This window comes from Spinacia oleracea, chromosome 5 (genome assembly GCF_020520425.1).
Source record: "Spinacia oleracea cultivar Varoflay chromosome 5, BTI_SOV_V1, whole genome shotgun sequence".
Taxonomy (NCBI): domain Eukaryota; kingdom Viridiplantae; phylum Streptophyta; class Magnoliopsida; order Caryophyllales; family Amaranthaceae; genus Spinacia; species Spinacia oleracea.
In genome coordinates, this window is record NC_079491.1 from 84203710 (window position 1) to 84275798 (window position 72089).

Genomic DNA, 72089 nt, shown 5'->3' on the forward strand with positions numbered 1-72089 from the left:
CGTTTATAGTTTTTCCCATCAAGAGGTTCCAATTTCGACATATCAGGAATAAGAAATTTCGACATATTCATAGCCATAACAGAAGAATTGTCTTTTCGATTGTTAGCTAAATAAGTAATTGGAACGACTTAACTGGATGTTGCGTAATACGAACTGAAACGATTGTCGTGCCGTGGCCGGACCACTGCTCTAAAAGACAATTCCGCGCTACCTCCGATGCAGTAGAACGCTTGCGGTTGCCCTCCAGGGTTTACACGACACCGAGAATTATGTGCACTCACAATCCCCGATTGGAGACCAGAATATTTGCCCAGAAAAGAGAGGAATTTGAGAGAGAGATTGATTGTAAGTTTCTGTATCTTTTGTGGAAATAAACGATGAATTTATAATGAGGCTTTGGGAAACTGCAACAGGAAAAAACGGCTAGTGGAGAAGTTACGGGAGTAATGGGGAACTGCAACAGTCATAAAACGGCTAGTGGGGAGTAATGACGTGATTAATGGAGCAGTTTCCAAAGTTAGTGGGTTGATTAAGTCTTCTGACTTGATCAAACCGCCCTTCACCAAAAAGAATAACCCGGCCCACAAAACCCACCCCACGCCCGCGAACCGCATTCGCCAAGTACCCACGGCCCTCGCCCGAGCCCGGCTCGGCGCGCGCGCGCGCGTGTGTGTGTGTTGTGACCACCCATGCCACTCACATGCTTTCTTAAACAAATGTATCCCTCAAACCCCCAAATATAAACATTGAATATGGTTTGTGTTTTTCCCATGTGGGACTTTTCATATTCCCACATTTTCCCACTCATTTTCTTTTGTTTTCTCACTAGGATTTCCAACAAAAATTTAGTTGTTTTAGACTTCATGTTAACATGTATTATAAATTAACGTGCATGGATAAACAACAATTAGTGGTTGGTTAAGATGGTAATGAAACTTAACTTCTACACATGAGGTCTTGTGTTCAAATCTCATTGCATTAGTTTTGGTTGTCTATGACATGGCATAACACTTGGTGATTGGATGATGTGGCGTAAAGGAGAGAGTACTATGTGGCACATATACATTTTTCACAAAGCCTTTTAATATATTATATAGATAATGAAGGAAATAATGCCCTTGGTCAAAGTATGCATTCTATGTTAAGTCTAATAAATGCGGTTCAGTATTAATTAACAAGTTAATAATTCAGTGAGATCAAGTGAGCTGAATGCCTAGCTAGAGGCCGCTTCAGTTCAAGTGGAATTAATGATATTAATCCACAGCTTACTCTTGACTGAACCCGTAGGGTCACACAAATAGTACGTAAACGGATCAAGTATTTAATGGCATTAGATACTCCATCTATGGATATTCGGAATCGACGGATCTTGGTTTCAGTGGGAGCTGAGATCGTCACAGGCAAGAAATGAATACTCCGGAAACGATGATATTGCCGGAAACGGAAATATGGATCGTATCGGAAATATAAATATTATCCAAGTCGTAGATGTTGCCGGAAACGGAAACATGGTACGTATCGGAAAATGTTATCGGAAATGGAAATATTACCAGAATCGGAAATATTGCCGGAAACGGAAATATTGTCAGAATCGGAAATATTATCGGAATCGGAAAATAATTCCGGAAACGGAAATATTAAATATTTGTTCGAAACGGAAATTGATTCCGGAATCGGAGATATTAAATATTGTTCGTATCCGAAATGAATTCCGGAACCGGGAATTTAATCGGAAGCGTATCGTACGAATTAGCATCGGACGAGGCCTGCCGGACGAAGGCCCAGCACGAAGCCGGGCCATCGCCCTGCAAGCCAAACGCGCGCCACAAGCCCAACCAAGGCAGCGCCCAGGCCTACCGCAAGGCAGGCCCAGCGCGCGCCAAGGCCACGGCTGCGTGGGCCTCGCTGCGTGGGCTGCTGCTCGCACGCACGCGCATGGGCGGCCCTTGTGGCTGCCGTGTGTGTGTGAGTTTGTGTTCATGCATGATTCCTAAAACTATTAGAGTTAGTATATGATTAAATTCCTATTCCTAAATGGATAAATTAATTAATTAGAGTTCTTGTAGGATTCTAAGTTTAATTAATTCGTGTCCTACTAGGATTACAATTCCCTTTCCATAACTCTATAAATACGTGCCTAGGGTCACATATTTTAAGAGATTAATTCAAGTATTCAAAGTGAGTTTTGAGAGAAAAATTCAGCCACATTCCTTGCTCAATAGTGCCGAAAATTCTAGTACCTTAAGGGCGATTCTAGTTGGTCAATCTTAAGGCGGATCCGGACGTGCTGTGGACTATCTACGGAGGGACGACACTTGGAGTCCTAAAGACTTGTTCTTGTTCGGTTCGGGCGCAGCTAGGGAAGGCACGCAACAAAAGTATGCATCTAAATTATGCTATATGATTATGTGTAAATAATATGTATTCCTGGCTTAATGGTTGTTTCCGCATGATTTATGTATTATCATATGTATCATAACCTAACAGTGGTATCACGAGCCCCTTATTATTTTCATAATCTAAATTGCATAAACATGGTTAAATATTACAAATTTGCAAGAATTAAAAGGGGTGATTAATTTTCGTAATTGTTAATTAATTGCAAATTGCGTTTATTTAATTATACGTACGCAGTTTTTCGGCAGTTTCTTCGTTACTCATCCAAATCGAGTGATTTTTCTGTCAATTCCGCATGTAAAAGGCATTCTAAAATTTGAAGCCTAACTATGACTTTTCGAAGGTTTTAGTTTTTCGAATGCAAAATTTCGTAAATTTAAGATGTTAAATTAAATATTTGCGATTCTTGTTGATAAATCTTGAATTTTTTATTGACCTACTGTATATGTTTAACAAGTTTGAATGCCTAGCCTTGTTAATTATGCAATCTAATTTGTAATTATGATTAATTTGTTGAAAATTAGAATAATTTAGAATTAATTTGATTTTCATAATTAATTATAATTTAATTAGAAACCTATGATGAAAAACCACCATAAAAATTGTAAATTTATGATAAATTTTAAATTTTTATGACCTAGACTTGAATCCAAGACAATCGGAAATCAATTGAATAATAAATTTTCGATTTTTTCGCCCTAAAATTATGAAATTAATATTATTTATTAATTTGTCATTAATTTTAAATATAAATTTTAAATTTTTATGCGATTCGTTCATATAACTTGCACGCACAAAGCAATGGACGCTTCGTGTTACCCTTAAGGGGTGTTGTATAGTGCGGGCATGCGACGACGAGCAAGGGAGCTCATCGCCCGTGCGGCACGAATGCAATGAGCAAGGCATGGTGCACGAGCACAAGGCAGCAGCCCTGCCTTGTGTCGTGGGCCACGAGCTATGGACGAATGGGCATGGGCGAAAGGCAAGCCAAGGCAGTCACGTGTGGGCAGCAAGCGAGCTGCGCCACGACGCGCACTGCCTCGCGCAAGAGCGCGCAGCCTCGCGGGCAGCGAGCGCAAGCTCGCGTGCCACGAGCGCTGCGCCCAGCGTTGAACGCGCGCAATTGCTCGCGCGCACAGCGAGCGATGGCTCGCGCGCACAGCGAGCGATGGCTCGCGCGCAGCGAGCGCTGGCGAGCGCGCACAGCGAGCGATGGCTCGCGTGCGTCGAGCGCTGGCGCGCGCGCAGCGAGCACCATAGCGTGCGATGGCTTGCGATGGTAGATGCAGCAGCTATGCGACGAGCGCATGGGCTGCGCGCACATGGCCAGCAATGGTTGTGTGCGTGCGGCCCATGGGCGTGCGATGCGTAGGGTGTTTGCGTTGCGATTAGATCGTTTTGAATGTTTAATTTGAAATTTTTCAGTTTACGTAATTTTAATTAATTTTAAAATTAATAATTTAAATTATTTTCTTGGATTTTAATATTGTAATTATAATAAATTTTATTTATTCTAATTATTTTACTAAAATTAAAATTATGAATTAATTTAAATACGACTTAAATTAAATTAAACTTTTGGATTCAATTATAAATTTATATGAGCTTTAAATTTTAATTAAATTTGTATGTTTCCGGTTAGACTAGAAATACATTTTTATGTTTAAAATTAGTAAAGCATATGAATTTATTGGTTTAAGTGGGAGCGCTTTTAGTCATAAACTCTTGATTAGGTCTACAAATCCTTAAGGTTAAAACAACTTGATTAGAATTAATAAGGACTGAATAATTGGTAGATTATTGGTGCCCTTGATTAATTGCTGCAAATGTTTACGTGATGCATAATGTGTTTTACTAACCAACTATGTGGGCCATTCATGATAATGAATGGGTGAATGGTATATATTGTATATGTACTGTTTTGCAGGTTATGAAGTGACTAGTATGGCCCAAATAGGATAGAAAATATGGTCTGCGTACCATTAATTTGAATGTAATTGGTCTAAAGTACCAAAGTCGTTTCTCAATTCAAATATGGTCTGCGTACCATCAAATAGTTGTAATTAGTTTTAATTATAGCTTATCCTATTTGAAGAAAATGGTGCCTCCCACGGAGATTTTCAAGACGGACTTTGAAGTCAAAGCTTCAAGATGAAGTCGGGCCATACTAGATCACATTTATCTTATGCATGCTTTAAGTTATTTATTGCTTTAAATATGTCTTAATTATGCATAAGATTGTGGCTTGATTATGTTGCATGATTAAGGATTTTAGTTCACTTAAAATCTAACCAACATAGTAAGAGCCTTAAGTTCCAAACTTAAAAATTGAGTTAAAAGGTGCCATGCCAAAATATATACTTGCTTGGATATCCTTTACATCAATCTAGTAATAGTTTTCGCTCAGCGAGGTGTTACTTATTGGTCCTAAAGGGGCAAGGTACACAAATAATTGTGAGTACATGTTAGTTTTGGTGAAACTCAACGATATAAGTAAGGAGTCCTTTTATGTCGTGGCAAAATCGATAGGTTTACCTAATAAGTTCTTAGACGTACCTATCAACCAAGAATAGTTTCTAGACTATTAGCAAAAGGCTTTTGCTTACCTAAGATGTTTTAGGATTAAGTCGACAAACTGTGCTTAGTTCTTCAATGATTTTAGGATCTTGGAATCATTTTATTCACACCTGCCGGAACAATAAAATCGAATAAAATGCTAATAACTTGTTTGAATTGCATGGTTGCTTTAATTTCAAGTTATTATTCATGATAAATGTTTAGACTTTGCATGCTTCAATGTATGTTTTAATTATTGTTTATAATTAAATATCTTGCACTGCAATAAATCCTTTTAGAAAGGTAACAGTAAATTTCCTCGATTGGTAGTGAATCCAAGAACGATTCACAGAAAAGAGAGAAAGTGAGCAATTTAAAATGTACGTTTCTTATATCGACTTTTATGGTTGTTTTCGAATATCAAAATCGAATGGCAAACCAATTGGTGCTTGTGAATTCAAAATACAATGTAGTTTTGAGATCATAAAGCATTGAGTTTAAACGCTCAGCCTTACCAATGGTTAAACAACCTAATATCTTTGTCCATTTAATTCTCGAATGAGTCTAGTCACTAGACATTCGAATAGATCGATACTTAGAGAACTTTAGAAGCTTCTGGTAAGATCATCTAGTTGAAACAAAATATTCAACATAAATTAAAATGGTAAAGAACCTTGTTGGTGACATTGGACATGTCTAACAAAGTATAAAAGTCAACACTAAAGAATTCAATTCTTAAGACTATAAGAAAGGGTACAAGAAATAGGAAAACAAAGGAACATATGAAAGGAATTTACGATTCCGTTTCTACCTATAAGTTTATGTTTAAAGAGAAGTGACCTAGCAATCAAACTTCCTTGGTATCATATACCGCTTGAGGTTCTGACTTCGGTAATAACTCAAACAATGGAAGCTAGGATACACTAATGACCTACAAGTGGGAAATGAAGCATGGCAATGCTACATTAGTTGTAGGGTCATCTAGTTTGTTTTAAGTCCTTTCAAAGGCTGGAACTTAATGGCTATTTTGTTCCATAATCAACATACCTAAATTTCTGTTTTCAAACACAGAAAGACTCACATTCAAGAAAAACAAAAACAATGTTTGTTTGTTTGTTTGAATGAAATGGTCAATTACAGGTTGAGTCAATATACTTGATTAAAACAAACAACTCTTTAAAGAACTTTACTAGGTTCAAATCAACCATTGATTTGAGTTCCACTAATCTTTGGCATTGTTGCTTAGACCATATCAACAAATTAACATTCAAAAGCTCTATTTTGATGGACTTTTGAAGGTTCATTGATTTCAGGATCAATTTAAGGCGACTAGTCTTACTTGTTGAAAGTAACAAAAGATATGAACTATTGTTAGAACGCCTAGACAATAGAGTTCAAAGCTAAAGAAAGATTTTATGACTTTATTATTTCACATAGATTTGAGTGAATTTAGGTTTATTTACTCAAATGTGATATAAGTTGAATCTGTTTGGCTAGTTCAAAGATTCAGAAGTATAAAATCCACTTGGCAAGAAATCATAAAGATCTAGGTTAGATCATGTTGATGATTACTTGAGACCAAATATGATCATCAATGATTGTGTGTTGTAATTTCACAATCTAGGTCCATAAGATATGGCATATCTACGTTGGAATGATCGAAGTCAATTAGTACTTGATTCGATCAATGATGAATCATAAAGACTTTTCCTATAATTTCTAAAAACAAAATGCTCAACTACCACCAAACTAAACCAAATTCGTCAAAGCTATTGAAAAGTAATTTCAGAATAACTTTTCATAAAATATATCTAGAGAGTTGCAAAACTCAGTGGGAGCTTAGTGTTTGTCATTCGACAAACTAAGGCTCAAGTATAGATATATGTTTCATTATGATTTATTCAAATGAAACACAAGGGTATTGTTTCTACCACGAATTTTTGAGAACATAATGTTTGTTTGCTCGAAATAATGTCCTTTTGGAGATTCGTTTCCAAAATGACAAGTGGGAGAAAATAGACCTCGAAAGTTTTCGAGGCGAACAACAAACATAAACGGACATTCCGGAGGCTTTTCGAAGTGCTTCAGAAAATCCGAACTTATCCTTTAAAGACTTTAGAAGTGGCTTTAAAGAATAGACATCTCTTAGAAGACTTTACAAGTGCTTCAAGGAGAACAGAATATTCAAAGGACTTTCAAGTGGCTATTGATATTCTATTGTTTGATGTTCTATACCCAAGTAGGCATAGAGTTCAAGTCACTGAAACTATGAGATTCTTCTATTAAATAGTGAAGAATCATGGAGTTCAGGTCACTGAAGCTATGCGATTCTTCTATTAGATAGTGAAGAAACCTACAACTTGCAGTCAAACTATTATCATGTAGATTAATGAGTTTGTGACTTGTAAGAAAGCTATGACGAAACCCAGATTCCCTAAAATGGTTAGAGGCCATATATAGACTCAAATGTTTTAAATGGTTAGAGGCCATAAAACGTACTCAATGTTTTGATGACAAAATTGAAATTTTGTTGATTTGCAAGAATAGTTTCACACCTATTGGTTGCAAGTTTGTTTTAAGGATAAAAACCATCAAACATGGAATTGTGTTCACACACAAAGCTAGATTAGTTGCTAAAGGTTACAAGAAAATTCATGGCATGGATTGTGTTGAAACCTCATGCATAATCGTGATGCTCAAGTCTATAACTCAAGCAATGATTGCATATTGGTACATATGACAATTGGATGACAAAACGTATTCCTCAATCAAATGTTGGAAGAAAACTATGTACATGGCATGTCATAGGATTTGTGGATCCAAATAAATGCTTGAAAAGGAATGCTAACTTATGAAATCTAAGTACAGATTTAAGCAAGCAATTGGGAATTAGAAATGTATTTTACTGAAGCTAATAAGTATTTTAGTTTCATAAAATGTACATGTTTCTTATAGATATATAAGAAGTTTTAGTGGGAGTACATAAAACTTAATTGGTCCTATGTGTACATGATTCTTATAGATATATAAGAAGTTTAGTGGGAGTACATAAAACTTAAAATGTACATGATTCTTATAGATATATAAGAAGTAAAGAATGTTTGAACTATGTATAAGCATTTACTAAGTTAAACATCCAAGGATCTAAGTAAGATTCTTAACCTATATTATATGTCAAAGAATTTAGCTGGATTTAGTATCTACTGAAACTAGATGAGCTAAAGTTACATGAATAGAATTCAATTGGGAATTATTCTGCAAAAGAATTTATCATGTATGATATAATATGAGGATCGCCAAAAACGTATCGTATGACTTTAGGCATGACGAACATATACCAATCTCTATTGATCTAAGTGAAGATCAACTAGATTGAGATCAAGAATACTTATGATACTTGACAAGGTACATAGGAATAGTTCTTGATTCAAGGAAACAAAGATATGCTAAATATTGATGCTACACGCATAAACACTGGCAAAGGATCAAGCAAGACCCTTTGGAGTTAACCATTGATAAGGACGAGCTATAGAGCATCGTGTTTTGAAAATGGCAACATGGATTGGAGACCATGAGTTGTTGCGTGGGAAATTAAATATTAATTTCTATGTTCTAAGATACAGATGGAAAGTCTTCCACATATATGTGAACTGCTTGGATAAGTAAATCCAAACAAAGCATCACTAGCAACCTATACAGTTGAAGTAAAAGTAATTATTGCCTAAGAAACAATAAAACAGGGTTGTTTAAAGTTCTTCACTGAACATGGGTAGATCACCTATCTGCTGGCTTGATGGTTCTTCATTAAAAAATGCGTAGAACCACTCTTGAAGCAAGAAAAACGTCTGCTAACTTGATGGTTCTTCATTGCAAAATGAGTAAAACCACCATCGAAGTAAGAAAGACTAGATCACATAATAAACAAACTCGAAAAGATCTTATCATCATATCTCGAAGAACATTCGATGAAAAGGATATTAAGATTGGCAAAGCATGATAACTAAACCTATGCAACAAGTGAGAAGCAACACTCACGTTGTAGCACTGGAAATCAAGCATAGCTTTGAATTCCATGAATTGTTTTAGAAGATGGGTTTGAGGCCCATGGTTATAAAACATTGGGGTTGAACATTTATCATATATGAAATGTATTTTCATATTCCATTTAATCTTGGTTTAGTATTAAATGATGAGTCCCTTCAAATTTGACGATATATTCAAGATAGACTGTCAGGACCAGTCCTGTGACTAAGAAATGTCTATCAAGTGAACTTGAATGTCAAAGGTTGAAAATGGTCCCTAGTCGGAGTTTTCTATAAAATTGGACGCATAGAAAACGTTAGACGATTAGAATGCAAGATGACTAGTAGTTCTGTTTCTTGAACTATGTGGACATGGCAATGTCATAATCATTTGCATAGATACTTACTTTGGGAAGACTAGTATCGGACAAGACCTATGAAACTTTACTGTAAGAGATGAAAGTCTGTCATAAGTAAATTTCATTAAATTATTAGACACTAAATCCTCAATACCTGAGTGATTTGAGATTACTTGTTTGAGAACTGGTTGCTTTGACGTTGACCAACCGTCGCACCGTAAAAGGAGGCTATAAAGGCAACGCTCAGGTAATCACCTATCAAACGAAGTCTAATCTCAAGATCGCAAGATTGGGATTGTCCTCCCAGAAATCGGGATGAGATGCTTAAAAGTTGTACAAGGCCACTCGGAGAGCTAGAAACTGTGAAATGCATGGCCGTGCTCGGATGAATCATAGGCTATGATTATCTGTTTATTTGATCAGTTGAACTCTGAAACCGAGAAACACCTCTGGACATAATAAGGATGACAACTCTTACCTTATGTTCAAGAGCAAGCATCGAGCGACAAAGGAATTAGGAAATGCACACTTGTCCCTAAGGACAAGTGGGAGACTGAAGGAAATAATGCCCTTGGTCCAAGTATGCATTCTATGTTAAGTCTAATAAATGCGGTTCAGTATTAATTAACAAGTTAATAATTCAGTGAGATCAAGTGAGCTGAATGCCTAGCTAGAGGCCGCTTCAGTTCAAGTGGAATTAATGATATTAATCCACAGCTTACTCTTGACTGAACCCGTAGGGTCACACAAATAGTACGTAAACGAATCAAGTATTTAATGGCATTAGATACTCCATCTATGGATATTCGGAATCGACGGATCTTGGTTTCAGTGGGAGCTGAGATCGTCACAGGCAAGAAATGAATACTCCGGAAACGATGATATTGCCGGAAACGGAAATATGGATCGTATCGGAAATATAAATATTATCCAAGTCGTAGATGTTGCCGGAAACGGAAACATGGTACGTATCGGAAAATGTTATCGGAAATGGAAATATTACCAGAATCGGAAATATTGCCGGAAACGGAAATATTGTCAGAATCGGAAATATTATCGGAATCGGAAAATAATTCCGGAAACGGAAATATTAAATATTTGTTCGAAACGGAAATTGATTCCGGAATCGGAGATATTAAATATTGTTCGTATCGGAAATGAATTCCGGAACCGGGAATTTAATCGGAAGCGTATCGTACGAATTAGCATCGGACGAGGCCTGCCGGACGAAGGCCCAGCACGAAGCCGGGCCATCGCCCTGCAAGCCAAACGCGCGCCACAAGCCCAGCCAAGGCAGCGCCCAGGCCTACCGCAAGGCAGGCCCAGCGCGCGCCAAGGCCACGGCTGCGTGGGCCTCGCTGCGTGGGCTGCTGCTCGCACGCACGCGCATGGGCGGCCCTTGTGGCTGCCGTGTGTGTGTGAGTTTGTGTTCATGCATGATTCCTAAAACTATTAGAGTTAGTATATGATTAAATTCCTATTCCTAAATGGATAAATTAATTAATTAGAGTTCTTGTAGGATTCTAAGTTTAATTAATTCGTGTCCTACTAGGATTACAATTCCCTTTCCATAACTCTATAAATACGTGCCTAGGGTCACATATTTTAAGAGATTAATTCAAGTATTCAAAGTGAGTTTTGAGAGAAAAATTCAGCCACATTCCTTGCTCAATAGTGCCGAAAATTCTAGTACCTTAAGGGCGATTCTAGTTGGTCAATCTTAAGGCGGATCCGGACGTGCTGTGGACTATCTACGGAGGGACGACACTTGGAGTCCTAAAGACTTGTTCTTGTTCGGTTCGGGCGCAGCTAGGGAAGGCACGCAACAAAAGTATGCATCTAAATTATGCTATATGATTATGTGTAAATAATATGTATTCCTGGCTTAATGGTTGTTTCCGCATGATTTATGTATTATCATATGTATCATAACCTAACAGATAAGTCACCTCAACATTTCATCTTTCCCTTTTCAAATTTAGTTTAACCATTTAGAACAATTTAATTAGAGACAATGATTAATACATTGGCGGTTATGGTGAATCAAGAATGAGAAACGTTTCAGATGGTTATAATTCTCAGGTTAATGAATTTGACTATTTATTAAACCTACATGCTTACAATTTTTTATAGACCGACATTCCTCCCTAACTTATTTTGCTAAATTTCTTAATTCTGAAGAATTTTACTATTTTCCTATAGGTGGATGGAAGTTAAAATTATGTTATGGACTTCTAATTCATGCCCACCCCGTTGGTTTCTTGAAAAATATTTCTTCTAATGAGGTTGGTATTAGTTAATGTTATCATTATATTCATTTTTTAGCGCATTTAAATCAACGGTGCATCTTTTTTGCATCCCGGCCCGTTGCCTGGCTTGCCTCAATCGTCATCATATTTCAAGTTCTTTTACAAACGACTTAAAAAACCGGCAAACATTGATGCATTTTTGTTTAGAAATCTGTATAACATCTACTACTACCACACCCCTAACTCTTTATGGTTTAGTCTTTGATATTTTCCAGAATTTTGACATATCATGTTTGGTTAGCTTGATCAACAACTCTTAATTCTTAGGTCATTTTCCTTTTTGGTAGTTTTCTTGATTGTGATGCAAAGGGTAGGGTGCGGAACTTCATGTATACTTGGCAACTGAAACATAGTTTTAAATCCAACAAACAATGGTGAATTTCTTAGCATATTGAAGATTTGTGAATTAATTTCTTTGGTTTAATCCAAAGAATACATATGCTTAACTTAGTTACTCGCACTAGCATATTTCTCTTATTCTCATTTTTTAAAAAAACCTCTTGGATAAGAAGATATACTGCTAAACTAAGAACGTAAGAATGTATTTGTGGTCTTGTGGGAACTCATAATATAGTACATAAAAGTAATGCGTCCACCCAATATATCTTGGAAATTTTAATTTGTCTATGTACTATCAAAATTATTAGTGAAAGTTTTTAGTGAAGTACTACATATTATACATTTATACCTTTATCATTTTGGTGTGTCAATTTACTATTTTTTTAATTGAGTTTCTCAAAATATAGGCCGTGTATAAAACGGGCCAAAAACTAATTTAATCAATGTGGGACGCTCACCCGTGTTGGTTTACATGGTTCGTAAAAATTTGTTATAACAAGTAATTTGTAAATAGTAAGTTAAAATTTTACCATGGACAACTCTAGCTAAATGAGCCTAATAAAATATTACCAATAATAATATGTCATTACTCATTATCAACTGTTAATGTTATGGATCAGAAAATAAGTGAATTTCTAAATTGGCTATAAATTGCTAATTCTATATACGGAAAACAACGAGGGACTACGCCTTATGGAGTTACGGCCTTACGTGGCGCAATCGTACAAGCCAACAAAATAGCACACGCGGCTCTTTAATTTTCATTTAATTATTTTTCCAGTTTTTTATTTTTAAATTAGTGTGTGGCCTGGCCGATGCCCCGATCGCTACATTGAATAGTTAAACTTTTATATTTTTCTTGAGCTCAATATTTGACGAAATGCATGTATACCTTAAAGTGAAAAACATCAATCAAGTTTAACAACTACACAGACACACTACGTCATTTATCATGCCAAGTAACTTTTTAATTAGATCATCTTACAATTGTATAATTTGTTTTCTAATGGAACTAATTGCTTCAAATTAATAACACCAAATTAGATATAAGCAGCCATGCAAGGTATTTCTATAGTTGATGCTTATGAGATTCATGACATCATGTTTCTTCATAGTTGTCCTAATTATTTTTTTTTATTTTTTTTTTTCAAATTATTTCATAGAAAATAAAAAATCAAATAAAAACTTAGTTGGTTTAGACTTCATGTTAACATTTATTTATAAATTAATGTGAAGAAATAAACCACAATTGGTGGTTGGTTAAAATGGTAATGAGAATTATCATCCAGACATGAGGTTTAGAGTTCGAACCTCATTGTATTGATTTTTGGTTATCCATGACATGACATACCACTTGGTGAATGAATGATGTGGCGCAAAGGGAAGAGTGCTACGTGACACATAGACGTTTTCCAAAACGCCTTTTAATATATTAATATAGATTTCATATCAGAATTGACTAAAACTCTTAGGGCCAAAAAATCCAGGGGTGAGCAAAAAAATCCGAATAAGTGGATATCCATATTTCCGATCCATTATCCGGTTTAAATATCCGAATTTATGGATAACTGATCCGATAAAACCGGATCGGATATCCGATCCGAATTTTTTAGCAAAAAATCGGATCGGATTCGGATCACGATTTTTAAGATTCCGATATCCGGATCCGATCCGAATTTTGCAATTTCGTATTAAAAAAAACTTAAAATTTAATAACAAAATAGAAAAGAAACCCTATAAAAGATAAACTCTTGTAAACTAAGATGTATTATTAGATTTACAAAATAAATGTTGTAACGTGACTTGCAACCCTAGAAGAGTACAAAGACTACTTATTACTAACATTTTGGAGCATATTTTATTTTTGTCAAACAATTGTTTCTTTCGTTATTGTAGTATTGTCGTATTGGATTTTGGATACTAATAGTTAATTAACTAAGAATATATGATTATTAGAAGAAAAATAAAAGATCTTATTCACAAGGTATTAAGAATTATTTTTGAATAAATCGGATTCGGTTATCCGAATTTCCGACCCGGATAAACCGGATATCTGAAAAATCGGATATCCGGTTAAACCGGGTCGGATTCGGATCATGATTTTTGTGATCCGGAAAACCGGGTTTCCGATCCGGTTTATAAAACCGGACTGGATATCCGATTTTGTACACCCCTTAAAAACCCCCTCTTCCCCCACACCACCTTTGTGTGGTGCGAATGAGCCTAAGGTAAATAGGGGCGGAGAGATTTGAAATCGACACCTATTAACTATTGTACAGAGACATAAAAATCTAAGACTATAATACAAAGTTAAATATAACCTTTTCAAAGCTTAAATGATTTGTAATATTTTTAGGAAAGACATAAATGACAGTGTTTTATGAGTAGAGAGGGTAATTGTTGTCGGTATCACGTTTCTATTGGGTTAAATTGGGAAGAAGAGTAGTTTCTAGTTTGAGTTCAGTTCATTCTGATTCTTATGGGGCCATATTTGATATTATTGTCAATATACTTCCGTAATTACTCCATCCGTTCTTAATTATTGCTCTACTTGTCTCCAATACGTGATTTAAAATATAAATTAGTATGTGGCTCGGGCGATGTCCCAATTGTTATATTGAATAACTAATTTATTTTTATTTTTTTCGAGATCAATATTTGACCAAAATACTTGTATTATATAGAATGAAAATATCGTTAAGTTCGTCAACTACACAGACACCCTAAGTCATTTATCATGGCAAGTAAGTTTTCAATCATATCATCTTACAATTTGTATAATTTATTTTCTCGTAGAACTAAGTGCGTCAAATTAATAAACACCAAATTAGATATATATGCAGCTATGTAAGACAATCCTATAGTTGATTCTTATGAGACGTATGACATCAGGTTTCTTCATGGTTGTGATAATGCTTTTACATTTTTTCTTTTCAAAATAGTTCATAGAAATTAAAAAGTCACATAAAAATTTAGTTGTTTTATACTTCATGTGAACATTTATTTATAAATTAATGTGAAGAGATAAACCATAATTGGTGGTTGGTTAAGATGGTAATGAGAACTGTTCGGGCCCCCTTGTGGGACCCATCTTTTTACGCAAATTATCAAAATACCCTTCTAGGGGAAATTACTACAAATACTCTCGAACACAAACCTCTTAATGGGCTCAGATCAGAACTTAGGGGCCCATATCTCAGCCTCCTACAGGCCCAAGATTTCACACCCCTACACTTGCCCATATTTACTAATAATGCCATCCTGCATTACTATAAATATGCCCCACCTAATCATTATTCAGGTATGTAATAATTCCCAAACTTACTCTCTGACTACTTTCTCTCTCTAACAAGGACTGACTTGAGCGTCGGAGAGAGTTTTCTCGGGAACCCCCCCGAGCCAGTTTACGTTTGCTCCCTTTTTTAGGAAAACGACAGCCGATTGGAGGAAAATAACAGCCAGGTTGACGAGGCTTCCCCTATTTACATACTTAGCAATTTCTTCGCAGAAACAGTTGGCGTCGTCTGTGGGGAAGTCAACTACAAGCCATGGTTAACACTCGACGAACCAGACAACACTCCTCCTCTCATCGATCAGAGTCCCATCCCAATTACGTGTTGATGCCTACTCCGCGGAACGGGGATGATCACGATGGTGATCAGGACCATGAGAACAACCAGCCCCATGTCAAAGGTCACCCTGAGAACTTGGTCACCAGAAAGGATCTAGAGCATTTGGCTGCTCAAGTCAATGAGGTTATCCACAACCTCCAAGGAATGGGAGAGAGACCTTCAAGGAAACAGCCAAACCACCCTACCAGCTCAAGGGTGAGAACAACATCTCATACCATCCACAGGGCACGGCCTCAAAGTGTGATGAAGCTAGGTGACAAGGGTGGGGCACAACCTCTCCCTCACCAACCAAAGGCCAGTCAAGATACACGCCGGGTAATTGAAGAGCGACAGCTGCACAGAGGAGACCTAGATGCTCGAGACCTCTTGCACAGGAGGCGCCTCGAACAAGCCAGAGAAGCCATCAGGAATGATAGGATCACCCGAGGTCTACCCCCCCTCTAGTGCTAAGACTACTGCCTCCGCACGAGACCACCCCACTCCTTCAAGGCAAGTTGAACCGGTCGAAATCAGCTCTCGAAGGACATCTCCCATGAGGCACTCACCTTCTCCTATAAGGAGATGTCACTCATTCCCTAGCCGGGTTAGAGGACATTCCCCCAGGACAAGGGCTTCACCCCCCGATCAACAGCCAGGGGCTCATTCACCTTCTCATCGCCTAAGGCATCGCTCACCCTCAAGAATAGGAAGGAGCCATCCACGCCGTGAGCGAACATACTCGCCTCTCCCAGAGAGTAGAGGTAGGGCATGCCTCCCCAAGAGAAAGATGGGGATCCCCTCCACCAAGAAATGATAGGCACAGGCACACTTCATCATTACAGGAGGCTCTCACTCCCTTCTCCCAAGAGATAATGAACACCCCTCGCCGAGACAAAGTGAAGGTCCCTACCATCGAGCCTTTCGATGGAACTACGGATCTAGAAGAGCACATGGCCGCTTATGCGGCTCAAATAAACGTTCAGACTGGATGTGGAGCTACTTGGTGTAGGTAATTTCCCACCACCTTGAAGGGTCTTGCACTTATCTGGTTCAACAAGCACGTGCCGAAGGGGAGTATCAAGAGCTACAATGAGCTTGAAAAGGTGTTCATCAGCCAATTCGATGCGGGTCGAAGACATCAAAAGACAAGTTTTAACTTGATGGCGGTCAGACAGGGAGAGACGGAGACTCTTCGCAACTATATCAAGAGGTTCAATGAAGAAGTCCTAAAGATACACAATCTCAAGGACGAAACCAAGTTCGCAGCCCTGTTGGCGGGGCTTCAGCCATATGACTTCAAATTCGAGTTGATCAAGTTCGGGGTGTCCAACCTCGATGAAGCAATGGAGAAGGCCCAAATGCACATTCAAGCCATAGATATTTGTAAGATCAATTGGGGTGGTGAGAGTGGAGCAAGGCAAAAACAAAAGCCAAGACCAAACGGCAGCCACGACCAAACTCAGCCCTCCCTCAAAAAGTTAGCTATGGTTGATGACCATGGTGAGGATCCGAGGTACAACCGCAATAGGCGGCAGATTTACCTTGATATCAAAGGAAAAGACGTCCTCCCTAAGCCACCTGCAATTCGTACGCCCGAAGCAAAGCGAGACAAGTCACTTTGGTGTGAGTTTCACCACGAGTGCGGGCACACCACAAAGAACTATAGGGAGCTGAAAAAGGCACTGGATCACTTGGCTGAAAAGGGAAAGCTGAATACTTACTTAAGGAAGAATCCTCCCCCAAAAACAAAAGCCAAAGAAAAGGAATCCCCTAGTGATGATACGAGAGACTACATTGGAGTGATAGCCGGAGGCTTGGCAACAGGCGGGTCTGTGAGCAAGGCAAAGGATAGCTTATGGGCACTTGAACATCAAGTCCTAAAAGTGGCATCGGCTTCTCAAATAGCCCCGGTGATGACATTTGGTGGGAACACTAGCCACCCAATTCAAGAGTCACATGACGATCCCCTGGTCATCGAGATGAAAGTCGCTAACTCAACGGTAGGGCGAGTGTTAGTGGATAGTGAAGGAAATAATGCCCTTGGTCCAAGTATGAATTTAATGATAAGTCTAATAAATGCGGTTCAGTATTAATTAATAAGTTAATAATTCAGTGAGATCAAGTGAGCTGAATGCCTAGCTAGAGACCGCTTCAGTTCAAGTGGAATTAATGATATTAATCCACAGCTTACTCTTGACTGAACCCGTAGGGTCACACAAATAGTACGTAAACGAATCATGTATTTAATGGCATTAAATACTCCATCTACGGATATTCGGAATCGACGGATCTTGGTTTCAGTGGGAGCTAAGATCGTCAAAGGCAAACAATGAATACTCTGGAAACGATGATATTACCGGAAACGGAAATATGGATCGTATCGGAAATATAAATATTATCCAAGTCGTAGATGTTGCAGGAAACGGAAACATGGTACGTATCGGAAAATATTACCGGAAATGGAAATAATGCCGGAAACAGATATATTGTCGGAATCGGAAATATTACTAGAATCGGAAAATAATTCCGGAAACGGAAATATTAAATATTTGTTCGAAACGGAAATTAATTCCGGATTCGGAAATATTAAATATTGTTCGTATCAGAAATAAATTCCGGAATCGGGAAATTAATCGGAAGCGCGTCGTACGAATTAGCATCGGACGAGACTTGCTAGACGAAGGCCCAGCACGAAGCCAGGCCCGCGTCCAGCAAGCCAGCGCGCCATACAACACAGCCAAGGCTACGCCAGGCCTAGCGCAAGGCCAGGCCTAGTAGGCCAAGGCGTGCGCGCGACGGGCTGCGAGCTGCGCTGCTCGCGTGGGCTGAGCGCCATGCTCGTATGCTTGTGTTTGTGTCCGATACAAATCCTAAATCTAATGGGATTCGTTCAATTATTAAATTCCTAATCCCAATGGATAAATTAGTTAATAAGAGTTTTAATATAATTCTAATTAAGCTAATTAGTATACTAGTAGGATTCCAATTCTCTTTCCATACCCCTATAAATATGTGGCCTAGGTTCACAATTTAAGGATGAGTTTCAAATATTCAAAGTGACTTTTTTAGAGCAAAGTTCAGTCATATTATTGCCCCATATTAGCCGAAAATCACTAGTACCTTAAGGGAGATTCTAGTTGGTCAATCTTAAGGCGGATCCGGACGTGCTGTGGACTTTCTACGGAGGGACGACACTTGGAGTCCTAAAGACTTGTTCTTGTTCGGTTCGGGCGCAGCTAGGGAGGGCACGCTACAAAGTGTATGCATCCTAGACTAATTATTTGATTATGTGCAATTAATTTGAATCCTAGCATATAGGTTTTTCCGCATGATTTATGTTGTTCATATGTATAATAACCCAACAGTGGTATCACGAGCCTCTTATTAATTGCATAATCAATTATTGCTTAACATGGTTAAATTTTACAAATTTGCAAAGAATTAAAAGGGGTGATTAATTTTCGTAATTGTTAATTTATTGCAAATTGCGTTTATTTAATTATATGTACGCATTTTTTCGGCAGTTTCTTCGTTACTCAACGAAATCGAGTGATTTTTGTGTCAATTCCACATGTAAAAGGCATTCTAAAATTTTGACAAAATAACTCTTTTTCGGCCGAACCCAAAATTCCTAAATTCGAAGCCTAACTATGAATTTTCGGAGGTTTTAGTTTCTCGAACGCAAAAGTTTGTAATTTTAAGATGTTAAATTGAATATTTGCGATCCTTGTTGTTAAATCTTGAATTTTTGATTGACCTATTGTATATGTTTAAAAAATTTGAATTCCTAAGCTTGTTAATTATACAACCTAATTTGTAATTGTAATTAATTTGTTGAAATTCGAATAATTTAGAATTTGATTTGAATTTCATAATTAATTGACGATTTAATTAGGTATCCATGATTAAAAACCACCATAAAAATTGTTAATTTATGATAAATTTTAAATTTTTATGACCTAGATTTGAATCCATGATAATCGGAAATTAAGTAATTAATAAATTTTCGATTTTTCGCCCTAAAATTATGTAATTAATATGATTTATTAATTTGTCGTTAATTTTAAATTAAAAATTTTAAATTTTTATGAAAAACGCTCATATATGTTGCACGCACAAAGCAATGGACGCTACGTGTTACCCTTAAGGGGTGTTGTATAGTGCGGGCACGCGACGACGAGCAAGGGAGCTCGTCGCCCGTGCGGTACGAATGCAGCGAGCGACAAGCAAGGCGCTCGCGCAAGGCCCAACGCCTGGGCGTGTGTGCTGTGCGATGGGAGAGGGAGATGGGGCAAGGCACAAGCGAGCGAGCAAGACGCGTGTGGGCAGCGATGGTGCTGCGCCACAGCGCGCCTGGCTCGCCCAAGCAAGCAAGACAGAACGCGCGAGCAGGGAGCGATCCCTCGCCCAGTGCGCGCTGCCTTGTGCAGCAAGCAGACGCAACGAAGCAATGGGGCTGCGCGCAGCGTAGCTTGCGTTGGCTGCGTGTGCGTGTGGCGTTGCTGCTCGTGCCTTGTGCAGCGATCGGTCGAACGGGGCGCAGCAGCCTCGTGGCTCGATGGGGCTTGGGCGCAAGCCCAAGTGCCTCGTCTTGCTACGATTGATACGTTTTGATTTGAATTTTAGATTTTCAGTTCGGAAATAATTTTAATTAACTTTAAAATTGATAATTTAAATTTTTTTCTCGGAATTTAATTTTGATTATTATAATTATTATAAATTTTAATTTATACTAATTATTTTACTAAAATTAAAACCTTGAATTAATGTAAATTCATTTAATTCAACTGAAAATAAATTAAATGGATTCGATTATAATTTTATATGAGCTTTAAATTTTAATTAAACTTTTATGTTTCCGGTTACACTAGAAATACATTTTTATGTTTAAAATTAGTAAAGCATATAAAGTTATTGGTTTAAGTGGGAGCCTTTAGTCATAAACTCTTGATTAGGTCTACAATCCTTTAAGGTTAAAAAAACTTGATTAGAATTAATAAGGATTGAATAATTGGTAGATTATTGGTGCCCTTGATTAATTGCTGCAAATATTTATGTGATGCATAACATGTGTTTTTACTAACCAGCTATTTGGACCATTCATGATAATGAATGGGTGAATGGTATATAGTATATATTGTATATGTACTGTTTTGCAGGTTATTGAAAGTGACTAGTATGGCCCAAATAGGATAGAAAATATGGTCTGCGTACCCTTAATTTGAATGTAATATTGGTCTAAAGTACCAAATTTTATTGCTTTTAAATATGGTCTGCGTACCATCAAATAGTTGTAATTAGTTTAAATTATAGCTTATCCTATTTGAAGAAAATGGCGCCTCCCATGGTGAAATTCAAGACGGAGTTTCCAATCCATTTTCAAGACGGAGTTTGAAGTTGAAGCTTCAAGATGAAGTCGGGCCATACTAGATCACATTAATATCTTATGCATTGCTTTAAATATGTCTTAATTATGCATGAGATTGTGGCTTGATTATGTATCATGATTGAGGATTTTAGTTCACTTAAAATCTAACCAACATAGTGTAGACACCTACTTTGTCCCCATTCCCGAAAGGGAAGGTTCGATGATGAGAACATAAATCTCCACTTGGCAACGCATCTCCTATAAAATAACGAAGCTCGATCACACTTTTCATTTCACCCGAACCTGCTATTTATAGAAACCTGCTAAAAATAGTAACTGCCGTAACGGGTAGTTGGTAAAAGTGGCAAGACATAAAAGATAGAAACCTGTCAGAATTAGGTGTTGCACTCCAACATAAATCCTAAAAGAGATAGAATTTTCAAGAGGAATCCTATTCCTAGTATAATTCGAAAATAAGAGTTACGTATTAATTAAAATCCTAACGAACCTAGAGTTCGTAACGGGCCCAGACGCATTCCGTCATAAAGTTAATACACACTAAAAGACTCGGATGAGTCTCAAAGACTCCGTATTCCACGAGTCCAAATCTGACAAGTAAATACGGCCCATACCCTATTTTCAACGCCTGGCTCTGGGCGCTGAAATTACCTGGGTACGTGTTCTTTCCTAATTCTTCTTGGATTAGTGCTCTAAAATTCTATCTTTCCACGAACTCTTTTCTATAAATACAGCCCCAAATTCGACGTGAAACACACACAATTCATAATCTGAGTATTGACTCCAACCCATAAGCCTAAGCCTCACGCTGCGAAATTGATCCCGCATTCTGTCGCAATCGACCCTAAAGTCGAACAGAAAGTATCCTGTCCCTTGTAGCTGAAGAATTAAGCCCGGATACTGGAACCTTGCCCGGAAATTCGAGATTCGTTAAATAAAAGGAGAAATAGCAAAGCTTAAGTGGTTAGTTTTCTGAGAACCACAACGCACCTCTCAAGGGTGCGTCGTAATGTGTCCCTTCGCATGATTTAATCGCTTTCCTCGCCCTTTTATAAAACTGTTAAACTATTAAATCTGATTGTTCTATCACGCCTAATAAAGATAATATCTTGGACAATTGAACTATCATGCTAGGTCCCTTAAATCAATCTAAACCAGATAATCACGATCGATCTAGTATTATGTGTTGCATATTGCTAAAATCAATTCAGATTAGTTTAATAGTTAACGCATGTCCCTTCAATTATTTATGCTGAGCTAGTAAGGATATCCTGCCTATGGAGTTATCGAAGAGCGAGTACTCCTCTCGGTAGTTACAGTCCCCCGAACCCTCAATCTCTGCCCTGCGGGTGTACGTTGAGCGATCCCCACACCAGGGATCACAAGGGAACCTATGGCCGTCGTGGTCAAACATAATTGCACTCTCTTTATGTCACGATAACCGGGTTTTGTCAGTTTTTCTCATTGTCGTTAAAAACTGAATGGCGACTCCTATATTACTAGTCAATTGGGTGTAAACTCACAGGAAATCCAATTACACTTGATTTGACAAAAAGAAACGTCACGCCCACGAGGGACGAGGTCACGCATTAGCCTCGTGCTTTTTCGACCCCCTCACAGTGGCGACTCCGCTGGGGATAGTGAAGGAAATACTCGTGCTCGTAGGTAATCAAAATAGCCGAAGGGTGAAACGATCCTACCCCACGTTTATTTCCCCATCAAGTTGGGACAACCTGAAAATCAGCATATTAATGTGAACGGACAGAACCGCATAACGAATCTTGGCTCCCTTGGGATGTTTCATCTCGGGAGTTGGGACTAAGGATACCTATCGCCAACCGGGGGGTGCATACGCTTCGAATGTTGTCCACTCGGCACTTTTCGCTAGTAGTACACCCGTCCCAAACCCAATCGCTCGCCCACTAGGTCCCTCTCATTGGTGCATGCCCCCTTGGCTTACATCGTGATTGGCCTCTTGGGCGAAATTCGTCTGTTGAAGGCACTACCTCGACCGGGGCATGTGTTGGATCTGCGATAGAAGCGGTACCAAGCCGGCGCAAATACTACCCATAGAGGCCTATCATAAACTACATGACATATTATTATTTTGCCTCATGATGTAATGTTAGTTATGTGTAGCGAATTATGTGATTGTGTGTGACAAATAATGCTAGAAAACCAACGACCTTAAAAATTGCCCAAACATTCATAAACACCAATTGGCCGAAGAGTTATACCAAAATACGTGTTCCGCAACCCCGGGCGATCACCACAGAAATAAGCGACGCTTAGGACGGCCCGTAACGGATCCCACAACACTGCACAACGCGTAAAGGACGTTATTAGGCAAGCACGCAAAATTAAGTCGCATGTACAAAAAAGGATACGCGAACAGAATACTAGTACCAGTCAGGGACGCATTTTCAGCGCCCCTGGCTGGGCGCCAAACATTTTCACGCCCCTTTATGGGCGCTGAAGTTGCTGCCTGGCCTTTTGGTCAGGCAGAGCAGCCTCGGCGCCCGCGCATAAAATATACGTAGCAATACGAAAAAAAAAATTGTGAAAATTGCTGCGAGGACGTATGAAAAAAGGCACTCGATTCTAAAAACGACTTATAAAAAATAAATAACTCTTTGTGTCGTTGTTAGGCCTCCTATGACGACAATGCTCGGCACCAAAACCAAGCATGCTAATTAAAATAACTTTGAATGTCACATGGGCAAAGAATTCAAAAAATGATGTTCAAATAAAGTTTTCAAGGAAAAATAATGTTCGAATAAAAAAATAAATAAATCCGGGTCTAGACTAGGCTATGCCAAAGTACAATCTAAATCCTAAGTCTTAGTTGTCTTATACATAGAATCGGTCCTAATGCTTGGTGCCGTTCTGCAAGTTAAAAGGTTAAACCATATTGAGTCTCCCTTCCTAACATTTAAATCAATAAGCACCCATATGTAATTGTCATCCCTTGCTAAGAATCTACGGCCTTAATACTCTCTCTCACCAATAAAAAGAATATATTATGTAATTCAAGTATTTGCAAAATGGAAACAGTCACATTCTGAAAATCATTCCTCCATAGTCGCACAACCCCCAAAGTGAGCCTAAGGTGTCAATACCGTTGGCAAAGAAAAAATTAATGGCCTCAAGGCTTATGATCACATTGGGTCACGACTATCATAGTCCTCTCCAGCCACTCGCTCCTTGACGTACTCCTAAGTACGGACTAAAAGATTTTCCATGAATGCAACATGACCAACCATGAAAATACCCAAATCGGCATGCCATAAGGCTACCATTGGGGTAAAGCAATACACACTAAGAGGGAAGCCGCACTAATGATTCTAGTCTTGCAAAAATGAAAATTCGATCTCCCCAACTAACTACCTTGCCAACATTAAGCAAAATGGTGCATGACAAATGAACACCCAAGGGTTAAAATCTAAAGTGTCAACCAATGAAAGTTATGGTCCAATTAGCCTAAGTCTGAAAGTTGCTTGGTCAAGTATTATAGGCTTACGCCACGTCGTTATTTTGAGTCTAGGCCACCTCCTTGTATTCATACACGGGTTATAATCAGAAAAATTAATGAAAGTCGAGTCTAAATCACAACTTCCAATTAAATCCTGGAATCTGAAAAGAAGCAAAGAAAAATTATTTTCGATGTAATTCTTTTATTAAATTTCAATAAGGTAAAAACAACATTTTGAATCTACGCTATTTGCACATTTTAAGAAACGACTAAATACGCTTGCAAAGTAAGACAATTTAAAGGTCCACCCTAGGCCTACTAAAATTAAAAGGTCCACTATAGGCCTACCAAACGAGGCTCACTCTATCTCGCCTCGCGACTCAAAGACCAGAACCATCTACCTTTTAGCCCAAATAAAAAGGGGGAGAAATCCCAAGAAAAAAAGAGAAAAAAGAGAAAAAGAAAAGGGAGAGCGAAAAGAGCGAGCCATGGAATACTTATCCCGTACCTCCCAAAGTGCAACATTTACCCAAGTAAACGGAGGAAAAGAATTGAGTCAACCAATCCAAATCATAAGATTTTACGATGTCTACCCTTTCCAATCCTTATGCTCTTAGACGCCTTCGCTCTGGGGCCCCTGTTCAGCTCATTTAACCCATCCATGTTCTCATCGTCATAACCCAAGAAACCATTAACTCGACTCTTGTTCTTGAACTTGTTATCAACTGCAAACCATGTACGGCCATTGACACGTGCGTCATACCCATTATTTCCAAAGCCCAAACCTGTTCTTACACCACCATTAGCATAATGACCATATAACTTGTGTGGATACATCCTTTTGATATACCCTTGAGCCGTCCCCATGCTACTCATTGGCCTTGGTTGATGTAAACTCGTGACACTAGCTTGAGGCTGCAAATTGTGAGCCCTGGCAGATGTGATCCTCATGCTTGACTAATACCTATACAAATTATCCTATCTCATTCGACCCGTCTTTCAAGCCGTCTTGAGTCACGAATAAAAAAAAACAAATGAAAAGTACGTTCTACACTTAACGTAAAAAATTAAATTATAATAAAAAAAACTTTGCAAAGCGCACAAAAGAGGAAAAGAAGCATTTAGCGCACAAAAAAGATTCGCAAATGTTTGGCACAAAACGAAAAGGAGCAACGCAAAAAAGGCAGCCAAGACCTGGGCGCCGAAAATAATAGCGCCCAGCCCTGGGCGCCGTTCTTGCTTTCAACTCCCAATTCCTAAAAGTGTTCGTATATTTTCCTATATACATGCGGAAGAATAACGAACACTTGGAGGGGTAGAAGATCGTATAAAATACGCAAAATACGCGCGCTCCAAAATTTTCGTACACTTATTTCACCCTATTTCAACATTACGGTTCCACTCGAACGTACTTGTTTAAAATCGACATTCTAAGAAACCATTTTCTGGCTAAGAACTACGCAAGACCTAATTCCAAATTAAATCTATTTAAGGCGGATACGTAGGCAATCCATGATTCGGTCCAACTAATTTGCAAAAATGTTAAAGCCTATAGAATAACAAGAATAAAAAATAGAGTCCCCTATTGAAATTTAAATACTTGCAATCCAAGTCGAAAGAAAAATTTAAATCAAAGGAAGAGTCCAAGTCATCAAGATGCCAAAATAAGCACACATTGAAAAATAATAGGGGCACGTACCCTTGCTAGAAGGAGCACTACACTCCTAGGCACTTAGCCAATACTCAAAAGATCGCTTTGCCTCAATTGAATGGGGGCTAGCGCGAGCGTCCATGACCTCTAAAGGTACTCGACTTGACCCTCCCTAAAAGCAAAATAACTCACTTAAAGACCTTCTTTCACCACTAGACACATTCATAATCGCCAACAAGTAGTAAAGGCAGTAAGCTTGCAATAAATAGGATTGTTCTACGGCATCGCCCCATCGTTCCTTCGAACTCAGGGCACCCGTTCATGATAATTCAAATGCTTGCGAATCCCCTTTGAAAAAAAATCAGACATTGTTAGTAGGACTTGGCACTTAACCAAGGCTCACCCTACTCAGACATATGACACGGGCATCTAAAATCGAAATCTGAAAGCATCATTAATGAGAAGACATAATAGCAACTGGGGGCTAAAAATTGAAATGAAAAATCTAGGGAAAGAACTAAGTATACCTTGACCTTTTGTATAGACATACACCAAGTAAATCTAAGACAATTTGAAAACGGTTTATATTCCCGCAATTCTGGAAAAGATGGCCCTAAAAGCCTAAAGCATGTGCCACACGGGCACAAGTAATATCTTGACGCCTACACCCTGGCTTCCAGCAAATCCTTAGACAGCATTCCAAAAACCGTAACAGTATTTTGATTCACTCATGTAATCCTGTACGAACCCTTCTATAAGTCAACTTACTTAGGACACCTCGGATTGTACAAAGTAGGACTCGGATTTCAAATAATTTTCAAAGAATTCTTCGAACATAATAAAGTGTCGTTGGTTTAAGCGAACTATGCGTTTATCTCGATGTTGCAAGTGAGTCAAAAGATTTCTAAATATGATTATGGGTAAAGAAGGGCACCTAGCTTTTGGTCAAGGCACACTTCAACATGTGACTACCTTGACCATGGCAATGTCGCACAATACGACATTTACAAGCTAAGTAGCAAATCACTACTCGAACGTACCTCGCACTAAACGAGTCTAGTTCAAACTATTCATGAATCATGTCACCATGAATGCATAAAAACGTATGCCAAGCATTATAGCACCAAGCCAATCCCGTAGCTATAATTGGGGGCTTGAGAAAAACACTCTAAAAATGCTCGAAATGATGATTTTATCGCAAATTCTCGACTCTAATGCTATACACACGTCATAGGGGCACAATCCTAAGGTTTAATCGTGAAAAACGAACCTTAGAATGACTACAACCCCTCCCAAATTCTAAGCACTACTTAGAATATATGAAGTCACCCCACTAACAAGGGTAACTGAAAATCGCGAGTCACCAAAACTCCGATCAAACTACTGCACATAACGCTCGCCCTACAAGCGCCCGTTACACAGTCTACGTCGTTCCAAAGCAAAAGCAAAAGAAAAATCAAGGATAAAAAAAACTGTCAAATTCTGCCCAGAAATCATTTTCAACGCCCAGAGCTGGGCGCCGATATCTTTAACGCCCCAGCCTGGGCGCTGAATCTCTCTGCTTGCCAAATTTTGCCCAGATATAAAAACAAGAAAGAAACATCTATCGCATCGAACGAAGTAATAAGCCGTGCACACCCACGCAGAAGGTGCTACACTTGTTCGAGCACCTGAACGAGGCGTAACGAAGTATTCCAAAGCAAAAATAATAATGATATTCCAACACCTGGAGGAATGTTCTAAGACACGCCGTTAGGCTACACAATCCTACGTCGCACCATAAGTTCAACCATCCCACGGTACAAGTCTAAAATAAAAATAAAAAGAGTAAGGCATATTGCACTACTGCGGGGCACGACCAAGAGCATGTGTAAAAGAGGCAAAGACTACTTATCGCCCAAATTCAAAATGCAAGCCAGACGACTTCTACAATAAGGATTAAAGGTAGCAAAATATTACCTACCACGGAAGGGATAGCTCGCACCTACACGAGCGGAACCCCAAGGCACCTTTCTCGAAAGAACCTACAAAAATCGTACGCCAAAAGGAAGCATCCCAACATGCATACTTGGGGGCTCCAAGCTACGAAACGACCATAGCAAAATAAAAAATCTCAAAGCAAATGATTGAACGATCGAAAGGGCACGATGCTTGAGCCCACCTCATGAATGGGCCTGAACCCTATCAAGCCTCTAAGCAAACTATTCAAAATCAGTCATTGCTCAAAAAAAAAATAAAAAATATGATTCAAGCAAACTAATTAATGGACCGCACGCAACGACCATTATATGAACGCTCATTCGCACATTCATATCATTATTTTAAGAATCGAGCATTCACGAACACGTTCAAAAGAAAAAGTATATACAAGAGCGATCAAAGTCTTACGCCTCAAGGTATGTTCCTCGGGCCATATAGACTCGCCCAACTATTTCATTAACTGTACGCCTTAAGAGCGACAGTTCCTTTAAAGAATCGCCCCAAAGCGACAAACACCGTAGTCCACCAATCGGCTACGGCTTCTCGAGAAATCATCACGATCACTCGACTCATTGTGATCTCTAATAAAATTCTACGTTCCAAAAATAAAGAAAAACAAAAGAGAAGAGAATACGTAGAATTTCCAAGTGAAATAAACGAACGAACAAGAGGCCAAATATTTTCAACGCCCCACCTGGGCGTGAATCATTTCTGAAGCCCAGGCCTGGGCGCCAAAAATGAGCCCAGGCCCAAAAACAGCTCTGACTTCTATAGGGCCCTGTCGTATCCATTCGACTCGAAAATGGCCGATTTCTTTACTGAAAGTCGCACCTCACGACTTTGTCAAGTGTAGCACACCACTACAAAGATCGCTCGCACTTACGAGCACGATCCCACACACGATCAAGGACATTACAAAATGCGTATCCCCAAGGAACCTCTTTGACAAGAAATGACCGTCGAGCACGAGTGCTTGGGGGCTCGAAAGAAAGTATATATTTCAAAAGAGAGTATGCAAAGTTAAAACAATATTCCCAGACTACGTTGTACGAAGTCCCGCGTTTGGATAATCTCAAAAGATAAAATCGGATTACGACCTCAAGACAAAGGTAGCCGTTGATACTTATACATAGTCCCCTAATCAAGGACCCAGGTAGTGGCAAAATTGAGCCATGAAGACTAGCTCAAAACCATGAAAGATGATGACCACAAGACAATGGTCCGTCTAAGCACGTTGTCAACCAACATTCAGGTTGCAACTAAATCCGAGCATCCCTCGAAAGAATTCGCTCCTACAGGAATGAATAAAAAGAAATTCTCAAAAGAAATCACAAAGAACAAAAGAAATAGGGACTTTACCACCTCAATCGGGCAAGATCGCGGCACTTACCCCGCGAGTCCCAAATCGAAAAGACGAATTCAGGTTCGCTCACCTCCAGCGGGCGGGGCGTCCACCCTTAGCGGACAAGGCTCGCCCACCTTCAGCGGGCGAGTCTGCGTCACTAACCACGCAGGTCCTCAGTTTTCGAAAATGAAAAGAAAGTATCTCCTTTCATAAATAGGCTCGCCATCTTCAGCCGGCGGGGTCTGCGTCGATAACCGCGCAGGTCCTTCGTTTTCAAAAAATGAGATCTTCAAAACACAAACAGGCTCGCCATCTCCAGCCGGCGGGGTCTACGTCACAAATCGCGTAGGTCCTTATTTTCAAAACATCAAAACAGATTCATCCACTTCTATCGGACGGGGTGTCCACCCTTAGCGGACAGGCTCGCCATCTTTAGCCGGCGGGGTCTACGTCACAAACCGCGTAGGTCCTTTTACCTCGTGATTGGGCTTGGCCAGGCCCAGTTACACTTTATAGCTTTGATTTCGAAAACATCTGTAGCTACCTCCAATGACAAAGTGAGGGAGTTTCTATGCATCTTTAGATACTTCCAATGACAAAGTGAGGGAGTTTCTATACTATCAGTTGACAAATTCCAATGACACGTGAGGGATATGTTAACATTTCAAGTGATGACCCTTAAGTCAAATGTTATCACTCGGGGGCTCGTGAGACCCTCGCAAAAACAGGTCACATACACCATGACTTGTGTGACGCACTCCGTCTAGTTCTTTGACCATCGTCTCATCCCGAGACTCAGTCAGAGTGGGGGCTAACTGTAGACACCTACTTTTGTCCCCATTCCCGAAAGGGAAGGTTCGATGATGAGAACATAAATCTCCACTTGGCAACGCATCTCCTATAAAATAACGAATCTCGATCACACTTTTCATTTCACCCGAACCTGCTATTTATAGAAATTGCTAAAAATAGTAACTGTCGTAACGGGTAGTTGCTAAAAGTGGCAAGACATAAAAGATAGAAACCTGTCAGAATTAGGTGTTGCACTCCAACATAAATCCTAAAAGAGATAGAATTTGTAAGAGGAATCCTATTCCTAGTATAATTCGAAAATAAGAGTTACGTATTAATTAAAATCCTAACGAACCTAGAGTTCGTAACGTGCCCAGACGCATTCCGTCATAAAGTTAATACGCACTAAAAGGCTCGGATAAGTCTCAAAGACTCCGTATTCCACGAGTCCAAATCTGACAAGTAAATACGGCCCAGACCCTATTTTCAACGCCTGGCTCTGGGCGCCGAAATCTTCGGCGCCCAGCCCTGGGCGCTGAAATTACCTAGGTACGTGTTCTCTCATAATTCTTCTTGGATTAGTGCTCTAAAATTCTATCTTTCCGCGAACTCTTTTCTATAAATACAGCCCCAAATTCGACGTGAAACACACACAATTCATAATCTGAGTATTGACTCCAACCCCTAAGCCTAAGCCTCACGCTGCGAAATTGATCCCGCGTTCTGTCGCAATCGACCCTAAAGTCGAAAAGAACGTATCCTGTCCCTTGTAGCTGAAGAATTAAGCCCGGATACTGGAACCTTGCCCGGAAATTCGAGATTCGTTAAATAAAAGGAGAAATAGCAAAGCTAAAGTGGTTAGTTTTCTGAGAACCACAACGCACCTCTCAAGGGTGCGTCGTAATGTGTCCCTTCGCATGATTTAATCGCTTTCCTCGCCCTTTTATAAAACTGTTAAACTATTAAATCTGATTGTTCTATCACGCCTAATAAAAATAATATCTTGGACAATTTAACTATCATGCTAGGTCCCTTAAATCAATCTAAACCAGATAATCACGATCGATCTAGTATTATGTGTTGCATATTGCTAAAATCAATTCAGATTAGTTTAATAGTTAACGCATGTCCCTTCAATTATTTATGCTGAGCTAGTAAGGATATCCTGCCTCTGGAGTTATCGAAGAGCGAGTACTCCTCTCGGTAGTTACAGTCCCCCGAACCCTCAATCTCTGCCGTGCGGGTGTACGTTGAGCGATCCCCACACCAGGGATCACAAGGGAACCTATGGCCATCTTGGTCAAACATAATTGCACTCCCTTTATGTCACGATAACCGGGTTTTGTCAGTTTTTCTCATTGTCATTAAAAACCGAATGGCGACTCCTATATTACTAGTCAATTGGGTGTAAACTCACAGGAAATCCAATTACACTTGATTTGATAAAAAGAAACGTCACGCCCACGAGGGACGAGGTCACGCATTAGCCTCGTGCTTTTTTGACCCCCTCGTACATAGTAAGAGCCTTAAGTTCCAAACTTAAAAATTGAGTTAAAAGGTGCCATGCCAAAATAACACTTACTTGCATAACCTTTACATCAATCTTAGTAATAGTTTTCCGCCATAGTGAGGTGTTACTTATTGATTCTAAAGGGGTAAGGTACACAAATAATTGTGAGTACATGTTAGTTTTGGTGAAACTCAACGATATAAGTAAGGAGTCCTTTTATGTCGTGCCAAATTCGATAGGTTTACCTAGTAAGTTCTTAGACGTACCTATCAGCCAAGAGTAGTTTCTAGACTATTAGCAAAAGGCTTCTGCTTACCTAAAAGATTTTAGAATTGAGTCTAAATACATAATGTGCTTAATTCTTCAATGGTTTTAGGATCTTGGAATCATTTTATTCACACCTACCGGAACACATAACTTGAATAAAATGCTTAATAAACATTAAATTATGCATGAATGCTAGAATTTGAGTTTATTAAGAGAAATTGTGAATGATTATTTATTTGTTTATTCTTTTTCTATTGTAGTTTTACTATGGCAAACAACAATCAAAACATCATCATGGGTTCTGAGCTTATGGTCAAGCTGAACCTAACGAATTTTCTTGAATGGGAAGCTAAGCTTATTGAGATAGTCAGACTCAATGGACTTGAGTATGTACTATTATATCCATGCGAAGCTACTATGCCAAAGACATGACCCCTGAAAGATTTTCTGCCTAGGATGCGGATCTCAAAAAGGTTATGAGTCTCATGCTGAACAATATCCCTGATGAATGGGCTAGAAGATTTGTAGCTTACAAACCTTTTACGCTCATCAAGAATCTGAGGGATATATGTCGTGGAAACATAGAGGACAGGGACCTAAATGTCCATGAGTTGATTGAATCAATGTCTGGTCTAAAGGTTGGTTCTCCTAACAGGTGTTATAGGATGGAGGTCCAAGAAACACATGTTCAGCTCCTTCGCACTAAACAAAGGGTAAGCGTCCCACTAAGGTTCCATGTGGAGCTTATGCTTTCATATTTTGATCGCCTAAGTCTGCTAGGAACACCAATAAGCGAAAGGATGGCAGTCTCTATCTTGCTCAATTCACTGCACAGTGGGTTTGGTCGCTTCAAGCAACTATACCTAAGTGAACCAAGAGAAGAAACAGTTGCAGAATTTGTTCACCTTGTCAAAAAGGCTGAGATAATACTCGACTGTGAAGCCAAAGATTTACTCAAGGCTAAAGGGAGATCCTTCAAGAAAGGTGGAAAGTCTAACGGAAATGCTAAAACAAAGCAGGACAAGTCCACATCAAGCTGTCTTTATTGTGATGGAATAGGCCATTACAAGAGAGAATGTCCAAAGCTTAAGGAAGATCAGAAGAACGGAACAGTCCTTCCATCTTCAGGTATTTTCGTTATAGACTGTATACTTGCTAATTCAACTTCTTGGGTATTAGATACTGGTTGTGGCTCACACTTATGTTCCAATTCACAGGGACTAAGAAGAAGTAGAAGGTTAAGCAAGGGTGAAGTCGACCTACGAGTGGGAAATGGAGCACGGATTGCTGCATTAGCTGTAGGAACTTATTATTTGTCGCTGCCCTCTTGGCTAGTTTTGGAACTGGAAGACTGTTTCCATGTTCCAAGTCTTACTAAAAACATCATTTCTGTTTCTTGCTTAGATGCTAAGGGATTTTCCTTTTTAATAAAAGACAATAGTTGTTCGTTTTATTTTAAAGAGATGTTTTATGGATCTGCTAGATTAGTCAATGGACATTATTTATTAGATCACGACAAACAAGTTTATAACATAAATACCAAAAAAGCCAAAAAGGATGATTCAGATCTCACCTATCCGTGGCATTGTCGATTAGGCCATATTAACTTGAAACGCATAAAAAGACTTCAAAAGGAAGGAATTCTAGAACCATTTGACTTAGAGGATTATGGTAATTAGTGCGAATCATGTTTACTTGGCAAAATGACAAAGCAACCTTTCTCTAAAGTTGGAGAAAGAGCAACTGAACTATTGGGTTTAATCCATACAGATGTATGTGGACCAATGAGTACAAATGTTAGAGGTGGTTTCAGCTACTTTATCACTTCCACTGATGACTTCAGTAGATATGGTTATGTCTACCTAATGAAGCATAAGTCTGAATCCTTTGACAAATTCAAGGAATTTCAGAGTGAAGTAGAGAATCAATTAGGCAAGAAGATTAAGGCACTGCGGTCTGACAGAGGCGGTGAATATCTGAGCTAGGAATTTGATGACCATCTGAAAGAATGTGGAATTCTATCAGAATTGACTCCTCCTGGAACACCACAATGGAACGGTGTGTCGGAACGGGGGAATAGAACCTTGCTAGACATGGTTAGATCAATGATGGGTCAGGCCGAACTTCCAATAGAATTTTGGGGACATGCACTAAATACAGCTGCACTCACTATAAATAGAGCTTCATTTAAAGCTGTTGAAAAGACTCCACATGAGTTATGGTTTGGAAAGCCTCCAAAAGTGTATTTTCTTAAGATTTGGGGATGTGAAGTATACGTCAAACGATTAATTTCAGACAAACTTCATCAAAAATCTGACAAATGTATCCTTGTGGGCTGCCCAAAGAAAACAAAGGGGTATTACTTCTACAATACATCTGAGAACAAGGTGTTTTTTGCTCGAGATGGTATCTTTTTGAAAAAGGATCACATTTCCAAAATGACAAGTGGGAGAAAAGTAGACCTCGAAGAAATTCGAGTCGAACAACAAACTCTAGAGAATGCTCAAGATGACATTCAGGATGAAACTCAGAGATCTTTAGAAGTATCTGGTGAGAATCAAGGACCATCTTGAGATATAACCCCGCGTAGATCGCAAAGATATAGATCTAATCCGGAAAGGTACTTAGGTATTTTGACGAACGACAGCTATGACGTTCTATTACTTGAAAGTGATGAACCTGGGACTTACAAACAAGCTATGACGAGCCCTAGCTCCAAGCAATGGCAAGAAGCCATGCAATCTGAATTAGACTCCATGTCTGAAAACCAAGTTTGGGATTTGGTCGATTTGCCAGATGGCTACCAAGCCATAGGAAGCAAATGGGTTTTTAAACTGAAAAAGGACAAGGATGGGAAACTTGAAGTTTTCAAAGCTAGATTGGTTGGAAAAGGTTACAGGCAAGTCCACGGTGTGGATTATGATGAAACCTTTTCACCAGTTGCAATGCTAAAGTCTATTCGGATAATGTTAGCAATCACTGCATATTACGATTACGAAATATGGCAGATGGATGTCAAAACCGCTTTCTTGAACGACGTTTTAACAGAAACTGTGTTTATGACACAGCCTGAGGGTTTTGAGGATCCAAAGAATGCTAAAAGGTATGCAAGCTTAAGAAATAAATCTACGGATTGAAGCAAGCATCAAGGAGCTGGAATATACGTTTTGATGAAGCAGTCAGTGACTTTGGTTTCATCAAGAACGTAGACGAATCTTGTGTATACAAGAAGGTCAGTGGGAGCAAAATTTCTTTTCTAGTATTATATGTCGACGACATATTACTTATCGGAAATGACATTCCTATGTTGAACTCTGTCAAGATTTGGCTTGGGAAATGTTTTTCGATGAAGGATCTAGGAGAAGCATAGTACATACTGGGCATCAAGATTTACAGAGATAGATCTAAGAAGATGATTGGACTCAGTCAAAGCACTTATATCAATAAGGTGCTTGAAAGGTTCAAGATGGCAGACTCCAAGCGAGGCTACCTACCCATGTCTCATGGAATGACTCTAAGCAAGACTCAGTGTCCAAAAACACTTGATGAGCGTAGACGAATGAGTGGGATTCCATATACATCATTGATTGGTTCAATAATGTATGCTATGATATGTACACGCCCGGATGTTGCGTATGCACTCAGTGCTACGAGCAGATACCAGTCAGACCCAGGAGAGGCACATTGGACTGCTGCCAAGAATATTCTGAAGTACCTGAAAAGGCACAAAGATGATTTCCTTGTCTATGGTGGAGATGATGAATTAATTGTTAAAGGCTATACAGACGCAAGTTTCCAAACCGACAAAGATGATTTCAGATCACAGTCTGGGTTTGTCTTCTGCCTCAACGGAGGTGCAGTAAGCTGGAAAAGTGCTAAGCAAAGCACCATTGCGGATTCTACAACTGAAGCGGAGTACATTGTTGTACATGAAGCAGAAAAGGAAGCTATATGCCTAAGGAAGTTCATAGGTGAACTTGGTGTAGTCCCCTCCATTAAAGTACCAATAGCTCTGTATTGTGATAATAATGGAGCTATGGCACAGGCAAAGGAACCTAGACACCACCAGAGAGTCAAGCATGTACTTCGTAGATTTCACCTTCTACGAGAGTTCGTTGAAAGAAAAGAAGTCGAGATAAGCAAGATTGGAACTGATGACAACATCTCAGATCCATTAACTAAACCTCTGCCGCAGGCGAAGCACAACTCGCACACTGCAGCTATGGGAATCAAGCATGTTGGAGAATGTCTTTGATGTCCTTCTTTAATGTTTTAAAGTTTTAGAGTTTAATACTTTGTAAAACATTATTGGTTAATCATTCACATTAATGAATAGAATTCATTTTTCCATTTAATTTGTGGTTTATTAAATGATGAGTCCCTTCAATTTGAAGAAATATTCAAGATAGACTGTCAGGACCAGTCCTATGACTAAGAAATGTCTATCAAGTGAACTTGAATGTCAAAAGTTGAAAATAGTCCCTGGTCGGAGTTTTCTATAAAGATGGACGCATAGAAAACGTTAGACGATTAGAATGCAAGATGACTAGTAGTTATGTTTCTTGAACTATGTGGACATGGCAATGTCGTAATCATTTGCATAGATACTTACTTTGGGAAGACTAGTATCGGACAGACCTATGAAACTTTACTGTAAGAGATGAAAACCTGTCATAAGTAAATTTCATTAAAATGATTAGACACTAATCCTCAATACCTGAGTGATTTGAGATTACTTGTTTGAGAACTACTTACTTTGACGTTGTCAACCGTCGCACCGTAAAAGGAGGCTATAAAGGCAACGCTCAGGTAATCACCTATCAAACGAAGTCTAATCTCAAGATCGCAAGATTGGGATTGTCCTCCCATAAATCGGGATGAGATGCTAAAAGTTGTACAAGGCCACTCGGAGAGCTAGAAACTGTAATATGCATGGCCGTTCTCAGATGAATCATAGGCTATGATTATCTGTTTATTTGATCAATTGAACTCCGAAACCGAGAAACACCTCTGGACATAATAAGGATGACAACTCCTACCTTATGTTCAAGAGCAAGCATCGAGTGATAAAGGAATTAGGAAATGCACACTTGTCCCTAAGGACAAGTAAGAGACTGAAGGAAATAATGCCCTTGTTCCAAGTATGCATTTAATTATAAGTCTAATAAATGCGGTTCAGTATTAATTAACAAGTTAATAATTCAGTGAGATCAAGTTAGCTGAATGCCTAGCTAGAGGCCGCTTCAGTTCAAGTGGAATTAATGATATTAATCTACAACTTACTCTTGCCTGAACCCGTAGGGTCACACAAATAGCACGTAAACGGATCAAGTATTTAATGCCATTAAATACTCCATCTATGGATATTCGGAATCCACGGATCTTGGTTTCAGTGGGAGCTAAGATCGTTAAAGGAAAACAATGAATACTCCGGAAACGATGATATTACCGGAAACGGAAATATGGATCGTATCGAAAATATAAATATTATCCAAGTCGTAGATGTTGCCGGAAACGGAAACATGGTACGTATCGGAAAATATTATCGGAAATGGAAATATTGCCGGGATCTGAAATATTGCCGGAAACGGAAATATTGTCGGAATTGGAAATATTATTGGAATCGGAAAATAATTCCGGAAACGGAAATATTAAATATTTGATCGAAACAGAAATTAATTCCGGAATCGGAAATATTAAATATTGTTCGTATCAGAAATAAATTTCGGAATCGGGAAATTAATCGGAAGCGCGTCGTACGAATTAGCATCGGACGAGACTTGCTAGACGAAGGCTCGGCACGAAGCCAGGCCCGCGTGCAGCAAGCCAGCGCGCCACACAACACAGCCAAGGCCATGTCAGGCCCAGCGCAAGGCCAGGCCTTGCAGGCCAAGGCGCGCGCGCGACAGGCTGCGAGCTGCGCTGCTCGCGTGGGCTGCGAGGCTCGCGTGGGCCACAAGGCTTGCGTGGGCTGAGCGCCATGCTCGTATGCTTGTGTTTGTGTCCGATACAAATCCTAAATCTAATGGGATTCGTTCAATGATTAATTTCCTAATCCTAATGGATAAATTAGTTAATAAGAGTTTTAATATAATTCTAATTAAGCTAATCAGTATCCTAGTAGGATTCCAATTCTCTTTCCATACCCCTATAAACATGTTGCCTAGGTTCACAATTTAAGGATGAGTTTCAAGTATTCAAAGTGACTTTTTGAGAGTAAAATTCAGTCATATTATTGCCCCATATTAGCCGAAAATCACTAGTACCTTAAGGGTGATTCTAGTTGGTCAATCTTAAGGTGGATCCGGACGTGCTGTGGACTTTCTACGGAGGGACGACACTTGGAGTCCTAAAGACTTGTTCTTGTTCGGTTCGGGCGCAGCTAGGGAGAGCACGCTACAAAGTGTATGCATCCTAGACTAATTATTTGATTATGTGAAATTAATTTGAATCCCGGCATATAGGTTTTTCCGCATGATTTATGTTGTTCATATGTATAATAACCCAACAGGTAGTGGATCATCCGTCGACATCATTACTCTAAAGTGTCTAGAAGGGCTCAAGTATTCGAAAGATGATCTAAAAACCATCTCCCTACCACTCATTGGGTTCGGAGGTCAAGCCGTCCATCCCCAAGGCACTATCAAGCTACCCGTCAGGCTGGGTCCCAAGAACAAAGGAAGACAATTGCTAGTAGAATTTCTTGTTGTTGATATCTCCTTACCATACAACATCATCTTAGGTCGGCCTCTACTAAACAAAATAAAAGCCGCAATCTCTGTGTACCAACTTCTCATGCAGTTTGAGTTGGAAGATGGCACCATGGGAAAAATCTTTGGGGATCAACAAGTGGGCAGGCGATGCTATGTTAATAGCCTCAAGAGAGGGACAAGTACCCCCCAGCCACTGGCCAAGAAAGCCAAGCTGGAAGGGACTCGAACCTCCTGAAGGCAAGCCCCTCCCTCGTCCATGGAACGCCGACAACCTTAGAAGGTTTTATGTTCAATCTCCTAACATTTCTCCCTTTCTCAAAAGTACTTAGCTTTATAGCTCACAACCATAGTTTTCAATGATGAAAGTGGGGGTAAGATACATGTAAGCCCGCCATAGGCTAAATAACATTCCATCATTGTAAACGAATTTTCAATGTTTCAAGGAAATAGTAAAGAGCTCAGCGGATATTACTTAGGAATTTTTTTGTCTTTTTAGAATGTTGAAAAGTAGAAGCCAAACATTGGCCAAGCAAGTTCAACATACATCAAAAGGAAAAGACAAGCCAAGTTCAAACATATGAACTCACTTTTATACTTAGAAAAAAATATCTAAGTCATTTTCAAGAATGGCGCATCATTGTTCGCCCAAGCATGGGGCTCATTAGTCCCTTTGGAAAACAGAAGCCCATTCCCATACTTAGAAAAATAATCCAAGTCATTTTCCAGAATGGTGCATCATCGTTCGCCCAAGCATGGGGCTCATTAGTCCCTTTGGAGAACAACAGCCCATTCCCATACTTAGCAAAAATATCTAAGTCATTTTCAAGAATGGCGCATTGTCGTTCACCCAAGCATGGGGCTCATTAGCCCCTTTGAAGAACAGAAGCCCATTCCCATACTTAGCAAAATAATCTAAGTCATTTTCCAAGATGGTGCTTCATCGTTTGCCCAAGCATGGGGCTCATTAGCTCCTTTGGAGAACAACATCTCATTCCCATACTCAGCAAAATAATCTAAGTCATTTTCCAGAATGGTGCTTCATCGTTCGCCCAAGCATGGGGCTCATTAGCTCCTTTGCAGAACAATAGCCCATTCCCATACTTAGCAAAATATCTAAGTCATTTTCAAGAATAGCGCATCATCGTTCGCCCAAGCATGAGGCTCATTAGTCCCTTTGGAGAACAGAAGCCCATTCCCATACTTAGCAAAATAATCTAAGTAATTTTCCAAAATGGTGCTTCATCGTTCTGAAGGAAATAATGCCTTTGGTCCAAGTATGGATTTAAAGCTAAGTCTAATAAAAGAGGTTCAGTATTAATTATATAAGTTAATAATTCAGTGAGATCAAGCGAACGGTATGCCTAGCTAGAGGCCGCTTCAGTTCAAGTGGAATTAATAATATTAATCCACAGCTTACTGAACCCGTAGGGTCACACAAATAGTACGTGGACGGATCAAGTATTTAAAGGAATTAAATACTCCATTTATGGATATTCGGAATCGACGGATCTCGGTTCCAGTGGGAGCTGAAATCGTCAAAAGGCAAATTATGAATACTCCGGAAACGATGATATTGCCAGAAACGGAAATATGGATCGTATCGGAAATATAAATATTATCCAAGTCGTAGATGTTACCGGAAACGGAAACATGGTACGTATCGGAAAATATTATCGGAAATGGAAATATTGCCGGAAACGGAAATATTGTCAGAATCAGAAATATTATCGGAATCGGAAAATAATTCCGGAATCGGAAATATTTAATATTTGTTCGAAACGGAAATTAATTCTGGAATCGGAAATATTAAATATTATTCGAATCGGAAATGAATTCCGCACTAGTGGAAAAAGGCTCATTTGCATCGGTGAATTTGCGTCGCAACCATAGACATGCGACGCAAAGGAAAAATTTTAGCTTTAATTTTAGTCATTTGCGTCGCAGTATTACTAAACTGCGAGGCAAATGACTTTAAAATGTTCTTAAAGTCATTTGCGTCGCAGATTAGTAGAGCTGCGACGCAATTGAGTCACTCATTTGCCTCGCAATATTACTAAACTGCGAGGCAAATGACTTTAAAAACCTCTTAAAGTTATTTGCCTCGCAGTTTAGTAATACTGCGAGGCAAATGAATTTGAAACTTTTCAGGATTTGGTTTGGCACTCACCTAGCTATTCTCACTTTGCTCTAACCTAAATCGAATGTCTGCTTCTCCTTTCACTGCCTTGTCCTCCTAGCCCGCTTCCTTCCTTGGTCCAACTTCTCACTGCACCCAGGCCAACTGCGACGGCCGTTCTTCCTCCGGCAAGCATACTCGTCCTCCGGCCTCTTCTCCCTGCGCGCTGAACCTCGTCTCCTCCTGCGCAGTGGTTGTCCTCTTCTCTGTCGTTGTCACTGCCGCCGCATCTCCTCGCTGCACACTGTCGTCGCGGCTAACAGCCGCCGCTGCTCTCACAGCCGCCGCGGCTCTCACATCCGTCGTGGCTCACAACCCCTGCACACCGCCCCTGCACTCATCCCCTACTACCACCGCCCCCTGCACGCCGTCCCTGCTCACAGCCACCGCCCACCCTGTCGTCTGTCCTCTCTTCAATAATTAATTAGGTATTATTTACATTTAAGATTGAATTTTAATCTTGATATTACTTAGTTGAATTTTAATTGTGCAATTTAATTATTATTGTGGATATTTTGATTGAATTTTAGTTGTTCATTTTAGTTGAATTTTAAGATTGAATTATGAAAGGTGCACACCCGAAAATAGAAGAACTGGAACATGGATATTGATGACAGGTGCATCTCACTAAATCTCCCTTTGATATTTCTATAAATGCAGAGAGGGGAAGAAATTATATGAATTATTATGAATTTATGATAGAAATAGGCCAATTTGGCATTTCTCTTTGCATTTGTATTTAATATGGATCAAATATAAGGGAAATGCTAAATGTCGCCCTCAGGGGACTATGTATCACAGGCCTTAAATTAGAAATACTATGAATTATTAACTTTGAACAAATTGTAATTATGTCATAATTCCGAAACTGATACTATTTTTGGAAATATAAGGGATAGCAAAACACTTGATTTTAAACTGACACCAACGAAGGAAAATCTTGCAATTTTCACCCTTCAATGGAACTTTTTTTTTCTTTCTTTTTTGAGTTATTTGTTGTGGAGCTTTTTGTATATAGAAAGAACTGCGGGAAAAGACACTGCCAAAGTATATTATAAAAAATTCAAAACCCTGTCGTCATCATCGTTATGAAAGAAAGAAAAAGAGATTGTCCATTTCTTATTAATCTAGGTACCTCTCCTCTTTGACAAAGATTATATGAGGGTACATGAATCTTGAGATATTTGATTATTTCTCGGGAAAATTTCCATTTGATTACCTATTAAGGGAACTGGAGCCTCTTCATCCCACAACATTTATCTATGTTAAGTAGTTAAATTAGTGATTGAAATTAAGCATACATGTGATTTGGTTTAAGATTCATATTGAAAGAAGCATCAATATTCAGGTAATAATGATATGAGTATCTGATTTTACTATGGTAACATTTTTATTAATGTTTTACCTTAAATATGATGCTGTATGGTAATTTTGTTTATTGAGACTTGTGATTTGGGGTAACAGGCAATATCTGTCGAAGGATTGAAGAATTCCCTACAGACAGACTACATACAAAAAGTAAGTATATGATAAAACCTGCCTCATATTTGATTTTGTAGTTAGTTTGTGGACTATAAGTTTGCAATCAATCATGTGCTCAACTAATCGTCATATGTTCCCTTGCAGATTCTTGGTCTAGGTATCTGTGCTGACACAATGATTGGTGATGCTATGAGGAGAGGCATCTCAGGTGGTCAAAAGAAAAGATTGACTACAGGTGCTTCAGTTAAAAACAACTGTTGTAAAACTTAAATCTGACCATGCCCATTATTCTGAAGAATCATGGTAATTATGGAATTTTGCAGGTGAGATGATTGTTGGGCCGACTAAGGCGTTCTTTATGGATGAAATTACGAATGGCTTGGACAGTTCTACTTCATTTCAGATTGTTTCATGTGTTCAACCGTTGGTCCATGTAACAGATGCATCTGCATTGATTTTTTTGAGAGCTGTGGTTTTAGGTGTCCTAAGAGGAAGGGAATAGCTGACTTTCTACAGGAGGTAAGAGTTTCCATCTCTGGTATCTGGTGATGCACACTTACCATTCTGAAGTGACTGCAATTTTCTCTAGCTTCCATGAATTTTTTCTTGAGTTAAACTTTCCATCCCTTTATACCTTAGTTACAGGTTATTTCACAAAAATGTATATAGCTTCTTCTGGGAATCTGGGATAGTTAACAAAACAGTAGCTACGAAACTTTATGGTTATGATTTAAACTTCAAATCTCCTAATAAAAAGCACAGATATTTTATTGATTGAGTCCACTGCTTGTTAAACATAGTTTCAATTTTTTTTCTTAATTTATTTGCTGCCTGATTTGTTTTTTTTTCACCTTTTTTTTTTTTTTTGCAGTTGGTCATTTTAGCTCTGTAACAATGACTGTATATATGCGTACTCGGATGCATGTGTACATTCTTCATGCTAATTATTATTTGAACGCCCTGTTCTATGGTCTTATCGTGCTTCTTACTGACGGATTTCCAGAAGTGTCTGACTATCATGAGACTTCCTGTTTTCTTCAAACAGAGAGACCTCTATTTCTATCCCGCTTGGGCCTATGCAATCCCCGCCACTATCATGAAAATCCCATTGTCTATTTTGCTTGCTACTCTCTGGACATCACTTACTATACCATTGGATATGCTCCAGAAGTTGAAAGGTGAGTTTTCAGGAGTCTCATGCTCCGTACAAAAAAGTGTTTTGGTTATGTATGTAGTACAGATTGACATTCAATTTCTATCCCAACTTGAAGTCAAAGCTATTTTTACCTCATAGTTGTCCATTTCTGATGGAGCCAAAGATTCATCTGTTCTTTTGGCTTTGTGATGTAATGGACTAAATCAAAATAGCTCTTAAAACCTTTTTGCTTCCTTTCCATGAAGTACAAGATGGTCGTCCCGTTATCGTCCCGTATGTGTAATAAGTTTGAAAACATTCCTTAGGTTCTTTAGTTCAAAGTTGGGTTCGAAAACGCCATTTTTGCTCAAATATGACCTAGAACGACCCAGTTAGCCTTAAATGTGAATAGATTGTAAAGAGCCTTAGAAATTTGTAAATATGCATATTAAATGTGTAATAAGTTTGAAAACATTCCTTAGGTTCTTTAGTTCAAAGTTGGGTTTGAAAACGTCATTTTTGCCTAAATATGACCTAGAACGACTCAATTAGCCTTAAATGTGGAATAATAGATTTGGAAAGAGCCTTATAAAGTTATAACTATGCATATTAAACGTGTAATAATTTTGAAAATATTCCTTAGGTTCTTTAGTTCAAAGTTGGGTTCGAAAACGCCATTTTGTCCCAAATATGACCTAGAACGACCCAATTAGCCTTAAATGTGAAATAATAGATTGTAAAGAGCCTTCGAAAGTTGTAAATAAGCATATTAAACGTCTAATAAGTTTGAAAACATTCCTTAGGTTCTTTAGTTCAAAGTTGGGTTCGAAAACTTCATTTTTGCCCAAATATGACCTAGAACGACCCAATTAGCCTTAAATGTGAAATAATAGATTGTAAAGAGCCTTAGAAAGTTGTAAGTATGCATATTAAACGTGTAATAAGTTTGAAAACATTCCTTAGGTTCTTTAGTTCAAAGTTGGGTTCGAAAACGCCATTTTTGCCCAAATATGACCTAGAACGACCCAATTAGCCTTAAATGTGAAATAATAAATTGTAAAGAGCATTAGAAAGTTGTAAATATGCATATTAAATGTGTAATAAGTTTGAAAACATTCCTTAGGTTCTTTAGTTCAAAGTTGGGTTCGAAAACGCCATTTTTGCCCAAATATGACCTAGAACGACCCAATTAGCCTTAAATGTGAAATAATAGATTGTAAAGAGCCTTAGAAAGTTGTAAATATGCAAATTAAATGTGTAATAAGTTTAAAAACATTCCTTAGGTTCTTTAGTTCAAAGTTGGGTTCGAAAACGTCATTTTTGCCTAAATATGACCTAGAACGACTCAATTAGCCTTAAATGTGGAATAATAGATTGGAAAGAACCTTATAAAGTTATAACTATGCATATTAAACGTGTAATAATTTTGAAAATATTCCTTAGGTTCTTTAGTTCAAAGTTGGGTTCGAAAACGCCATTTTGTCCCAAATATGAACTAGAACGACCCAATTAGCCTTAAATGTGAAATAATAGATTGTATAGAGCCTTAGAAAGTTGTAAATATGCATATTACACATGAAATAAGTTTGAAAACATTCCTTAGGATCTTTAGTTCAAAGTTGGGTTCGAACACTTCATTTTTGCCTAAAAATGACTTAGAACGACCCAATTAGCCTTAAATGTGAAATAATAGATTCTAAAGAGCCTTAGAAAGTTGTAAATAAGCATATTAAACGTGTAATAAGTTTGAAAACATTCCTTAGGTTCTTTAGTTCAAATTTGGGTTCGAAAACTTCATTTTTGCCCAAATATGACCTAGAACGACCCAATTAGCCTTAAATGTGAAATAATAGATTGTAAAGAGCCTTAGAAAGTTGTAAATATGCAAATTAAATGTGTAATAAGTTTGAAAACATTCCTTAGGTTCTTTAGTTCAATGTTGGGTTCGAAAACGTCATTTTTGCCTAAATATGACCTAGTAAGACTCAATTAGCCTTAAATGTGGAATAATAGATTGGAAAGATCCTTATAAAGTTATAAATATGCATATTAAACGTGTAATAATTTTGAAAATATTCCTTAGGTTCTTTAGTTCAAAGTTGGGTTCGAAAACGCCATTTTGTCCCAAATATGACCTAGAACGACCCAATTAGCCTTAAATGTGAAATAATAGATTGTAAAGAGCCTTACAAAGTTGTAAATATGCATATTAAATGTGTAATAAGTTTGAAAACATTCCTTAGGATCATTAGTTCAAAGTTGGGTTCGAAAACTTCATTTTTGCCTAAAAATGACTTAGAACGACCCAATTAGCCTTAAATGTGAAATAATAGATTGTAAAGAGCCTTAGAAAGTTGTAAATAAGCATATTAAACGTGTAATAAGTTTGAAAACATTCCTTAGGTTCTTTAGTTTAAAGTTGGGTTCGAAAACTTCATTTTTGCCCAAATATGACCTAGAACGACCCAATTAGCCTTAAATGTGAAATAATAGATTGTAAAGAGCCTTAGAAAGTTGTAAATATGCATATTAAACGTGTAATAAGTTTGAAAACATTCCTTAGGTTCTTTAGTTCAAAGTTGGGTTCGAAAACGTCATATTTGCCTAAATATGTCCTAGAACGACCCAATTAGCCTTAAATGTGAAATAATAGATTGTAAAGAGCCTTAGAAAGTTGTAAATATGCATATTAAACGTGTAATAAGTTTGAAAACATTCCTTAGGTTCTTTAGTTCAAAGTTGGGTTCGAAAACCTCATTTTTGCCTAAATATGACCCAAGGAAACAAGTAAAGTAGTGATTTATAATTGCACTTACATGTAAAATATTCTTTGCATTTACATGTGTAAACAAAGTATATATAATTGCATATTTTATCAAATGTGTAGTGCTTTTCGGAGTTACAAGAGATTAAGTGGACAATCTAAGGGAACTAAATTAACATGGATTCGAGCACAGGTATAATTATTTTATTATTTACCTAAGAATCAAGTTTTTCAAAATTATAACATACAATGTGATAGAAATTTTACTTGTGTTATTTATTTTAATGCATGTAGTGTGCTCAACAACCGGGATCACTAGATTGTGGCTACTACGTCATGCGTTTTATGTACGACATAATAATGAATCATGGTAATAGTCAAGATCTTACTAAGGTATGTTCTCATAAACTACGTACTTTATATAATAAATTGAAGTACACAAAACTATTATATTGATCGATCGTTGATAAATTGAATTATTTACATTTTTTTAGGATTTTTCAAGAACATTGCCTTATTCACCGGAGGAGATTAATGAGGTGAAAGATTTTTGGGCAGATTATTTCATGAACAATGTCGAATTTTTAGCTTAATTTGTAATATGAACTTGATCTCTAGCTAGCTAGATTTGTTGTAATAATTTTATGTTTGTTGTAACATGTTGGTTGATCTATGACGAATTTAATTGCCTTTTATTGGGAACGTTAATTACGTTGTAAACTTTTGTGACAGGTATTATTTATAAATGTATTCCCGGTATTGGGAAGCGTCTACTTTCAAAGACGATCATGTCGGAATTTCCAACTATAATATTAAAAAACAAATTTAAAAAAAAAAACAAAAAATAAGTCATTTGCCACGCACGTTAGCTTAATTTGCGAGGCAAATGACTTAATGTTTTGGCGCCAAAAATGTCATTTGCGTCGCACATTAAGCTATTGTGCGAGGCAAATGACTTAATTTTTTGGCGCTCAAATTGTCATTTGCGTCGCACATTAAGCTATTGTGCGTGGCAAATGACTTTTTTTTTTGCGCCTGAAAGTCATTTGTGTCGGACATTAAGCTAATGTGCGTGGCAAATGACTTTTTTTTTTGGCGCCTGAAAGTCATTTGCGTCGCATATTAAGCTAATGTGCGTGGCAAATGACTTTTCAACATGGTGCCTGAAAAGTCATTTGCCACGCACATTTGCTTAATGTGCGACGCAAATAAGGGTCATTTGCGTCGCACAAATGTGCGACGCAAATGACTTTTAGTCATTTGCGTCGAGAGCTTTTGCCACGCACAATGTGCGACGCAAATGTGCTTAAAAGTGCAATGCAAATGACCCTTTTTCCACTAGTGCCGGAATCGGAAAATTAATCGGAAGCGCGTAGTACAAAATAAATATCGGACGAGCTTGCTAGACGCAAGGCCCAACACGAAGCTAGGCCCACGCCTAGCAAGCCCAACGCGCAAGGCAACGCAGCAGCACCCAAGGTACGCAAGGCCCAGCGCAAGGCCAGGCCCAGCGCGCATGACAGCTGGCGGGCCCATGGGCTGCGAGCAAGTCATGGGCTGCGAGCAGGCGTGGGCTTCTGCGCGCGCGCGCATGTCCTGCGCCCCTTGTGGGCCGTGCGCGTGTGTGTGTGTTGAAGTTCGTGCATGCATCAAATCCTTAAGCAATTAGGATTAGATTAAAAGATTAATTTCCTAAAGTTACTAGTTTTAATTAAGGTCTAATTCTAATAGAATTAGATTACTTGAAACCTAGTAGATTTCTAATTCCGTTATTTCTACCCTATAAATATGTGATGGCATTCACAATTTATGAACACATAATCTCAAGTATTCATATAGTTTTAAGGATTAAAACTAAGATTAATTTGCCTCAAATTATTCGAATAACATAATACCTTAGGTGCAATTCTAGTTAATTAAATCTAAGGCGGATCCGAACATGCTGTGGACTATCTACGGAGGGACGACATTTGGAGTCCTTGACTTGTTCTTGTTCGGTTCGGGAGCAGCTAGGGAAGGCACGCTACAAAGAGTATGCATCCTAAATTATGCTAATTGTTATGTGGCAATTAATTTGGATTCCTGGCTTTATGGTTTTTCCGCATGAAATACATATGATTTATATGTATCATAAACTAACAGTGGTATCACGAGCCTCTAATTCCATAATAATTAGTTAACATGGTTAAATTTTATAAATTTGCAATGAATTAAAGGGGTGATTAATTTCGATTTTTGTAATTAATTGCAAATTCGTGCGATTATTTAATTATATGTTCGCAGAATTTTGGCAGTTTAGTCAATAATGGTCGGAATCGTATAATTTTATAGTGTATTTCGCATGTAAACAGCGTTTTAAAATTTTGACTAATATCAAAGATTTGATGCCGAACCCAGAATTCCCAAATTCGAAGCCTAACTATGGCTTTTCGGAGGCTTTAGTTTTTCGAACGCAAAATTTGTAATTTTTAAGATGTTAAATTAAATATTTGCGATTCTTGTTTATAAATCTTGGATTTTTGATTGACCTACTGTATAAGTTTAACAAATTTAAATGCCTAAGCTTGTTTATTATACAACCTAATTTGTAATTGTAATTAATTTGTTGAAATTCGAATAATTTAGAATTTGATTTGTTTTTCATAATTAATTGACAATTTAATTAGGTATCCATGACCTAGATTTGAATCCATGATAATCGGAAATTAATTTGAATAATAAAGTTTCGATTTTTCGCCCTAAATTTAAGAAATTAATATGATTTATTAATTTGTCTATAAATTTGAATTAAAAAGTTTTGATTTTAAAATAATCCGCTCATGAATCTTGCACGCACAAAGCAATGGACGCTACGTGTTACCCTTAAGGGGTGTTGTATAGTGCGGGCATGCGACGACGAGCAAGGGAGCTCGTCGGCCATGCGGTACGAATGCAGCGAGCAAGACTAGTGGCACGCGAGCACAAGGCATTAGCCCTGCCTTGCGTCGAGTGCTGCTATGGGAATGGGAGGATGGGCGAAGAGGCAAGGCAAGCGAGCAAGGCAGGCGCGCGCGCGGGCAGCGAGGGATGCCTCGCAGCAGCGAGCGCTGCCTCGCCAAGCAGCTGCTGCGCTACGAAGCCAGCGAGCATTGCTGCGCGCAGGCGTACTTGGCTTGCTGCGTTTGCGCGTGGCTGCTGCTTGTGCCTTGCTGTGCGATCACTCGTAAGGGGCGATGCTGCCTCGTGGACTCGACGGGGCGTGGGCGCAAGCCCATGGCCTCGTCTTGACCCGATTGATGCGCTTTGAATTTAATTTTGATTTTCAGATTGGAAAACAATTTTAATTAAATTTAAAATTCGTAATTTAATTTAACTTTTTCTCGGAATTTAATTTTGAATAATTTAATTATTATAAATTTTATTTATACTAATTATTTTACTAAAATTAAAACCTTGATTAAATTTAAATTAATTAATTTAATGAACTGAAAATAAATTAAAGGATTCAAATAATTATTTATATGAGCTTTAAATTTTAATTAAATTTGTATGTTTCCGGTTAGACTAGAAATACAATTTTATGTTTAAAATTAGTATAGCATGTAAATTTATTGGTTTAAGTGGGAGCGTTTTAGTCATAAACTCTTGATTAAGTCTACATTCCTTTAAGGTTAAAACAACTTGATTAGAATTAATAAGGATTGAATAATTGGTAGATTATTGGAACCCTTGATTAATTGCTGCAAATATTTATGTGATGCATAATATGTTCTACTAACCAGCTATGTGGGCCATTCATTGATAAATGAATGGGTGAATGGTATATTGTAAATGTACTGTTTTGCAGGTTATGGAAAGTGACTAGTATGGCCCAAATAGGATAGAAAAATATTGTCTGTGTACCATTAATTTGAATGTAAAATTGGTCTGATGCACCAATATTTTTTAATTTAAATATGGTCTGCGTACCATCAAATAGTTGTAATTAGTTTCAATTATAGTTTATCCTATTTGAAGAAAATGGCGCCTCCCATGGTGAAATTCAAGACGGAGTTTCCGATCCATTTTCAAGACGGAGTTTGAAGTTGAAGCTTCAAGATGAAGTCGGGCCATACTAGATCACAATTATATCTTATGCATGCTTTAAGTTATTTATTGCTTTAAATATGTCTTAATTATGCATGAGATTGTGGCTTGATTATGTTGCATGATTAAGGATTTTAGTTCACTTAAAATCTAACCAACATAGTAAGAGCCTTAAGTTCCAAACTTTAAAAATTGAGTTAAAAGGTGCCATGCCAAAATAACACCTACTTGGATAACCTTTACATCAATCTTAGTAATAGTTTTCCGCCTAAGGGAGGTGTTACTTATTGATCATAAAGGGGTAAGGTACACAAATAATTGTGTGTACATGTTAGTTTTGGTGAAACTCAACGATATAAGTAAGGAGTCCTTTTATGTCGTGGCAAGCGGGATAGGTTTACCTAATAAGTTCTTAGAAGTACCTATCAACCAAGAGTAGTTTCTAGACTATTAGAAAAGGCTTTGCTTACCTAAAATATTTTAGAATTGAGTCTAAATACATAATGTGCTTAATTATTCAATGATTTAAGGGTCTTGGAATCATTTTATTCACACCTGCCGGAACAATAAATTCGAATAAAATGCCAATAACTTGTTTAAATAGCATGATTTCTTTAATTTTCAAGTTATTATTCATGATAGATGTTTAGACTTGGCATGCTTCAATGTATGTTTTAATTATTATTTATAATTTAATATCTTGCACTGCAATAAATCCTTTTAGAAAGGTAACAGTAAATTTCCTCGATTGGTAGGGAATCTAAGAACGATTCACGGAAATGAGAGAAAGTGAGCAATTTAAAATGTACGTTTCTTTTAGAGACTTTTATGGTTGTTTTCGAGTATCAAAGTCGAATGGAAAATCGATTGGTGCTTGTGAATTCAAAATACAATGTAGTTTTGAGATCATAAAGCATTGAGTTTAAACACTCAGCTTTACCAATGGTTAACAACCTAATATCTTTTATCCATTTAATTCTCGAATGAGTCTAGTCCCTAGACATTCGAATATATCCATGCTTAGAGAACTTTAGAAGCTTCTGGTAAGACCATCTAGTTGAAACAGAATATTCAACATAAATTAAATGGTAAGAACCTTGTTGGAGTGACATAGGACATGTCTAAAAGTCAACACTAGATAAGTCAATTCTTAAGACTATAAGAAAGGGTACAAGAAATAGGAAAACAAGGAACAAATGAAAGGAATTTACGATTCCGTTTCTACCTATAAGTTTATGTTTAAAGAGAAGTCACCTAGCACTCAAACTTCCTTGGTATCATATACCGCTTGAGGTTCTTACTTCGATAATAACTCAAACAATGGAAGCTAGGATATACTAATGACCTACAAGTGGGAAATGAAGCACGACAATGCTACATTAGTTGTAGGGTCATCTAGTTTGTTTTAAGTGTTAGGTTATGATACATATGACAATTCATAAATCATGCGGAAAAACCATAAACCCAGGAAAACATATTATTTACACATAATCATTTAGCATAGATTAGATGCATACTCTTTGTTGCGTGCCTTCCCTAGCTGCGCCCAAACCGAACAAGAACAAGTCTTTAGGACTCCAAGTGTCGTCCCTCCGTAGATAGTCCACAGCACGTCCGGATCCGCCTTAAGATTGACCAACTAGAATCGCCCTTAAGGTACTATTATTTTCGGCACTTTATAGGCAAATGTGTGACTGAATTTTTCTCTCAAAAACTCACTTTGAATACTTTGAAACTTGTGTTATAAATTGTGAGCCCTAGCCTCATATTTATAGCGGTATGGAAAGGGAATCGAAATCCTATTCAGATACAATTTAATTAAACCTAGAATCCTACAAGAACTCTAATTTAATTAATTTATCAAATAGAATTAGGAATTTAATCATTAACCGAACTCTGCATGTTTTAGGAAACGTGCACGAACACAAACACTTGCACACACACGCACGGCAGCCACGATGGGCCCCATGCGTGCGCGCGAGCAGCAGCCCACTCAGCGCCCGCGCGCGCTGCGCGCTGCGCGTGCTGTGCGCGCTGTGCGCGCTGCGCGCTGCGCGCAGCCTGCTGGGCCTGGCCTTGCGCTGGGCCTGGCGTGGCTGTTTGTGCGGCGCGCTTGGCTTGCTGGGCGATGGCCTGGCTTCGTGCTGGGCCTCGTCCGGCAGGCCTCGTCCGATGCTTATTCGTACGATGCGCTTCCGATTAAATTTTCCGATTCCGGAATTCATTTCCGATACGAACAATATTTAATATTTCCGATTCCGGAATTAATTTCCGTTTCGAACAAATATTTAATATTTCCGTTTCTGGAATTATTTTCCGATTCCGGTAATATTTCCGATTCTGACAATATTTCCGTTTCCGGCAATATTTCCGATTCTGGCAATATTTCCATTTCCGATAATATTTTCCGACACGTACCATGTTTCCGTTTCCGGCAACATCTACGACTTGGATAATATTTATATTTCCGATACGATCCATATTTCCGTTTCCGGCAATATCATCGTTTCCGGAGTATTCATTCCTTGCCTGTGACGATCTTAGCTCCCACTGAAACCAAGATCCGTCGGTTCCGAATATTCATAGATGGAGTATTTAATGCTATTAAATACTTGATCCGTTTACGTACTATTTGTGTGACCCTACGGGTTCAGTCAAGAGTAAGCTGTGGATTAATATCATTAATTCCACTTGAACTGAAGCGGCCTCTAGCTAGGCATTCAGCTCACTTGATCTCACTGAATTATTAACTTGTTAATTAATACTGAACCGCATTTATTAGACTTATCATAGAATGCATACTTGGACCAAGGGCATTATTTCCTTCAGTCTCCCACTTGTCCTTAGGGACAAGTGTGCATTTCCTAATTCCTTTGTCGCTCGATGCTTGCTCTTGAACATAAGGTAAGAGTTGTCATCCTTATTATGTCCAGAGGTGTTCCTCGGTTTCAGAGTTCAATTGATCAAATAAACAGATAATCATAGCCTATGATTCATCCGAGCACGGCCATGCATTTCACAGTTTCTAGCTCTCCGAGTGGCCTTGTACAACTTTTAAGCATCTCATCCCGATTTATGGGAGGACAATCCCAATCTTGCGATCTTGAGATTAGACTTCGTTTGATAGGTGATTACCTGAGCGTTGCCTTTATAGCCTCCTTTTACGGTGCGACGGTTGGTCAACGTCAAAGCAGCCAGTTCTCAAACAAGTAATCTCAAATCACTCAGGTATTGAGGATTTAGTGTCTAATAATTTAATGAAATTTACTTATGACAGACTTTCATCTCTTACAGTAAAGTTTCATAGGTCTCGTCCGATACTAGTCTTCCCAAAGTAAGTATCTATGCAAATGATTATGACATTGCCATGTCCACATAGTTCAAGAAACAGAACTACTAGTCATCTTGCATTCTAATCGTCTAACGTTTTCTATGCGTCCAATTTTATAGAAAACTCCGATTAGGGACCATTTTCAACCTTTGACATTCAAGTTCACTTGATAGACATTTCTTAGTCACAGGACTGGTCCTGACAGTCTATCTTGAATATATCGTCAAATTGAAGGGACTCATCATTTAATAAACCACAAATTAAATGGATAAATGAATTCTTTTCATTTATTGTGAATGATTAACCAATAATGTTTTACAAAGATTTAAACTCTAAAACTTTAAAACATTAAACAGAGACATCAAAGCCATTCTCCAATATGCTTGATTCCCATAGCTGCAGTGTGCGAGTTGTGCTTCGCCTGCGGCAGAGGTTTAGTTAATGGATCTGATATGTTGTCATCAGTTCCAATTTTGCTTATCTCGACTTCTTTTCTTTCAACGAACTCTCGTAGAAGGTGAAATCTACGAAGTACATGCTTGACTCTCTGGTGGTGTCTAGGCTCTTTTGCCTGTGCAATAGCTCCGTTATTATCACAATACAGGGCTATTGGTCCTTTAATGGAGGGGACTACACCAAGTTCTCCTATGAACTTCCTTAGCCATATAGCTTCCTTTGCTGCTTCATGTGCAGCAATGTACTCCGCTTCAGTTGTAGAATCCGCAATGGTGCTTTGCTTAGCACTTTTCCAGCTTACTGCTCCTCCGTTGAGGCAGAAGACAAACCCAGACTGTGATCTGAAATCATCTTTGTCGGTTTGGAAACTTGCGTCCGTATAGCCTTTAACAATTAATTCATCATCTCCACCATAGACCAGGAAGTCATCTTTGTGCCTTTTCAGGTACTTCAGAATGTTCTTGGCAGAAGTCCAATGCGCCTCTCCTGGGTCTGACTGGTATCTGCTCGTAGCACTGAGTGCGTACGCAACATCCGGGCGTGTACATATCATAGCATACATTATTGAACCAATCAATGATGCATATGGAATCCCATTCATTCGTCTACGCTCATCAAGTGTTTTTGGGCACTGAGTCTTGCTTAGAGTCATTCCATGAGACATGGGTAGGTAGCCTCGCTTGGAGTCCGCCATCTTGAACCTATCAAGCACCTTATTGATATAAGTGCTTTGACTAAGTCCAATCATCTTTTTAGATCTATCTCTGTAAATCTTGATGCCCAATATGTACTGTGCTTCTCCTAGATCCTTCATCGAAAAACATTTCCCAAGCCAAATCTTGACAGAGTTCAACATAGGAATGTCATTTCCGATAAGCAATATGTCGTCGACATATAATACTAGGAAAGCAATTTTGCTCCCACTGACCTTCTTGTATACACAAGATTCGTCCGCGTTCTTGATGAAACCAAAGTCACTGACTGCTTCATCAAAACGTATATTCCAGCTCCTGGATGCCTGCTTCAATCCGTAGATTGACTTCTTTAGCTTGCATACCTTTTTAGCATTCTTTGGATCCTCAAAACCTTCAGGCTGTGTCATAAACACAGTTTCTGTTAAAACTCCGTTTAAGAAAGCAGTTTTGACATCCATCTGCCATATTTCGTAATCGTAATATGCAGCGATTGCTAACATTATTCGAATAGACTTTAGCATTGCAACTGGTGAAAAGGTTTCATCGTAATCCACACCGTGGACTTGCCTGTAACCTTTTGCAACCAATCTAGTTTTGAAAAGTTCAAGTTTCCCATCCTTGTCCTTTTTCAGTTTGAAAACCCATTTGCTTCCAATGGCTTGGTAGCCATCCGGCAAATCGACCAAATCCCATACTTGGTTTTCAGACATGGAGTCTAATTAAGATTGCATGGCTTCTTGCCATTGCTTGGAGCTAGGGCTCGTCATAGCTTGCTTGTAAGTCGCAGGTTCATCACTTTCAAGTAATAGAACGTCATAGCTCTCGTTCGTCAAAATACCTGAGTACCTTTCCGGTTGAGATCTATATCTTTGCGATCTACGCGGGGTAACATTTCTAGATTGACCATGATTCTCACCAGATTCTTCTAAAGATCTCTGAGTTTCATCCTGAATGTCATCTTGAGCATTCTCTAGAGTTTGTTGTTCGACTCGAATTTCTTCGAGGTCTACTTTTCTCCCACTTGTCATTTTGGAAATGTGATCTTTCTCCAAAAACACACCATCTCGAGCAACAAACACTTTGTTCTCAGATGTATTGTAGAAGTAATACCCCTTTGTTTCCTTTGGATAGCCCACAAGGATACATTTGTCAGATTTTGGATGAAGTTTGTCTGAAATTAATCGTTTGACGTATACTTCACATCCCCAAATCTTAAGAAAAGACACATTTGGAGGCTTTCCAAACCATAATTCGTATGGAGTCTTTTCGATAGCTTTAGACGGAGCTCTATTTATAGTGAGTGCAGCTGTATTTAGTGCATGTCCCCAAAATTCTAATGGAAGTTCGGCCTGACCCATCATTGACCTGACCATGTCTAGCAAGGTTCTGTTCCTCCGTTCTGACACACCGTTCCATTGTGGTGTTCCAGGAGGAGTCAATTCTGATAGAATTCCACATTCTTTCAGATGGTCATCAAATTCATAGCTCAGATATTCACCGCCTCTATCAGACCGCAGTGCCTTAATCTTCTTGCCTAATTGATTCTCTACTTCACTCTGAAATTCCTTGAATTTGTCAAAGGATTCAGACTTATGCTTCATTAGGTAGACATAACCATACCTACTGAAGTCATCAGTGAAAGTGATAAAGTAGCTGAAACCACCTCTAGCATTTGTACTCATTGGTCCACATACATCTGTATGGATTAAACCCAATAGTTCATTTGCTCTTTCTCCAACTTTAGAGAAAGGTTGCTTCGTCATTTTGCCAAGTAAACATGATTCGCATTTACCATAATCCTCTAAGTCAAATGGTTCTAGAATTCCTTCCCTTTGAAGTCTTTCTAAGCGTTTCAAGTTTATATGGCCTAATCGACAATGCCACAGATAGGTGAGATCTGAATCATCCTTTTTGGCCTTTTTGGTATTTATGTTATATACTTGTTTGTCGTGATCTAATAAATAAAGTCCATTGACTAATCTAGCAGATCCATAAAACATCTCTTTAAAATAAAACGAACAACTATTGTCTTTTATTATAAAGGAAAATCCCTTAGCATCTAAGCAAGAAACTGAAATGATGTTTTTAGTAAGACTTGGAACATGGAAACATTCTTCCAGTTCCAAAACTAGCCCGGAGGGCAACGACAAATAGTAAGTTCCTACAGCTAATGCAGCAATCCGTGCTCCATTTCCCACTCGTAGGTCGACTTCACCCTTGCTTAACTTTCTACTTCTTCTTAGTCCCTGTGGATTGGAACATAAGTGTGAGCCACAACCTGTATCTAATACCCAAGAAGTTGAATTAGCAAGTATACAGTCTATAACGAAAATACCTGAAGATGGAACGACTGTTCCGTTCTTCTGATCTTCCTTTAGCTTCAAGCAATCTCTCTTCCAATGCCCCTTCTTCTTGCAGTAGAAGCATTCGGATTCAGAAGTGGGCTGACTGACCTTTCTCTTTGCAGATTTGGCGCCAGTTTGCTTAGTTGGGCTGGCTTTGTTGCCACCTTTCTTAGCATTCCTCTTCTTTCCAGATTTCTTGAACTTGCCCCCACGCACCATAAGCACATCCTGCTTATCACTTTTGAGCGTCTTTTCAGCGGTCTTCAGCATACCGTGAAGCTCAGTGAGCGTTTTGTCCAGACTATTCATACTGTAGTTCAGTTTGAACTGATCATACCCGCTATGAAGAGAATGGAGGATGGTGTCTATAGCCATTTCCTGAGAAAATTGCTGATCCAGCCGACTCATATTCTCAATGAGTCCAATCATTTTGAGAACATGTGGACTTACGGGCTCGCCTTTCTTAAGCTTGGTCTCAAGAATTTGCCTATGAGTCTCGAATCTTTCGACTCGAGCCAGATCTTGGAACATGTTCTTTAACTCACTGATGATTGTGAAAGTATCTGAGTTGATGAACGTTTTCTGCAGATCCGCACTCATGGTGGCGAGCATTAGACATTTCACATCCTTGTTGGCATCAATCCAACGATTGAGGGCTGCCTGAGTGACCCCGTCGCCTGCAGCTTCGGGCATCGCCTCATCTAGGACATACTCCTTTTCTTCCTGCATAAGAACTATTTGCAAGTTCCTTTGCCAGTCAAGGAAGTTTTTCCCGTTCAACTTCTCCTTTTCGAGAATTGATCGAATGTTGAATGAATTGTTGTTTGCCATATTAAAAACTACAATTGAAAAGAATAAACAAATAAATAACCATTCACAGTTTCTCTTAATAAACTTAAATTCTAGCATACATGCATAATTCAATGTTTATTAAGCATTTTATTCAAATTATGTGTTCCGGCAGGTGTGAATAAAATGATTCCAAGATCCTAAAATCATTGAAGAACTAAGCACAGTTTGTCGACTTAATCCTAGAACATCTTAGGTAAGCAAAAGCCTTTTGCTAATAGTCTAGAAACTATTCTTGGTTGATAGGTACGTCTAAGAACTTATTAGGTAAACCTATCGAATTTGCCACGACATAAAAGGACTCCTTACTTATATCGTTGAGTTTCACCAAAACTAACATGTACTCACAATTATTTGTGTACCTTGCCCCTTTAGGACCAATAAGTAACACCTCGCTGAGCGAAAACTATTACTAGATTGATGTAAAGGATATCCAAGCAAGTGTATATTTTGGCATGGCACCTTTTAACTCAATTTTTAAGTTTGGAACTTAAGGCTCTTACTATGTTGGTTAGATTTTAAGTGAACTAAAATCCTTAATCATGCAACATAATCAAGCTTTTGATCTCATGCATTTTAAGACATATTTAAAGCAATAAATAACTTAAAACATGCATAAGATATTTGTGATCTAGTATGGCCCGACTTCATCTTGAAGCTTTGACTTCAAAGTCCGTCTTGAAAATCTCCGTGGGAGGCACCATTTTCTTCAAATAGGATAAGCTATAACTAATTACAACTATTTGATGGTTCGCAGACCATATTTGAATTGAAAAATAACTTTGGTACTTTAGACCAATTACATTCAAATTAATGGTACGCAGACCATATTTTCTATCCTATTTGGGCCATACTAGTCACTTCATAACCTGCAAAACAGTACATATACAATATATACCATTCACCCATTCATTATCATGAATGGCCCACATAGCTGGTTAGTAAAACACATTATGCATCACGTCAGCATTTGCAGCAATTAATCAAGGGCACCAATAATCTACCAATTATTCAGTCCTTATTAATTCTAATCAAGTTGTTTTAACCTTAAGGATTTGTAGACCTAATCAAGAGTTTATGACTAAAAAGCGCTCCCACTTAAACCAATAAATTCATATGCTTTACCAATTTTAAACATAAAAATGTATTTCTAGTCTAACCGGAAACATACAAATTTAATTAAAATTTAAAGCTCATATAAATTTATAATTGAATCCAAAAAGTTTAATTTAATTTCAGTCGCATTTAAATTAATTCATGATTTTAATTTTAGTAAAATAATTAGAATAAATAACATTTATTATAATTATAATATTCAAAATTAAAATCCAAGAAAATAATTTAAATTATTAATTTTAAAATTAATTAAAATTACGTGAACTGAAATTTTCAAATTAAACATTCAAAACGATCTAATCGTAACGCAAACACCCTACGCGTTGCACGCCCATGGGCCGCACGCACACAGCCATTGCTGGCCATGTGCGCGCAGCCCATGCGCTCGTCGCATAGCTGCTGCATCCCTATCGCAAGCCTCCGCACGCATTGGTGCTCGCTGCGCGCGCCAGCGCTCATCGCACGCGGGCTATCGCTCGCAGTGCGCGCGCGACATCGCTCGCTGGGCGCGCGACATCGCTCGCTGGGCGCGGGAGCCATCGCTCGCTGGGCGCGCGACATCGCTCGCTGGGCGGGCGACATCGCTCGTTGTGCGCGCGAGCAATGCTAGGCGCAGCGCTCGTGGCACGCGAGCTTGCGCTCGCTGCGCGCGAGGCTGCGCGCTCTTGTGCGAGGCAGCGCGCGTTGTGGCGCAGCTCGCTTGCTGCCCACACGCGACTGCCGTGGCTCGCCCTACGCCCATGCCCATTCGTCCATTGGTCGTGGCACACGACACAAGGCAGGGCTGCTGCCTTGTGCTCGTGCACTACGCCCTTGCTCATTGCATTCGTGCCGCATGGGCGACGAGCTCCCTTGCTCGTCGTCGCATGCCCGCATTATACAACACCCCTTAAGGGTAACACGAAGCGTCCATTGCTTCGTGCGTGCAAGTTATATGAACGAATCGCATAAAAATTTAAAATTTATATTTAAAATTAATGACAAATTAATAAATAATATTAATTTCATAATTTTAGGGCGAAAAATCGAAAATTTATTATCCAATTGATTTCCGATTGTTATGGATTCAAGTCTAGGTCATAAAAATTTAAAATTTATCGTAAATTTACAATTTTTATGGTGGTTTTTAATCATAGGTTTCTAATTAAATTACAATTAATTATGAAAATCAAATTAATTCTAAATTATTCTAATTTTCAACAAATTAATCATAATTACAAATTAGATTGCATAATTAACAAGATTAGGCATTCAAACTTGTTAAACATATGCAGTAGGTCAATCAAAAATTCAAGATTTATCAACAAGAATCGCAAATATTTAATTTAACATCTTAAATTTACGAAATTTTGCATTCGAAAAACTAAAACCTTCGAAAAGTCATAGTTAGGCTTCGAATTTGAGAATTCTGGGTTCGGCAGAAAAATACTTTTTTTGTCAAAATTTTAGAATGCCTTTTACATGCGGAATTGACACAAAAATCACTCAATTCGGATGAGTAACGAAGAAACTGCCGAAAAACTGCGTACGTATAATTAAATAAACGCAATTTGCAATTAATTAACAATTACGAAAATTAATCACCCCTTTTAATTCTTGCAAATTTGTAATATTTAACCATGTTCATGCAATTTAGATTATGAAAATAATAAGGGGCTCGTGATACCACTGTTAGGTTATGATACATATGACAATTCATAAATCATGCGGAAAAACCATAAACCCAGGAAAACATATTATTTACACATAATCATTTAGCATAGATTAGATGCATACTCTTTGTTGCGTGCCTTCCCTAGCTGCGCCCGAACCGAACAAGAACAAGTCTTTAGGACTCCAAGTGTCGTCCCTCCGTAGATAGTCCACAGCACGTCCGGATCCGCCTTAAGATTGACCAACTAGAATCGCCCTTAAGGTACTATTATTTTCGGCACTTTATAGGCAAATGTGTGACTGAATTTTTCTCTCAAAAACTCACTTTGAATACTTTGAAACTTGTGTTATAAATTGTGAGCCCTAGCCTCATATTTATAGCGGTATGGAAAGGGAATCGAAATCCTATTCAGATACAATTTAATTAAACCTAGAATCCTACAAGAACTCTAATTTAATTAATTTATCAAATAGAATTAGGAATTTAATCATTAACCGAACTCTGCATGTTTTAGGAAACGTGCACGAACACAAACACTTGCACACACACGCACGGCAGCCACGATGGGCCCCATGCGTGCGCGCGAGCAGCAGCCCACTCAGCGCCCGCGCGCGCTGCGCGCTGCGCGTGCTGTGCGCGCTGTGCGCGCTGCGCGCTGCGCGCAGCCTGCTGGGCCTGGCCTTGCGCTGGGCCTGGCGTGGCTGTTTGTGCGGCGCGCTTGGCTTGCTGGGCGATGGCCTGGCTTCGTGCTGGGCCTCGTCCGGCAGGCCTCGTCCGATGCTTATTCGTACGATGCGCTTCCGATTAAATTTTCCGATTCCGGAATTCTTTTCCGATACGAACAATATTTAATATTTCCGATTCCGGAATTAATTTCCGTTTCGAACAAATATTTAATATTTCCGTTTCCGGAATTATTTTCCGATTCCGGTAATATTTCCGATTCTGACAATATTTCCGTTTCCGGCAATATTTCCGATTCTGGCAATATTTCCATTTCCGATAATATTTTCCGACACGTACCATGTTTCCGTTTCCGGCAACATCTACGACTTGGATAATATTTATATTTCCGATACGATCCATATTTCCGTTTCCGGCAATATCATCGTTTCCGGAGTATTCATTCCTTGCCTGTGACGATCTTAGCTCCCACTGAAACCAAGATCCGTCGGTTCCGAATATTCATAGATGGAGTATTTAATGCTATTAAATACTTGATCCGTTTACGTACTATTTGTGTGACCCTACGGGTTCAGTCAAGAGTAAGCTGTGGATTAATATCATTAATTCCACTTGAACTGAAGCGGCCTCTAGCTAGGCATTCAGCTCACTTGATCTCACTGAATTATTAACTTGTTAATTAATACTGAACCGCATTTATTAGACTTATCATAGAATGCATACTTGGACCAAGGGCATTATTTCCTTCATTAAGTCCTTTCAAGGCTGGAACTTAATGGCTATTTTGTTCCATAATCAGCATACCTAAATTTCTGCTTCAAACACAGAAAGACTCACATTCAAGAAAAACAAAAACAATGTTTGTTTGTTTGTTTATTTGGATGAAATGGTCATTTACGGGTTGAGTCATGTATGCTTGATTAAAACAAACAAATCTTTAACAATAAGAACTTTACTAGGTTCAAATCAATCTCTTGATTTGAGTTCCACAAACCTTTAGCATTGTTGCCTAGACCATGTCAACAAGTTAACATTCAAAAGCTCTATTCTGATGGACTTTTGAAAGTTGGTTGATTTCTAGATCAATTCAAGACAAGCTAGTCTTACTTGTTGAAAGTAAAAAGAAAAATATGAACTATTGTTAGAACCCCTAGACAATAGAGTTCAAAGCTAAAGAAAGATTTTATGACTTTATTATTTCACCTAGATTTGAGTGAATATTGGTTTATTTACTCAAAGTGATATAAGTTTGAATCTGTTTGGCTAGTTCAAAGATTCAGAAGTATAAAATCCACATGGCAAGAAATCATAAAGATCTAGGTTAGATCATGATGATGTTTACTTTAAGACCAAAAATGATCATCAATGATTGTGTGTTGTAATTTCACGATCTAGCTCCATAAGATATGGCATATCTAAGTTGGAATGATCGAAGTCAATTAGTACTTGATTCAATCAATGATGAATCATAAAGACTTTTCCTATAAATTCTAAAACAAAATGCTCAACTACCACCAAACTAAACAAAAATTCATCAAAGCTATCCAATCCCCATACTTAGCAAAATAATCTAAGTCATTTTTAAGAATGGTGATTCATTGTTCGTTCATGACTTACACCAACATCCCAGCGTAAGGCCACCAAGTTATGGACATGAAATGGCAGCCCGAGTTTCAGTGCTCCCTTATGGGTCTGCATCGCACCATCATGTGCTGCGAGTAGAAGCCATGGCACCATCATGTGCGGCGAGTAAAAGCCATGGCACCATCATGTGCGGCCAGTAGAAGCCATGGCACCATCATGTGCAGCAAATAGAAGTCATGGCACCATCAAGTGCCGCAAGTAGAAGCCATGACACCATTATGTGCGGCAAGTAAAAGCCATGGCACCAGCATGTGCGGCAAGTAGAAGCCATGGCACCATCATGTGCGGCAAGTAAAAGCCATGGCACCATCATGTGCACTGAGTAGAAGCCATGGCACCATCATGTGCGGCAAGTAGAAGCCATGGCACCATCATGTGCGGCAAGTAAAAGCCACCTAGCCTTGGCCTTGGCCTGCTCTCACCCCAAACAAACAAAACAAAAAATCAACAGCCATCATTTTACATACGGCTTGGGAAAAAAAAAACCGAAAACCAAACGCCCGGAATATCACAAACACGAAAACACCCCCATACTTAGCATAAATCCTAAGTCATTGGGGCTTGATTTACATAAATCAACAGCCATAGGCAAGCGCCCTCGACTAGCACAACCTTGTGCGCGCGCCCTTGGGGAGGAAAATAAAAGCCAAGCACAACCTTGTGCGCGTGCCCTTGGGGCGGAAAACAAAAGCCAAGCACAGCCTTGTGCGCGCACCCATGGGGCGGAAAACAAAAGCCAAGGACAACCTTGTGCGCGCGCCCTTGGGGCGGAAAACAAAAGCCAAGCACAGCCTTGTGTGCGCGCCCTTAGGGAGGAAAACAAAAGCCAAGCACAGACTTGTGCGCGCGCCCTGGGGGCGGAAAACAAAAGCCAAGCACAACCTTGTGCGCGCGCCCAGGGGGCGGAAAACAAAAGCCAAGCACAGCCTTGTGCGCACGCCCTTATGGCGGAAAACAAAAGCCAAGCACAGCCTTGTGCGCGCGCCCTTGGGGCGGAAAACAAAAGCCAAGCACAGCCTTGTGCGCGCGCCCTTGGGGCTGAAAACAAAAGCCAAGCACAGCCTTGTGCGCGCGCCTTTGGGCGGAAAACAAAAGCCAAGCACAGCCTTGTGCGCGCGCCCTGGAGGCTGAAAACAAAAGCCAAGCACAGCCTTGTGCGCGCGCCCTGGGGGCGGAAAACAAAAGCCAAGCACAGCCTTGTGCGCGTGCCCTGGGGGCGGAAAACAAAAGCGAAGCACAGCCTTGTGCGCGTGCCCTTGAGGCGGAAAACAAAAGCCAAGCACATCTTTGTGCGCGCGCCCTTGGGGCGGAAAACAAAAGCCAAGCACAGCCTTGTGCGCTCGCCCTTGGGGCGGAAAACAAAAGCCAAGCACAACCTTTTGCGCGCGCCCTTGGGGCGAAAAACAAAAGCCAAGCACAGCCTTGTGCGCGCGCCCTTGGGGCGGAAAACAAAAGCCAAGCACAACCTTGTGCGCGCGCCCTTGGGGCGGAAAACAAAAGCAAGCACAGCCTTGTGCGCGTTCCCTTGGGGCCGAAAACAAAATCCAAGCCAACCTCCCAAATGTCAAATGCTCCAGGCCCAACATTACGCGCGCTTCGGGTATGGAAAAACAACAGCCACGTCCGAGCTGGGCACACCATCAGCGAAGAAATAAGCAGCCACGCCCTACGCGAGAGCAGTGGCGTATCCAGGATTTTTGTGTAGGGTATGCAAAATATGACCACGATTTAGTCTAAAATTAAATAGTTTATTGTTATTATTATTTTAATACGCATTGAAGGGATACTCAAAAAACGATTGAGTTTTATTTGGAAAGAGAACAAAACTTAGTTTAAAAAAAATGATTATACTAATTGTAATATTCTTTCAGTAAAAATTAATAATATTACTATGTGTGAAACAACTTTTGTGGAATATAATAAAGAAAAGTGATTTGGAAGGTAATTAAATGCTGGAACAAAAATCAAAAGCCAAAACAATCTCACTAAGAATCGAACACAGGTCTGCTGTAGCAGTTGCAACTCCATTTACCAGCAGGCCAAGGTAGTTTTTTTTTATATAGAGAGCTTATAAATTAGTTTATCCCACATCCAAACAGGGTATGCAAATGTCTACCCTTGGTGCATATTGGATCCGCCCCTGCGCGAGAGCAACAGCCGCGTCCGGAGCGCCGAGCCCTCACCCCTCGCCCACATCTCGCTACGCCAGGCATAGGGCATGGGGCTTGGTGCCATGCCTTGCACTTACACGAGTACCACACTTATCTCGCCTGCCCCGTGTGCGAGCAAAGGAAGCTCCGCGCGCGCGCCATATTCGAGCCAGAGCAGCCTTGCGCGCATCATCCTGAAGGAAATAATGCCCTTGGTCCAAGTATGCATTCTATGTTAAGTCTAATAAATGCGGTTCAGTATTAATTAACAAGTTAATAATTCAGTGAGATCAAGTGAGCTGAATGCCTAGCTAGAGGCCGCTTCAGTTCAAGTGGAATTAATGATATTAATCCACAGCTTACTCTTGACTGAACCCGTAGGGTCACACAAATAGTACGTAAACGGATCAAGTATTTAATGGCATTAGATACTCCATCTATGGATATTCGGAATCGACGGATCTTGGTTTCAGTGGGAGCTGAGGTCGTCACAGGCAAGAAATGAATACTCCGGAAACGATGATATTGCCGGAAACGGAAATATGGATCGTATCGGAAATATAAATATTATCCAAGTCGTAGATGTTGCCGGAAACGGAAACATGGTACGTATCGGAAAATATTATCGGAAATGGAAATATTACCAGAATCGGAAATATTGCCGGAAACGGAAATATTGTCAGAATCGGAAATATTATCGGAATCGGAAAATAATTCCGGAAACGGAAATATTAAATATTTGTTCGAAACGGAAATTGATTCCGGAATCGGAAATATTAAATATTGTTCGTATCGGAAATGAATTCCGGAACCGGGAATTTAATCGGAAGCGTATCGTACGAATTAGCATCGGACGAGGCCTGCCGGACGAAGGCCCAGCACGAAGTCGGGCCATCGCCCAGCAAGCCAAACGCGCGCCCAGCCAAGGCAGCGCCCAGGCCCACCGCAAGGCAGGCCCAGCGCGCGCCAAGGCCATGGCCTCGCTGCGTGGGCTGCTGCTCCCACGCACGCATGGGCGGCCCTCGAGGCTGCCGTGTGTGTGTGAGTTTGTGTTCATGCACGATTCCTAAAACTATTAGAATTAGTATATGATTAAATTCCTATTCCTAAAAGGATAAATTAATTAATTAGAGTTCTTATAGGATTCTAAGTTTAATTAATTCGTATCCTACTAGGATTCCAATTCCCTTTCCATAACTCTACAAATACGTGCCTAGGGTCACATATTTTAAGAAATTAATTCAAGTATTCAAAGTGAGTTTTAAGAGAAAAATTCAGCCACATTCCTTGCTCAATAGTGCCGAAAATTCTAGTACCTTAAGGGCGATTCTAGTTGGTCAATCTTAAGGCGGATCCGGACGTATTGTGGACTATCTACGGAGGGACGACACTTGGAGTCCTAAAGACTTGTTCTTGTTCGGTTCGGGCGCAGCTAGGGAAGGCACGCAAGAAAGAGTATGCATCTAAATTATGCTATATGATTATGTGTAAATAATATGTGTTCCTGGCTAAATGGTTTTTCCGCATGATTTATGAATTGTCATATGTATCATAACTTAACAGTGGTATCACGAGCCCCTTATTATTTTCATAATCTAAATTGCATGAACATGGTTAAATATTACAAATTTGCAAGAATTAAAAGGGGTGATTAATTTTCGTAATTGTTAATTAATTGCAAATTGCGTTTATTTAATTATACGTACGCAGTTTTTCGGCAGTTTCTTCGTTACTCATCCAAATCGAGTGATTTTTGTGTCAATTCCGAATGTAAAACGCATTCTAAAATTTTGACAAAAATAGTAATTTTCTGCCGAACCCAGAATTCTCAAATTCGAAGCCTAACTATGACTTTTCGAAGGTTTTAGTTTTTCGAATGCAAAATTTCGTAAATTTAAGATGTTAAATTAAATATTTGCGATTCTTGTTGATAAATCTTGAATTTTTGATTGACCTACTGTATATGTTTAACAAGTTTGAATGCCTAGCCTTGTTAATTATGCAATCTAATTTGTAATTATGATTAATTTGTTGAAAATTAGAATAATTTAGAATTAATTTGATTTTCATAATTAATTATAATTTAATTAGAAACCTATGATTAAAAACCACCATAAAAATTGTAAATTTATGATAAATTTTAAATTTTTATGACCTAGACTTGAATCCAAGATAATCGGAAATCAATTGAATAATAAATTTTCGATTTTTCGCCCTAAAATTATGAAATTAATATTATTTATTAATTTGTCATTAATTTTAAATATAAATTTTAAATTTTTATGCGATTCATTCATATAACTTGCACGCACAAAGCAATGGACGCTTCGTGTTACCCTTAAGGGGTGTTGTATAGTGCGGGCATGCGACGACGAGCAAGGGAGCTCGTCGCCCGTGCGGCACAAATGCAATGAGCAAGGCATGGTGCACGAGCACAAGGCAGCAACCCTGCCTTGTGTCGTGGGCCACGAGCTATGGACGTATGGGCATGGGCGAAAGGCAAGCCATGGCAGTCGCGTGTGGGCAGCAAGCGAGTTGCGCCACAACGCGCACTGCCTCGCGCAAGCGCGCGCAGCGAGCGCAAGCTCGCGTGCCACGAGCGCTGCGCCCAGCGTTGAACGCGCGCAATTTCTCGCGCACAGCGAGCGATGGCTCGCGCGCACAGCGAGCGATGGAGCGCGCGCAGCGTGCGCTGGCGAGCGCGCACAGCGAGCGATGGCTCGCGTGCGTCGAGCGCTGGCGCGCGCGCAGCAAGCACCACAGCGTACGATGGCTTGCGATGGAAGATGCAGCAGCTATGCGACGAGCGTATGGGCTGCGCGCACATGGCCAGCGATGGTTGTGTGCGTGCGGCCCATGGGCGTGCGATGCGTAGGGTGTTTGCGTTGCGATTAGATCGTTTTGAATGTTTAATTTGAAATTTTTCAGTTTACGTAATTTTAATTAATTTTAAAATTAATAATTTAAATTATTTTCTTGGATTTTAATTTTGAATATTGTAATTATAATAAATTTTATTTATTCTAATTATTTTACTAAAATTAAAATCATTAATTAATTTAAATACGACTGAAATTAAATTAAACTTTTGGATTTAATTATAAATTTATATGAGCTTTAAATTTTAATTAAATTTGTATGTTTCCGGTTAGACTTGAAATACATTTTTATGTTTAAAATTAGTAAAGCATATGAATTTATTGGTTTAAGTGGGAGCCCTTTTAGTCATAAAACTCTTGATTAGGTCTACAAATCCTTAAGGTTAAAACAACTTGATTAGAATTAATAAGGACTGAATAATTGGTAGATTATTGGTGCCCTTGATTAATTGCTGCAAATGTTTACGTGATGCATAATGTGTTTTACTAACCAGCTATGTGGGCCATTCATGATAATGAATGGGTGAATGGTATATATTGTATATGTACTGTTTTGCAGGTTATGAAGTGACTAGTATGGCCCAAATAGGATAGAAAATATGGTCTGCGCACCATTAATTTGAATGTAATTGGTCTAAATTACCAAAGTTATTTTTCAATTCAAATATGGTCTTCGTACCATCAAATAGTTGTAATTAGTTATAGCTTATCCTATTTGAAGAAAATGGTGCCTGCCACGGAGATTTTCAAGACGGACTTTGAAGTCAAAGCTTCAAGATGAAGTCGGGCCATACTAGATCACATCTATCTTATGCATGCTTTAAGTTATTTATTGATTTAAATATGTCTTAATTATGCATAAGATTGTGGCTTGATTATGTTGCATGATTAAGGATTTTAGTTCACTTAAAATCTAACCAACATAGTAAGAGCCTTAAGTTCCAAACTTAAAAAATTGAGTTAAAAGGTGCCATGCCAAAATATACACTTGCTTGGATATCCTTTACATCAATCTAGTAATAGTTTTCGCTCAGCGAGGTGTTACTTATTGGTCCTAAAGGGGCAAGGTACACAAATAATTGTGAGTACATGTTAGTTTTGGTGAAACTCAACGATATAAGTAAGGAGTCCTTTTATGTCGTGGCAAAATCGATAGGTTTACCTAATAAGTTCTTAGACGTACCTATCAACCAAGAATAGTTTCTAGACTATTAGCAAAAGGCTTTTGCTTACCTAAGATGTTCTAGGATTAAGTCGACAAACTGTGCTTAGTTCTTCAATGATTTTAGGATCTTGGAATCATTTTATTCACACCTGCCGGAACAATAAATTCGAATAAAATGCTAATAACTTGTTGAAATTGCATGATTGCTTTAATTTTCAAGTTATTACTCATGATAAATGTTTAGACTTTGCATGCTTCAATGTATGTTTTAATTATTGTTTATAATTAAATATCTTGCACTGGAGTAAATCCTTTTAGAAAGGTAACAGTAAATTTCCTCGATTGGTAGTGAATCCAAGAACGATTCACGGAAATGAGAGAAAGTGAGCAATTTAAAATGTACGTTTCTTATAGCGACTTTTATGGCTGTTTTCGAACATCAAAGTCGAATGGCAAACCAATTGGTGCTTGTGAATTCAAAATACACTGTAGTTTTGAAATCATGAAGCATTGAGTTTAATACGCTCAGCTTTACCAATGGTTAACAACCTAATATCTTTGTCCATTTAATTCTCGAATGAGTCTAGTCCCTAGACATTCGAATAGATCGATGCTTAGAGAACTTTAGAAGCTTCTGGTAAGATCATCTAGTTGAAACTTAATATTCAACATAAATTAAATGGTAAGAACCTTGTTGGGGTGACATTGGACATGTCTAACAAAATATAAAAGTCAACACTAGAGAAATCAACTCTTAAGGCTATAAGAAAGGGTACAAGAAATAGGAAAACGAGGAACAAATGAAAGGAATTTACGATTCCGTTTCTACCTATAAATTTATGTTCAAAGAGAAGTGACCTAGCAATCAAACTTCCTTGGTATCATATACCGCTTGAGGTTCTTACTTCGGTAATAACTCAAACAATGGAAGCTAGGATACACTAATGACCTACAAGTGGGAAATGAAGCATGGCAATGCTACATTAGTTGTAGGGTCATCTAGTTTGTTTTAAGTCCTTTCAAAGGCTGGAACTTAATGGCTATTTTGTTCCATAATCAACATACCTAAATTTCTGTTTTCAAACACAGAAAGACTCACATTCAAGAAAAACAAAAACAATGTTTGTTTGTTTATTTGAATGAAATGGTCAATTACAGGTTGAGTCAATATGCTTGATTAAAACAAACAACTCTTTAAAGAACTTTACTAGGTTCAAATCAACCCCTTGATTTGAGTTCCACTAATCTTTGGCACTGTTGCTTAGACCATATCAACAAGTTAACATTCAAAAGCTCTATTTTGATAGACTTTTTGAAAATTGATTGATTTCTAGATCAATTTAAGACAATTAGTCTTACTTGTTGAAAGTAACAAAAGATATGAACTATTGTTAGAACGCCTAGACAATAGAGTTCAAAGCTAAAGAAAAATTTTATGACTTTATTATTTCACATGGATTTGAGTGAATATAGGTTTATTTACTCAAATGTGATATAAATTTGAATCTGTTTGGCTAGTTCAAAGATTCAGAAGTATAAAATCCACTTGGCAAGAAATCATAAAGATCTAGGTTAGATCATGTTCATGATTACTTGAGACCAAATATGATCATCAATGATTGTGTGTACACAATCTAGGTCCATAAGATATGGCATATCTTAGTTGGGATAATCGAAGTCAATTAGTACTTGATTCAATTAATGATGAATCATAAAGACTTTTCCTATAATTTCTAAAACAAAATGCTCAACTACCACCAAACTAAACCAAATTCTTCAAAGCTATTGAAAAGTAATTTCAAAATATCTTTTCATAATATATCTAAAGAGTTCCTAAACTCAGTGGGAGCTTAGTGTTTGTTATTCAACAAACTAAGGCCCCAAGTATAGATATATGTTTCATTGTGATTTATTCAAATGAGACACAAGGGTATTGTTTCTACCACGAATTTTGAGAACATAATGTTTGTTTGCTCGAAATAATGTCCTTTTGGAGATTCGTTTCCAAAATGACAAGTGGGAGAAAATAGACCTCGAAAGTCTTCGAGGCGAACAACAAACATAAACGGACATTCCGGAGGCTTTTCGAAGTGCTTCAGAAAATCCGAACTTATCCTTTAAAGACTTTAGAAGTGGCTTTAAAGAATAGACATCTCTTAGAAGACTTTACAAGTGCTTCAAGGAGAACAGAATATTGATATTCTATTGTTTGATGTTCTATACCCAAGTAGGCATAGAGTTCAAGTCACTGAAACTATGAGATTCTTCTATTAAATAGTAAAGAATCATGAAGTTCAGGTCACTGAAGCTATGCGATTCTTCTATTAGATAGTGAAGAAACCTACAACTTGCAGTCAAACTATTATCATATAGATTAATGAGTTTGTGACTTGTAAGAAAGCTATGACGAAATATAGATTCCCTAAAATGGTTAGAGGCCATATATAGACTATATGTTTAATTGGTTAAAGGCCATAAAACATACTCAATGTTTGATGACAAAATTGAAATTTTGTTGATTTGCAAGAATAGTTTCACACCTATTGGTTGCAAAGTTTGTTTTAAGGATAAAAACCATCAAACATGAAATTGTGTTCACACACAAAGCTAGATTAGTTGCTTAAGGTTACAAGCAAATTCACGATGTGGATTGTGTTGAAACCTCGTGCAAAATCGTAATGCTTAAGTCTATAATTCAAGCAATGATTGCATATTGGTACATATGGCAATTGGATGACAAAACATCTTCCTCAGTCAAATGTTGGAAGAAACTATGTACATGGTATGTCA

At 38.7% G+C, this 72089-nt stretch overlaps 1 protein-coding gene and 1 long non-coding RNA gene across 3 annotated transcripts; both read left to right on the forward strand.

Annotated features, from left to right (window-relative positions):
• The first annotated feature begins 16753 nt into the window (after window positions 1–16753).
• LOC130461662 (uncharacterized) lies at window positions 16754–38944 on the forward strand. The gene is made up of 2 exons (XM_056829823.1): window positions 16754–17615; window positions 38508–38944. The coding sequence occupies exons 1-2, from the start codon at window positions 16754–16756 to the stop codon at window positions 38942–38944; spliced, it is 1299 nt and encodes a 432-aa protein (XP_056685801.1).
• Window positions 38945–42339: 3395 nt separating this feature from the next.
• LOC130461284 (uncharacterized) lies at window positions 42340–46448 on the forward strand. Of its 2 annotated transcripts, XR_008921731.1 has the most exons (6): window positions 42340–42403; window positions 42512–42602; window positions 42691–42886; window positions 43007–43089; window positions 43239–43545; window positions 46390–46448. It is a non-coding gene; the product is annotated as an uncharacterized lncRNA (long non-coding RNA). The 2 variants fall into 2 exon arrangements; XR_008921730.1 differs by lacking the exon at window positions 43007–43089.
• The last annotated feature ends 25641 nt before the right edge of the window (window positions 46449–72089 follow it).

Bases quoted from the DNA above. Each gene is read 5' to 3' on its own strand.
- LOC130461662 (XM_056829823.1), top strand. From the start codon at position 16,754: ATGGCGGTCAGACAGGGAGAGACGGAGACTCTTCGCAACTATATCAAG. The intron at 17,616-38,507 runs GTGAAGGAAATA...ATAACCCAACAG, and splicing joins AGGGCGAGTGTTAGTGGATA to GTAGTGGATCATCCGTCGAC.